The sequence below is a fragment of the Chrysoperla carnea genome, chromosome 2 (assembly GCF_905475395.1).
Source record: "Chrysoperla carnea chromosome 2, inChrCarn1.1, whole genome shotgun sequence".
NCBI classification, from domain to species: Eukaryota; Metazoa; Arthropoda; class Insecta; order Neuroptera; family Chrysopidae; genus Chrysoperla; species Chrysoperla carnea.
Window position 1 is genome coordinate 65065677 of NC_058338.1, and position 72089 is coordinate 65137765.

Consider the following 72089-nt stretch of genomic DNA (forward strand, 5'->3'; position numbering starts at 1 on the left):
AACACATAACCCTTGCCATTGTATAGTCGGGGTAATAACTGTGTAGTAGATTGTTGATTATGTCTTTAAAAACAGGGCAATAAGAAATTAATTAAGGTAGAAATCGTTCAATGGGTTATTAAAAAAAATTGAGTCCTATAAGAGTAAGCGGGTGGACACTGAATACAGGGTCGGAAAAGCACTCTAATTGGTTTTTTCCAAATATCTCGTAAACTAAAGAAAATTTCGACAAATTTTATGGAAAAGTTTTTATAGAGAATCAAATTTTCCATCGGAATATTTTTGATAACAAACTGTTATAACAAAACAGTTGAAACAATCCGTGGGTAGGGTCTGGTGCGAGCCTTGAGGTCCACACGCATAGCTTCCCAACATAATAAAGTTTAAAAAAACTAAAAATTCGAATTCGTTCGACACATGAACGAAGTCGATATAATTTTTTATTCACTCGATTTCGATCAGGAAAGATTTTTTTTTAAACTGTCCCGACTCGAAACGACCTAACCAAATATTATGAAATTATTTTTGGATAATATTTCTGTTAATAGGCTTCGATCGACACCTCAACGAAGTCGATATCATTCTTTGTTCTCGTTATATCTACGACGAAACAAATGTCAACGGGCGTACGTACACATACACACAGATATGTTGAAAATTTCGATTTCAAAAATCGGACTCATTACAATAACTTCCTATATTGGAAAGTTAACAAACAGGAAAAAAAGACAAAATTTTCATTTTTCGCGTATTTTTGATTTATCGCCTATATCGTTTTTTTGGGCAGAGATAGGTGCTGTATTCATGATGGAGTGAGAATTCAAAATTGGAAAAATTTACAAAAAAACTTAAAATTAATAGTAGTGATAAAAATTACAAATAATGAAATTATGACCGCTTCAAAATTATAAAATCAATGAAAAAATGAAAAACTATATGCAGTCAAATAATATTTTGGTAAATATAGAAAACACAAAGACCAAAGAAAAAAATGGCAGATCGTTTGTTGTTTGGTTGGACGTACAGTTTTGTATATCTATATGGCATTTTTCAACACATATTTAACGCTTTTGTTTAAGACTTCCACCACAGAAAAATATTTAAAAAAATTTTATTATTGGTTTCAGTAAAATTTGTTATAAAAAAAAGTTAATATCATTCTATGATTGGATTGGTGCACTTATAAAATGAAATTGGTATATACAAAAACAAAACGAATAAGTAAATATAATTGAGAACAAACGAACTAATTCCTGCTGTTTTTTTACATCTAGAATGTGGTGTGTGTATGTATTTTTAATGTTTGTTTTTAATAACAAAAGGAAACACATACACCCATTTCATCGTTAAGCTTATCACAATAATAATATAAAATTGTATATTTTAGTATTGAGCATGTTTGTATGATTACCGTGATTGAGTACATTTGGCGTGTATAACTGAAATTGAAAGGGCTTCCAGATATAAGATTCATAGTAAGTACATATTAAAATTTAAAAAAAAATGAATTGGAAGCGTTATATCTTTTAACAGATGGATTAAGAGCCAAGCCAAAAAAAAAAAATCGTTGAATTTACTAAAGCTGATAATTTGAAGATTGGTTATAGTAGTTGTGTACACACACATACTACGATCAGTCAAGCGAACGATAAACAGGGGTCAGGTATATGCTATCGAAAAAGTTTTACGTGAAATACGTGAAACTAAAATGAACTTACTAAAGCTGAAAATTGTTATATAGATTGTATATTGCATATAAATAACCGTTGTAATTGTCAGTCAGTTAGTTGTTAGAACAGGGCTGGTCAGTCAGTCTTAAAATAAATCCAATTTTTGTAATTTTTGGGTCAAAATTACCCTTCAAAATAATTTTCGCTAAAATTTGAAATAAAAATAAAACATTACTTGAAGTAAAATATTTTTCATTTTTCGAAGGAAAACTCTTTAAGAAAATTATCAAAAGCAACTTTCAAGACAGTTTCAAGACACAAAAACGTTATATCTTGAAAAAGACAGATATTACGTTTAACTAAATCCGATTTTGGGTCACATTTTAATTAATTAACCATCCAAGGCATGTTTTTCGACAATCATAAACATTCGATTAAAAAATTTATTTCCCAATTTGCATCAAAACTTCGATTGAGACTAATTTAAACTTACCGAAAACAATATCATCGGCTAAAATCTGCTGTGAAATATGATTTAATATGCCTCAATTTACAAATCGAGTAAATAGGAAGGCATAACAGAGATATTTCATTCAAATAAACAAATAAATCCTACTTTTTCAATTTTTCAATCAAAATTACCTATTCTTATCAATAATTTCGGCTAAAATTGAAAAAACTGAAAAGTTTATTTTTATTCACAAAAAGAATTTTAACTCATGTAGGTATCTCGAAAAATTCAATTCCATAAAATATCTAGATAAATGTAATAGACAACATAAAAGTAAAAGTAAATGTTTAAACTTATTTGATTTTTAAAAATAAAATGAGACTAGACGCGTTTATAAAGCGCGATATGGCTTTTAATAATACCCCACTTCCATTATTATTTCATAGTTAATGATGAGTAATAATAAAATATTAGAAACGTAATCGAATGGGAAACACACATTCTATACCCAACACTATAATTCATACAGTAAGTAGACATATTAAAATCAATACACGAATTTAAAATTTATCCAACGAAAAATGCCAAAATCAATAATGAACAATTGAAATCTTAAAATAATCAGTGAATGTACATTAGGAGGCATGCAATTTTGTAGATAAAAATTGATTGAAATAATTCAAAAACCTTTTCATATTTTAGAGCGTAAGATGGAAACAAATTTGAGTGTCCCATTTTTACTCAGCCCTTGTCATTTGGAATCATTATGTTTATCGTTTTCTTTGCAAGGTATCGTTTTCTTTGCAAGGAAATTTATTCGTATTCTGAATGGTAGGGCTGACAAAATCGTTGCGAAGAATGGAATGTTTTCTTCGCAGTTTTCTTGCAAATTTAAACCCATTTTTGTCAGGACTGTCGACGGAAGGGAAATTTTAAAACTTTGAAATAACTGGCCATCGGCCTGGCTGGGGCCTTTGGCATCGGACCTCGCTGCGCTCGCATATAGCTCTAATAAATACTTATTCACAATACCTGAATAATAATAAATAATACTTCAATGCTATTCAATATCTGTTCACAATTTTAATAAATATGGTGCGAGTGCAAATAAATTCATTTGAATAGTAAGATTTAATGTAATATATTATTTATGTGCGTTTCCACCATTTATTTCATGAGTTTTAAAGTTTTGGTGCGGAACCCTCAAAAACCTTTTGTGGACCGAATTGTGAATCTAAAACATTCTCGCATCCACTTGAACACAAAAGAAAAAATTCTTCAAAATCGATCCATCCGTTTAAGAAGAGTTCAATCACGAACTCGCGCGATGGCGGCGGCGATAACGCAAGTTTCATAATGTTCGTTCACCCAAAAAGTGCTCAACGTGCCAAAAGAAGTTTTCACTTCAAAAAGGCGTAAAATAGCGAATATCATGTTCTCTTAAAAAATTACCTTTGAAAATACCGATAGTGCAAGCTTGTTTAATAAAAGCGAAACAATGATTCAAGCAGGCTCACTTCTTTACAAAATGAAAGCAATATAATCACTTCTTCTTTATACTCTGAGTATTTTCCATGTAGTCTCAATTCGGGCATTGTCGCTAATATAAAAATAAAAGATAAATATTTTGGATAAAAATACTGCAATGGTGTAGCGATCTACTATTGCTACAATCTTAAGAAGAAAGTACAGAGGTTAGAACTCACTTATATGGTGGAATATACTCACTTATACGGTGGCAAAAATAAACTTTCTTTGTGTTGTTTCTTGTTCCGTGTGTATTATATAAAAGAAAAACAAAATTTAATAATAACATAAAAAAACATACATACACATAACCAAAAATTAGATGATAACAAATCTTTATTTCCGTTTTCTTTTCCGTTTTTCTTTTTATTTTACCTCTGTATACCAAGTTCACTTTATCTTTAACTAAACCGGTTTCTTGCAAAATTAAATTTTGGGAATATTGACTATAACCTGTCGGTCTATTTTTTACCTATTTAAAGAATATTATTCTTAATTGATTTGATTTGGCTGATAAGCAAGATAAACTTTTTGTTTCAATTCGCTCCTGGCACGCCTCGACGAATCCTGTAGAAGTATTTGAACCTTAGTGGAAGAGGAAGGTTGCTTTAGTGGAATTCTAAATTTGGAATTTTTTAGTTAATCACTTAGAATATAAATCAAACAATACCTAACTTCAAGTGTTTCTTCAAGAGTATAGGATTATTTACTTATTGAATCGGTAGGATTAATGTTCCGGTATCAAAGACCATTATTATATATGGACGGAAATACAGTTATCTTAATTAATCTAAGAAATGAGATACTTGCTTTATTCTTTAAAGAATTTAATTTTATGCTACTTTAAATTTATGAATTAATTGCTTTATTAGTTTTAAAAAATCATACTTCTGATTTACTAGTTAACCCAATTTGTGCGTATATTGCCTACATTTGGTTTGATCCGGATATTAACTATGACACAACAATAAATTTTCATGTATATACTTTAAATTATCTCTATTATGTTTAGCTTCTGAAAACTTTTACAACTCCCAACTTTTAATAAAAAAAACATGCAATTTGGTCAAAAAATACAAATTGACAAATTATAAAAATATGTTTGCATATTCTCAAAATTCATGGCAAGCAGAATCGCTTACAAAAGTTCTAGTTTCCTAGGTGGCCTAGGTGAAAATGATCGGTTTTTGCGGTCTTGCACATAGAGGTTTTGTGACTGTTCACACCAGATTTCCTCTTTTCATTTTGGTCTGCAACATATTATATGTATTCAATTTGATACAGCTACTACAGTAACTGCTTTTGTTTTGATGATGTCATAATATGATGACGATATGATAAAAGAAGATGCTTCGAAAATTTAATATTTTTTATCATTAGGGTAAATATATTGAAGTATATATAAGTAGTATAAAAAGAAAACCATCTTGGTGTCAGATGTCCTTCGTTGACAAGGTAACTATATTTATTTGTATGTTTGCATTGACGAATTATATTAACAAAACAAGAGGAAATATTTTACCTTGTGTAACAGAAGTGATTCCATTTATCCGTTATTGCAACAAAAATCGATTGAATTAGTTGAGATGGGTGTATTATCATTTTGAAGTTGGTGAACTACATCTCTCAAAATGAATAAAGACCCAGATTAACTGTTAACCAAAAAATGCCTCACTGGAACAGTCTCTATGACCAAGTGATACTGCAAAAGACAATACAAACTATAGACGATACGAAAACTCTCGATCAAATTTATATTTCCACCAATAAAAAAATTAAAATGGGTTCAACAGTTTAGGAGCTACGATTCGTTGGATTCCTTTGAGGCATCGTTGCTTCTAAACGGTTGAACCTTTTTTTTTTAAGGCAATTTGTTCGAGAGTATTATGAGCTATGATCAAGAATAATTACATTATTATTATTATTATTGTTATATTTTTTGATTGTTGTCGGGAACATAGATCTAAAATTGCTCTTGAAACATTGCTACGATCACTATCGATCGAGCAAAATACATTTCAAACAAACACACAAAATCAAAATCGGTTCATCCATTTAGGAGATGAACTTGTAACACCTCTCTTTTTAATCGGGGATTAATAAAGAAGAAATTTCCACATTGTGTTACATTTTGTAAAAGATTATGTTTGTGACTTTGGAGGGCCAGAAATTTCCTTCAACAAATAAAAAATGTTTTTTTATGTTTTCTACAATGTTGATAAAATTATACTTCATACAAAATCCCTCTGATCTCCAAGTAAATAAATCTTTCCTTTTCATGGTCAAGTTTTTTCATATTGAATAAAATTTATACGATACAACTCACACTATTTCTGATATGAAATACTTCAATTCAATTTTATACAGGGTGGTTTTTGTAAAAGCAACACCAAAATTTTCTTCAAATAAGAAAAAAATAAAACGCATACATTTTCGTCAACAAATTTTTACTGGGCTCTTGAAACTTTCTCTTCACTCCAACGGTGCTTTTTATTCTTTTTCATTCTGGCCTCTCAAGACTCAAAGTATTTAAACGCTTATGCGAAATTCAATATCAAAGTGATTCTGAAGTTTCAAAAGTTTTAAAATACTAAATTCTCAAATTTCTCAAATATCATCTATAAAATATAATATTTACAGATATTTAAAAAAAATAGTTACAAAAATAAATGGGTCGAGAGAAAAACAAAGTAAATAATTTTGAATGTACTTTGCTTGAGTAATTCTGTAATCTTAGTTTTTCATGTTCAAAATAAAATAGCAGGATGCCACACTAATGTGTATGTAACACTGATCAACAGTATTAGAAAATATCCTGAGGGAATTCTCAAATACAGAAAGAACTGTAGAATTTTGTATTCTTGTTACTTTTCTTACTATGATAAGAAAACATGATGATCCGGAAAGAAATTGAAAGATACAAGTAGAAACATAATTGGAGTAGAAAAGCTTAATATTGATAAGTTTAATTAAAATTAAGTACACATTCAATTCATTCAACTACAGTAAAAATTGTTGGAAGTGATTATTGTGCTTAATTACCCGAATATTAAGATCACATTTTCTATTGTTAAATTTTTTAAATAAAGTGTAATTTGAATTCTCTCTCTAATATTGAATACATAAATATTTTAATCCATAAATATGACGAGTTGAGGAAATCGATTCAAATTTTATTGCAAACGGAATTTTACTTTATATAGAAAATCTAAAAAATGGTGTAACCATTACTACCCATGGTCTCAAAAGTTCCATGGTTTCATCAGTTGCATCTTCATCAAAAATTACTACCCATGGTCTCAAAAGTTCCTTGCATCAGTTGCATCTTTTCATCAAAATTTTTAATTAATTAATTCAAATTCTTCACAATACTTTATACAATTTCATTGGCCATTTTTAAGGAAGCAAGAATTAAAATCCTGATTGATTTATGCATTTTCCTAGCTGCAGGTTTTTTTTTGTGAATTGGTAAGGAAAACTTTCGTAAAACGTAAAATTCAGGTCTTAACCGTCAAAAACGACGTTTTGCGTTTAAAAAAAAAAAAAAAAAAAAAAAATTTTGCCATGACTTTTTAATACCAAGCCCACATTAATCTTGCTTCGAAACGGCAAAAGTAACTTAAAAAGTGCATTATTGTAATGGGCCGTTCATTCTAATGGACTCAATGTGTGTATTTATACAACTTATATCAGATATCAGAAAATTCTCTAAGGCAATGCAATAACCAATACCTACTGCATAACCAATTTGTATACCATGTATATATGAAATATATCAAAGTATACTCCCAAGTCCCAAGTTTGTATCGCTTAAAAATATTGATGCTACCAACAAAAATTTGATAAAGGTATTCATAAAATCTCCTAATTAGTCCATTTCCGGGTGTCTGTCTGTCACCACGATAACTCAAAAACGAAAAAAGATATAGAGCTGAAATTTTTATGGCGAGCTTAGGACGTAAAAGTTGAGTTCGTATATGAGCAACATAGGCCAATTGGGTCTTGGGTCCGTAGGACTCATCTTGTAAATCGTAAGAGATAGAACAAAAGTTTAAATATAAAATAAAAAATAAACAACTATTGTTTGAAACATTTTTTCGTAAACATCACTGTTTTCCCGTGAAGGCGCAAATTAGGTTAGGGACATATAGTATGTATACACGTATTGTATTTGTGTGTAAGAGGAGTGTATATACCAGGATATTTCAACTATTAATTCAGTCAATTGTTTGTTTTCACTTGTTTGTAATTAAAATTAACAGTTTACGACTATTTATTTAATTTTTATTTTAATTAATTAAATCATACCGTTATATTTTTCATATAATACGTATAAATAAATAATAAAATATAATAAATTAAAAATGACATTTTACAACAAATTATAATCGGATAGAAATAAATTCATATTTGATTTCCGTAACGGATACGGAAATTCAAGCTCTATCACAATAATACTACACCACCATATTATATACCTTACCTTCCTTTATCATATTATATTAAATATATGTTTTACTTCAAGTTAATAATAACAAGCGAAAAGACAAGAAATGAATCAATGAGCTAGCTACTCAACAAAGGTACGGTGCACAGTGAAGTCTTTATATAAAATTTATTGCTAAAATGTATTGACTAGAGTTTATTTTATGCTCAAAATTGATTCAAAAAACTATTTAGATTTAAAAATACATTTCCTTCATCATATTGATCTTCAAAACCAAATAATTCATTTTCTTCTTTAATTTTCTTAATTTACTTAGCTTCTGAGCCACTTTTTTCTTGTCAATGCTTGCTTTTCTTTCCACGAAACGTCATTCTGGAATTATAAGTTGCAAAATTGCACTGGAAAACTGCTTGCTCCTTTTTTTGGGCTTTTGCCTTAATCTATTTTAATAGATCCTTATCTAAGTCTTAAACGAAAAGAATACTTAAACTTTGCCTTGTTACAAAAAACAAATAACATGGTAGGTACAGTGCACGTAAATCGTATAGGAATAGCCCAAAAGTTTTGACAGTAGATTTTTTTATTAATCCATTCAATAGGGATTTGTTTGGAAATCTTACATCTGAATTTGCGTATTCGGGAAATTAAACCTTTCGCCGCTATCTTGGAAAATGAATTTTTTTCGTTTTGATCCATATCTTGCGTTCTATTCATTCAAATTTGATGATATTTATGTTGTTGAACTTGCCTGCAAACACATTTATATCAAAGTACACTCTACATTTGCTGCAGTGCTTTATTAAACAATTATTTTTTCTATCAATCGTAGCGTTTACCTTGAAATAAATAGGTTTGAAGATAAAACGCAAGAAAGTCCAACGACAAAAATCATCAAATTTAAATGAATAGAACGCAAGATATGGGTCAAAACGTAAAAAAAGTCATTTTTCAAGGAGTGGCGAAAGATTTAATTTCCTGAATACGCAAAATCAGATTTAAGATCTCCAAACAAGCCCCTATTGAATGAATTAATAAAAAAAATCTAGTGTCAAAACTGTTGGACCAGTCCCTAGGTGCTGTGGGCAAGCAGCTTTTTTAATACATTAAAATTAAATTCTCATAAATAAAACACATACCTTCGTCTTCAATATCCCATATAAATCTATACTTAATTGTACTAACAAACACAGTAATCATAAATTGAATTACACGGTAAATCAAGAGCCACAACAATAATAAGATGGATTCATAAGATCAGGTAGTTTGCGGGTTAGAAAACAGGCGTAGTGCGAGGTTCAGGTAACGCAAGCAGCCTGTTTATGATGGAGTGGTTATCTAACTACACCAAAAAAATAACTTTCAATGCAAAACAAAAGAGTAGTTTTTTTCTTACTTTTGGACAAAAATTTGAATACTCCACTGTGTGTTGCCTTATTTATGTTATACATCATTGTGTAAAATTATATTATACGGCTTTTATTCTACAACCAGATGTGTACAGACATAAAGTATACGTTTGTTGCGACGAAATAACATTGAAACATTTATTACTTGTAAATGAGTTTCTAATATAGAGGTTATGTTTTCTAACTTAAATAATTTACGTTGAGTACATTTAACCCACGCGATATTCGTAGGATAACGAGTTTGATTTCTCGCATCACAACAAAATTATATTAATTGTTTTGCTGAGCTGGTGTAGTGTATGGTATATGCATGAAAAATAATTATGAAGCTGGAACAATCAGTAAATAAAATAAATAATTTAAAAAATCGAAAATCCGATTAAGCAAAATGGAAACTGAAAAGAAAGAAACAAGTTCATTAGTTTACATAGTGACTCTAAGCATTAGTTAACATAGTGACTTAAAATCTAGGCCGGCTCAAATCTTCCCAATAATGGGCCCCGACTATTAGTCACTATGTAAACTACTGGACTTATTAACTTTCTCTTCAGTTTTGATTTAACGAGGTTGAGTTTTTTATTTTCCAATAATTTATTTTATTTTAGACTTTTAAGTGCCCCGGTACTAAAAGAAAACCCTCTTGCTACACTAAATTAAAATTTTTTTAACCAATTTTTATTCCTAATTGAATTTAAACATATAACTATTTATAAACCCCTTAATTACCTTTATTTTGATTCCCTATTCAATAGTGTATGTGGCCAGTGTTAACTTATGGTTGTGAAAGTTAGACAGTTAATAAAAATTTGTGGAAATCCTTGGAAGTGTGTGAAACATGATGTTGGCGTAGAATATTGAAAATAAAATGGACTGATTATACCTCGAATGATAAAGTGTGGAGAAAGGTTGGACTGAAAAAACAAGTTTTAAATAGTGTTCACAAAAGAAGGTTGGAATTTTTGGGACATATTTGGGAAATTAGAATTTGTAACAATCTTCTATCGGTAAAGATAGAAGGGTGTAAGCAACGAGATAGAAGACGATTAAGGTACCTACAGAGAGCCTGCCATGTGAAAACGCAAAATCCAATCAAATTGTTCATCTGGCATACGATCGAGTTAAATGGAAGAGCATGTTGGTCAACGTTTGCAATGTACAAACATGACACTTATTATTATTATTCAATAGATTTGATTAAGTTTTTTTGTATTAACGTATACACATTAACCTATAACGTCGCTATGTAACTATTTAGCCTATAATACCTATCCAAGAACCTTTGAGTTTTAAGACGAATATAACAATACCTTAATTGTCGAAATCTTATATTCTAAATTTCGTGATTGATCTGACCCCTAAAAATCCCACTCAGAGTTAACATTATTTGTTACATATTAACAATTATGAAAAACTATACCAACAACAAAAAGTATTTTCAAATAATAATAAATTGTATCAGAAAATCGAATACATCGACGCAATAATAAAACGTTTAAAGGTCTTACGGTACAACCCATATAAGCTGCCTATCAAAACGTCATAAAAACTTAATAATATAAAAGCAAAAGATAAAAACCATCTGTTTGTTATCTTGTGTGTGTGTCTAGATAGCCTAGCATGCTTGTGCTATTCAAGAGAATAATAATAATAACATAATATAATATAGGATTTAGGCTAGATGGTATAGGTGGTGACATACGAGATTTTGAATTGAGTCATTTTTAAAATGCTTTTATTAGCTTCATACGTAGGTCATTATTTTAGTACGTAACGGAAACTTTGAATATGATTTTTACCCCCTTCAAAACGTCGGATTACCTCGAAATTTTGCAAACTTATCAACGACCGATACAATTTCATAAGTTTATTTGATTATCCTGATCTGAATTTCCAGGATTCACGATTTCCATATCTGAAAATATATACATTTACCTGCGCTCCCACCATATTTATAGTGAATTTTCGATAAATAAATAATAGCCTAAAAGCTAAAAAACACAAAATAAATAAGTGTTTAAAAAAAGCTAAAAACAAACTTTTGTAACTAGCTGAACTAAAAGGTAGAAAATAATTTGTCTAAAATTAAAAAAATCATTTTATCGTAAAACAGCGTGGGATGCTTTTTAAGATATTTTATAATGACTTTACTTTTACTAATATCTGTCAATAAAATATTTACAATAATTGAAATTTAGAACCGCAATCTCTTTTGCGATAAGATGATTTTTTGAATTTAAAGAAATTATTTTCTGCCTTTAAGTTCAGCTAGTTACAAAAGCGTGTTTTTAAGTTTTTCTAAACTATTATTTATTTTCTAAATAGTTATTGATAGGGAACTGAGATTCGACCTACACTGGTTTTTATATTTAATCAAATTTATTCTATTCAAAACCTGGTTTTTCATCAAAATATGAAATCAAGCTAATTTTAAAGCTATTATTTTTTCATACAACCCACCCATTGTAAACATCACTCATTCTTGTGTGATCTATCAAAATAAAACTCTTCCTTGCAGGCCCAACTTAGCTCAACCCAGTATAGCTAATCGAACTTTTATATAGTTTTCTTGAAAACGGTATTAGATAAGTGAAATTTAATCTATTAAATTTGTAAACTCCGATTTCCGAATTTGATACAAACCACTAAATACAAACTTGATTGAATTATTTTTCATTAGCATTTTTTTGTAAGGAACAAGTTCCACAAAACGCTCGCATTCAGAGTCAAAAGAAATTGAGCATGACGTCAATACTTCACTCACCGTTTTAAATTTTTATCGGATTTGCTTATTATTTTAGTTTATTAGAGATAAAGCAAAGCTACTTGAAAAATTCTAAGGATAAGGAAAAAATTGAAGTTGCTTACTGTTCTTCGAAATCTCAATTTTCTAAACCTTCTAGCTTCTTAGCTGGCGTATTCAAGCTGTACACATCGTTCTGTATTTAATTATGAAAGTTCACCCTACTATTTTGACACTATTTAATTCGATCTTCCTTTCTGGCATTACTATTTTAGCAAATAATTTTGGATAAATAGACGATAGTCAAGTGCCCATATCACATGGTCTAAGTAGTGTTTACGTGAAACTATGCGACGAATCACATATCTATTAGAATGTCTATTCTGTTGTTCCAATCATCTATTGAACGTGTGTAACTGTGTACACCAATTTATTACATAGCAAACGATATACTGTTTTATTCACATAGTTTTTAATGTTATATTGGTTAACTATGGATATATTTGACCATTTGAAACTTTGATATTAAATATTAGAGGAAATCTGAAACACAACCGCAAACGATTTCTAATTATTGTCGAATAATTAAAAATTTATAATTATCAACACAACTATCAAATGTCCGTAGATCCCTAGTACTTTTAACTATAATGAAAGTTTGTTTAAAAGTAATTTTTATTTAAAGTTATGAAAGTTGTGAGTTGTAATTAGAAGTTAATAAAATAAAAATTAATTTTTTTAAATAAAAATATTGTAACAAGATCCAATAGAACACAATACATAATAACTTGATGCCTTCGACATTTTCATAGAATGCAAACGTTAAGGTAAATCTACCATATTACGGGATGTTAAGGTTTAATGCATTTTGTCGTACAAAATGATTTATTGATTTATTGAATTAGTTTTGATCATTTTTTCACGCCTAAGTCTTTAGTTTATAGCATTAAACGTTAATTTTCTGGACTTTGTCTGGAAATTGTCTCTAATCTGTGATAAAATTTGGCTTTCTGGGATATACACTTAACATAGGTAAATAAAAAAGAATTGTTCTGCTTAACATAATTAAGTTCACATTGAGTATTTTTGTATAAAATTTGATTGAAAAACAAAAAATTTAAATTTTATTAAATTTTAAAAAAAAACTCATATTATATTGCTGAATACTAATGGTAATAAATCACAGTTATTAATGAATATTTTGTTATTAAATTAATTAAGTTAATAGAAACTATTATTTTCTGATTCTTTTAATTATAGTATAAAAGTTATTTTAACATAAATAATCATTGAAAACTAATTTAAATAACAAAATATAAATCAAGTTTCAATTTTCTCCTTTACAATGTGATACTCCTGGAATTGCATACATAAGTAAAAACTCTGCTCATTATTCCGGGAGTTAAAAACACATGAGATACATATCATAAAAAGCAAGTCTTTAAAAATTAATTAGACACTCGAAGACTTAACGATCACTCAAAACAATCTATGTTATTTATTCTTTCTAATAATTTTAACACCAATTTAAAATGAGAGTTAAAAATAATTACTTCTTATTTTCCCTAATTACGGTAGACCCCCTTTATATGGTTCACTATCACTGATTTAAGAACATAATAGCGGGAATGATAATTTAAAGAAAATAATTTATTAAAATAGTTAGAAAAAGCTTCAAACGATTTATTAATTCATTCTAATCAATATTTTTATATATTTAAATATCATACACTTACCAGTAAACTAAAAAACCTTAAGAATATAGCAATATCACCTTACGTAAAGAGACAACATATTTGTAATAAAGCTTCTTTGATGTTTCTGTTTTTTGATCAAAATAAAAAAATCCCGGAATAACGTAAATAAAAAAATCCCGTAATATACATTTAAGTTATTTTTATTAATTTAGATTGAAAACCTTGTGGTTATCTTAAATATGTTTACAATATTAGAACGTAAACAACTTAAGGTTATTATTGGATATTATAACCATCAATAATATTATAACCAGCAGCCATTTTCATTTGATAGTTTTGTTACATAAAATAGACATATTTTCATAAACATTATTGATGTAAATAAATATTATATTTTATTATTTTGTTTTATTTTATTATTGGTACATCTGTTCACAAGCTGACCTGCATAATTTTATTGTAATATTTTGTGCCATTTAAAAGGTTAATAAAAAGTCTATTATTTAGATTATTAAATTAATGTCCTGCTTCAATTCAAAAGATTATTTTTCTAATTAAATCTACGGAAAGTGGAATTAACGGAAATTCAATTACTTTTTTACAATTGAAGGCTTAGAAAGAATAGAATGAAAAATATCAAAAAGTGAAGAGATGTACCTACACACGTAGTCATACCAACAACTGATGAGGGCTGGAATAAAGATACTTACTCAGAGTCACCAACTCTTGGAAAAACTTTCTCTTAAAGTCCTAAAGCATTAAAGAAAAACCCCGAAATGAAAAGTATAATTCGCTAAACATAACCTAAGAATGCATTTAAAAAAACCTTTCAAATTTTACTTCTTTAATTACAATTAATTGAATTTTCCAAGAAAGAAAACTTAAAAAAACGAAAACAAACAATTGACTGAGTTTGTTGTTGAAATACCATGTTTAGACAGTGTTGACTACGCATTTGTTTTTTTTACGTCATGTAAGTAAAGGAAGATAGGCATTCTTAGATAGCTACGCATTCATACATGTCACACACACACATAACTGATTGTCCCAAATACTACATAATACATATATAATGTTATAAACTAATTTGCGCTCTGACGAGTAAACAGTATGATAATTATTAAAAAAAATGTTAAATGTTTTGGACTAAAATGGTTAAATGGGCTAATTAAGTGATTTTATGAACACCTAGAGCATAATTTTGTTTGTAGCATCAATATTTTTAGCCGTTACAAACTTGGGACTAAACTTAGTATACTTTGATATATTTAATATATACATGGCATAAAAAAGTTGTAAAACATTTAAAGTTGTTTAAAAGCTGAAAATAGCTAAAAGATTCAAAAGATCGTTTGAGTAAGACTTTAAATGCTGGGTATTTTCGTTTAAGGTTATTTAAAAAAATTTAATGTGGTCTGCCTCCATTACTTTTACGGTTATGCAATTTCCACCAAGTGCTGTGAAAAAACTCATTTACGCAAGTAAATCGTTGCATGTGAACAAAACGCATGAAGTTTATGTAACCAAAAAGTTTAGGAAAAAATACCAAAAACAATTATATATTAGTGTCCCATTTTCGAGCACAAGAGCTAAATTTTCAGAACCTACCAAGTCCTCTATAGTCGACAAACTCAACCAAACCAACTCGTAATTACAATAATACTCTATAAAATTTTCAGTCTATTTTTTCGTGCAGCTCACCGGAAAGGAACTCGGATACTCTTACATGCGGTTGGAATATGCTTTTGGTTAAGCAGTTTTGGTTAAGCGATGGTAACTCTTCCACAGTTTTACTATAGTTAATTTACTTTCATTAATATAGCTCAAAACAATCATCAGCACACAATCATTCAATTTCATAAAATTTTACCATTACATAAAAGTTTTCTCGTTTTATAAAAGAATTTTGTTTCATTCATCAATTTTACTAAAAAATTAACTATAAATTTCTCCACTTCAAGAAAAAAAAACATTTTGTGATGTTTACATCAACACACCAACACACAAACTAACACACTTCCTTATACCATAACATTTTATTCGATGTGTTATTTTCAATATCGTTTTTCCACCCATTCACAAAAATGTACCTTGATTGAAAGAACACGTCTCTACCATTTTAAATAGAAGCAATATTTCAATTTCAAATACCTAATAAATACCGAAGGGTAGTAGAAAAAAGAAAGTTAAACATGAATACCAATAAAATGTCATCTTAAGAAGAATAACGATTTAAGATAATGAAAAAGTAGTTTTAAAAATGTTTGTTGTAATAGTTCATGATATAGAAAATTTATTATAATATTAATATTAAGAAGAAAAATTTTATTTTTTTTAATACTTTTTTATTTTTTATCAAAACTTTTTTAAAAGTTAAAAATTCTTTCTTTACGGTGTATGAGCTATTTATATACTTCTAGATTCATCCATCATAGACGATAAATACTAAAAGCTGATCGCTAACTTAACGTTTGTCAATGTTATTTCTTTACAGAATGTGGGATGAGTTTCTTATTATAAGGAAATAATGGGCCATTAAAAAAAGAAGACACTGTGCGGTTTGTTGCAATACACTTCTTAACTTAATGTAGTATGAGCATTAAGGCAACTAGTGGTTGAAATTTTTTGATACTTATTTTCAACTTTGATGATGAGTTTTGTTTTAAATTCATGAATGTAGACGAAAAATTGGAATACAATTGAAAACTAAATAAATAAACGAACTTTTTAATTTTGGATATTTTGAAAGTTAAACCAGGTATCGAAAAATTGTATGCTTACTTTTTTCTTATTTTGTCAAGTTATAACATAATTCACCATCAAAATGGAAAAAATATTTATTTTTTTCGGCCCCACTTATGTCGTGGGGACAAAATGTCGTGGGTATCTTTTGCCCATCTGGCAAAACGAGCTTTTTTTGTTTTATATTATTTATTGGGGTTTTAACTTTATTTTTTTAAAGTTTTTATTTAAATTAATACAGACTAGTTTTGGAGAAATCAATGAAAACATATCCTCCATCTACCGTTTTCCTATAAGACCAATGTTAAATATGCCTACTTTTAAAGTCATTTATTTATTTAAATAATTGGGCAAGCCGCCCCCCTCTCTTAAATTTTCAGGATTGATTTAGACTTAGTCCAACTATATATAAAAAAAATCAAGTCTTTTATCCAACATTGCTCTGACGCTAGTGCCTTCTTAAGATATATTTTCTTTTTCAGTTCTCGTCATCTTGGATGACAATTGTGGGCGAAATAATTATGTTTTTGTCCTACACAGAAGCATGCGTTAGGTTGATAATGTTTGAATAATGAATATAAAGTATCCTTCTGTTATTACGTAGCCATCTGTTCAAAGACTATTAAACCGATGTAAGACTGTCTCTCTAGCTAGATTAACAGTCATACTAAAGTAAACATTAATATAGTGTCCACGATAATGACTTCTTTGTTAATATACATCTGAAGAAGAAATGCTTTCAGATAAGAAATGTCACGCAACACCAACAAACAGTAGACTTTTTTTGCCCCAACTTGTATTATGGATTGTGTATTAAGTTTGGGGTAAAGTTTGTATTTTTATGACTGTATGACTGAAATGGCGGCGAACCATCAATGTTGGAAAAAGGGTTTATTACTGGGCTTATCATTTAAGTGTAGAGGAAACTAAACTAATGTCTCATTACCCACTATCATCGTAGTAGCCTTCGAACATGTAGATTCTTTCATAAACATGCATGTCTTTAACTAAAATATGTTAGGGTAAAAGAGAAAAATTTTCTTAACAACTTAAGAAAACTTTTGGACTTACGAAAAAATATTATTAACAAAAATTTATTGGGAAAATTCTTACTCCACATAAAAGTAAATCTAACTCCTTCTATCTCGTATCGACTACGAACTCTAGAGGACTTCTAGATAATCTGGAAGGTCCAGATAAAATTCAAGTTTCTAAAAGATATTCCGTTGAAAAAATGTGAATTGCGGATTGTTACCAAAGTCATTTATTTTATAGCGATTTAGACTACATAAAGAGATCAGTGGCGATTTAAATGCATAGTTAGTATCGAAGTTTTCTATTTAAAACTTAGTAACAAAATTAAATTGTTTTTCTTGAAGTGGAAATAATATTTTTAGTAATTTTTTTCTCTATTTTGTGTGTAAAAACTAAGTATATCGTATTATTAATATTGTTGGGTGGTTTTTATTATTAATATTTGAGTTTTTTATAGCCACATTGATTATAGTGTTATAGCGATGATTATTATTATTCTATTATGATATTAATCCAAGAAGTTTTATTATTAAATAAAGTTTATCGTATCTCATTTACATTGTATTTAAAATTGGGTATTTGAATGATTTCTGAAAACGAATCTTCGATTATTAGATATTATTTACAGAGGTCCAAAAAAGTGTGTTTTTTTTAAATATTAACAAGAGAAAACAAACAACTGACTGAGTTAATTGTTGAAATACCATGTATAGACAGTGTTGATTACTCTGTCACATTACACATACCTACATGTCACACATATATAATTTATATTCCCATATGATACATACAATACAATTTGCACTCTCACAGGTAAACAGTGATGTTTAAGAAAAAATGTTTCAAACAAAAGTTGATTACTTTTTATATAACGAACATTTTTTACATTAAAATTTTGTTTTATCTCTAGATTTACAAGCTGGATCATACGGACCAAAGACCCAATTGATCTATGTTGCTCATTTACGAACTTGACCTCACTTTTTACGTCCTTAGCACGCTATAAAAATTTCAGCTTGATATCTCTTTTCGTTTTTGAGTTATCATGATGACAGACGGACAGACAGACGACAAACAGACAGACAACCGGAAATGGACTAATTAGGTGATTTTATGAACACCTATACCAAAATGTTGTTCATAGCATCAATATTTTTAAGCGTTACTTGGATCTAAACTTACCTAGTATACGTACCTTGATATATTTTACATATTCGTAGAGAGCACACCTTATGGTCGATCAACTGAGTCGATCATAGCCCTCTAGGCGGACAAAATTTCATTAAATCATGCTTACGTTTAGAATTAAAATAAATTTTATATTTATATTTTTTATATAATAAATTCCATTTTATACCTGAAAAATTGATTAAAGAAAATAAATATTTAATAAATTTAACTTTAACAGTTTTTGACAGATGAGATCTGTCAATTTGATAGTTCACATAATATTAATTCAACTTATATTGTAACTTTTATATAGGCAGAAAATATTTTTTACATGAAATTTTTCTTTTTAAATAATATATTGGCTTCCAATACATACATTTTATTATAAATTCCCAAAAATTTTTTTGGGAAAGAACAATCATTGACAGACATGACATATGCATACACCTTGAAGTATAAAAACTAAAGAAAATCATAACATTATTTATTAGGTACGATTTGGGAAATTAAAAAAAAAATATCTCTCAATATTTTAAAGTTAGGTAATAATATCATTTATACAGACATTACAAAAAATAATTTTCTCATCAAAAATTTTTTTTTCATTTTCTATATTATAAACGAAAAAAAAAATATGTTTTGCATACATAATAATAAAATTTATGATTTTATTTTATTTTTCCATTGAAATTAAATTGAATAAATTATAATAAATTAATAACATTAAATTCAAAAAAAAAAAAAATTTGGGACAGAAATTATATTATTTGTCCATATCATAGAAGTTTGTGACATAAAAAGACATGTTTAAATAAACTTTCACGTTAGACATTTTAAATTGAAAAATCACATTTAACCTGATCGACAAAGATATAACAATACCAAAAAGTACATATTGACTGTGATAGCTTGGCGAATTTTAATAAAATCTACGAAAATATTACTTGAGCATTTTTTTCTTAATTTCATTCTGAATTATGTTTTTGAAAGATTGATGATTTTGGGCTGACGAACATCTTTCTACCAAATATTCTGATCCGTCCATCTATCAAAATAAAAGTGCAAACTCTACATTGCCGCAAAGCATAATACGCCAGTACAATCACAAAGACAAATAAAACAAGAAACAAACAAACTGAAATCGCAGAACGTGATATAAAGCTGCCTTTTGGTGTATTATTTGTATCAATTAGGGGAGAGTTTTGCAAAAAATTGTTGTGCCACTCGCCTAGTCGTGTCAAACTGCAAAATTTTCGAACTTCAATTCAAAAACTATGAGCTTTTCGCATTAGTTGCTAATATCATTTCGAAAATATATTAAATTTGAAACAACTGAAACCAATCCACAGCTCCGTATGTCTAATAGTATTTGAGATATAATGCTTGAAAAATTTTGCGTGTGTTTAACCGTTAGAGATAGAACAAAAGTTTAAGTAAGCAAAATGTTTCTTATAAAATAATAAACAACTTTTGTTTGGACAATTTTTCGTAAACATCATTGTTTTCTCGTGAGGGAGCAAATTAGGGCAAAACTATGTTGTCCATTTTCTCCAAAAACATAAAAGATATAAAGCCGAAAATTTGTAGGAAGCTTCAACTAGTGAGCCCTATGAAAAAAACGATAAAAAGTTTTCTAGAACATTCTTTGAAAAATTACTAAAATTTTTGAAAAATAATACAAAAGGCGGTCTGAAGACGATGTAAAGATGTTTTTTTAGTATGTTATTTGGAGCAATTAGGGGAGTGTGCAACTACGATTTGCAAGCAAAAAAAAAAAGAGTCGTTTTTTTAGAAGGAAAGTAATAAATCTTTTACGAAATTATAGAAATAATAAAATTTGAAAAAAAAATTAAAACAAGCGAAAACGAACAATTGACTGAGTTAATAGAATACCATGTATAGATAGAACAAATATAGGAGGGAATCCTAAGACTGTGCTGATTACACTGTCACATTACACATACATACATGTCACACATACATAACTGATATTCCCATTTAATACATACTATATAACTTGCGAAATGACCCAAGACCCATTTGACCTATGGACCTGCGGACCCAAGATCCATTTGACCTATGTTGACCATTTACGAACTCGTCCTCACTTTTTATGTCCTGAGCACCATCTTAAAATTTCAGCTTGATATCATTTTTCGTTTTTGAGTTATCGAGTTGACAGACGGACTGGCATATGAGCACCTATACCAAAATTTTGTTCGTAACATCAATATTTGTAAGCGTTACAAACTTGGGACTAAACTCAATTTGCTATGTATATTTCATATATACATAGTATAAAAATAAATAGATAAACTTAATAATAGCACAATGTACCTATTGCAAAAATTTTTCTGGAACATATTGTAAAAAAACAACTTATTATTCCTTATTCTTTACATATAACTAAGTTTATTGCAACACGACTGCTCAATTCAATTTTCATTTCTATTTGGATTTCTCTGCTTGATTGAATCATTCGTCCGCGGATATAGTAAGCATCAACCATATTGAGTTTTGATGTTAACTGTCCCTTCTTCTCTTGGAGCAAGAGCTCGCTGCAAAAAACCTGGCCTATCGAGTTACCGGATGAAGTATTTCTTAAATGATACTACTCACTGTAACTATTAAAAAAATCATTTAGTGCCAGGGCAAATATGGTGCATAACCTTGCTATATTTTTTCTAAGGTACATTTTTTGGACATAAACTGTACCAATCGAGTAACCGCTTGAAACTGATTTTAAAATGTAGTTTCGAGTGAGCAGAAAATAATTATGAACAACTGCCTCGGTCAATCTGGTGCTAACCCCATGGCACGACACATTTTTTAATTTTTTTTTTGTTGTGTTACCGTACCTATCGAGTAACCGCTTCAAACTGTAATTAAATTGAAGTTTAAACATTTCTTATTAAGAAAATATATTAGTGCCACTTCTATTTTAGTGACAAATGCCCGGCACGATACTTTATATTCCTTCAAGTCCCATACTATTGCTCATATAATCTATAACAGATACATTGGGGAATAAATGAATAAACATCAAGTATCAACATAAAATACAATGAAAGTTCTCTCATATATTTTACTATAAAATTAATTAAAAAAATTTAAATATCAAAACTTGTCAAAAGCTGTCCAAACTTGATGCGAACATTGAGCGCGAATATAGACGAAATTGATAATTTAAGAAGTATGGAAATATTGCAAGAATATACTTGTAAAATTTATGGAATAAGTTGTAACAATGTAAATGATGCGAGATTATTAAGGTAGTACCTACACGAAAGTGATATTCCAAGAATTTCTCAAAACTCAGAATATAAAATATTTAATTCATAATACACTTGCTGTTAAAATTAGAAGATGATTTACCATGCCATACATGAGATATTAGCAATTAAAAGTGACGCAATTTGTACGTGTACATGGGAGAAGTGTATAAAAATACACAAATTTACAAATATTATATTTATTTACCAATGAATGACGTCCACCATCTCTATGAAAAACTAATATAATGTAGAATACTATATTTAGAAAATATATAAATAAAAATAAAAATTATTTACCATATAGTTTCGATAAAAAACTTAAATAAATAACTCGTTTTAGCGATGATTTTTGTGGAAAAGATATGAAGACTAATGTTAAAGGCATATGTCATAGTGTGTGTGCTTATATGTATACTAGAATCAGTAGTGAGGAACTACAGTCTTTTGAAAATAATATATGGTATATGTATAATAGTCATAGTACAGTTAATGCACTGAATGATAGTATTAGTCCAAAACTTTTTGACTGGACGGTCGCGGAGGAACTACCTTAATGTTTCAAAATCGATTTACGTCAACGTCTGTAGCAGAATATTTTATGAAAAATGTAAAAAGATTTGATTCAACTCAACTTCCACCATGTTGGAAGTCACTGAAACAAAAAATTTTACGAACTATCTATGTAACTTCAATGTGGCAGAATGCTACTGAAGCTAACTGCATCAATTTCTCACCAGAACAATGCGGGTGGACAGTAAATGACAATAAAATTGAACCGCTTTGGTTCGAAGGTGATCCAACACCTCTCTTAGTTGAAGACATTGTTATTGTAGAACTTGATGAAGTAGAGCTTAATGAAATTGATAATTGTGACGATGATTCTTATGATAATGATGATTACAACAACAAAAATGACAGTGACCATGACGATAATAACGATGATAATCATGAAAATAAAGGTGACCATGATGATAATTATGATAAAAGTGACGATGATCATGGCCGTAGTGACAATGATGATGACGATAGTGATGATGATGATCATGATGACATTTAATAATAATTCTATATATATAGTTCAATGTATATTTTTAGATATTTAAGTTTTTTAATTAATTTTATAGTAAAATATGTATATGAGAGAACTTTCATTGTATTTTATGTTGATACTTTATAAAATACTCGTATAAATAAAAAAAATCACTTAAAAATTACTGTAATTGTTATCCATTAGATGTTTATTCATTTATTCCCCAATGTATCTGTTATAGATTATATGAGCAATAGTATGGGACTTGAAGGAATATAAAGTATCGTGCCGGGCATTTGTCACTAAAATAGAAGTGGCACTAATATATTTTCTTAATAAGAAATGTTTAAACTTCAATTTAATTACAGTTTGAAGCGGTTACTCGATAGGTACGGTAACACAACAAAAAAAAATTAAAAAATGTGTCGTGCCATGGGGTTAGCACCAGATTGACCGAGGCAGTTGTTCATAATTATTTTCTGCTCACTCGAAACTACATTTTAAAATCAGTTTCAAGCGGTTACTCGATTGGTACAGTTTATGTCCAAAAAATGTACCTTAGAAAAAATATAGCAAGGTTATGCACCATATTTGCCCTGGCACTAAATGATTTTTTTAATAGTTACAGTGAGTAGTATCATTTAAGAAATACTTCATCCGGTAACTCGATAGGCCAGGTTTTTTGCAGCGAGCTCTTGGACCATCTCGTTTACTCTGTACAACAACACGTTAAGGATAACAATTGAAGGCAGTCGTTTATACACCCTAGTTATTTTTATTCTTATCAATGTCTAGGATAACGATTTTAAATAGATTACATTCTTATTTGTGAAATTACATCTTTTAAATGTATATGATTTTTCTATATCGAACATTTTGAAAGCTTTTCTTACAAAAAAGTTTGGGAGACCGTTTTACATTCGAAAGTTTAAAAAAAATTTAGACGCATTCATTCTAAAGGGTGATCCAAGTTGAGATTCCTATCTTTAATTATAAAAAAATTCAAAAAATGTATTATTTTTTAAGTTATATTTGTATTAATCAAATATTAAGTATACTTCATTTAATATGAAAAAAATCCTAGTGCAGTAGCTGCGGGAGCTAAGCGAATTCAAGCAGAGATTGAAAAAATATCACATTTTTCTTAAAATCGAATATTGCATTTTTAGTTTTCCAAGAAATTTTATTTTGAAAACCTCACTCTGATTTATAACTGACAAATATTAGATGAAATCTTTAAATTAGAATGCTGCTCTTTATAAATATGTAAACTCTTTTCTATTGAAACATTTTTTTGTACACCAAATAGTTTAGCCAGTAATTTATAGCAAAAATTTAGCCTTTAGTGCTTTTGTTCATTCAATTTGAACAAAAATGATCTTTATAGAAGAACAAACCAATTTTATTGGATTTATTGAAAATTGTTTTTTCGAAAAGTGCGTACATTTCGCAGAAAAAATTATACGAAATAAGAATTTTGATATGAAAAAATAAATTTTGGGTAAACATTTGCAGTCCGTTTTTGCCTTAACTGTGTGGGAAAAATATTTCGACAATTTTCTAATTCAAAGTGTTCTATCAATTAACAGTTTTGGAGGAAAGTGAGCTTTTTTTGGTCTTCAAAACCTAAGTCGAGTTTAATGTCTGCGTAAGATGTGCGCCTTAACACCCAACATTTTTCGCTTGAAGCATTTTTATTGATAAAAATTATTTTTCGAGTTTCAAGCATATGTCAACTTAAAAAGCCTGTATATCAGCATATTTACTATTTCTAAACACTTACAGATTACTTCAGATACGTGAAATGAAGGATAAGTTTTTGAAACTTTCATATAAAATAAAGATAGATTTGTTTTGGCTAGATCCATTTAACGTTACAGATTCAATTCTTCGTTTTTGTCTGCTTCAGTGTTAAGGAAGTACTATCGGTAATAGACTTTGCATTCAGAATTTAATGAAACTTGGCATAGTTGTCCATTATTATATCATAACTAGCTGTTAAACCCGCTTCGCTGGGTTGTTTTTGCACATTTAAATATCAAAATTGTTAAATGAAAGACTTTTTTTTAAAATCTCTCTGTGTGTACGGAACAGTAACATTTTTTTGGCCGATCCCAATATTATGTCTACACTCTCTGTGTGTACGGAAAAGTAAGGGAAAGATCGATAGAAACCCATGGAACATTCCAGAATATTCGAGAAAGTTCTAGAAAATTCGATAGAAATCCATAGAACATTCCAGAATGTTCGAGAAAATTCTAGAAAATTCGATAGAAATCCATAGAACATTCCAGAATGTTCGAGAAAATTCTAGAAAATTCGACAGAAACCCATGGAACATTCCAGATTGTTCGAGAAAGTTTGATAAAATTCAATAAAAATCCATACAACATTCGAGAATATTCGAGAAAGTTCTAGAAAATTCGATAGAAATCCATAGAACATTCCAGAATGCGCCAGTAGCGCCATCTAGTGAAAATTGTACTATTGACAGTGGGGCCTATTGTACTATTAGAACTTTTTTTTTAATCTATTTTCTATGAATTCCTAGATCATTTTTAATTCCACCCCCACCAAACTCCCTTATTCACAATGGGAGCCTAAGAGCTACCCAATGACATAATCCCCTACCGAAGGTCAATGGTTAGTTTTAGGGAAAATCGGGGACATACAAACAAACACTCTCTTTTTATATATATAGATTATCCAGTTAAATTTTTAGAGGCCTTCGAAGAACTACGTTGAACTAATTAAGCTTTATATACCCATAGCCCTTAGCTTGCCTGACAAACGGATATTGAGCATTTAAACGGATTTGAAAATTTCACGAACCCAAAATCTCGGGCTTTCCGTGAGATCTTACATTGAAATAAAAAAAAAAGTAAAAATTTTTGTACATTTTCTTAAATGTCAAATAAATGTTATATGCAACACATCTCCATTGGTAAAGTCAAAACCTTGTAGTAACATTCATTAACAGTTTACTGCAAAAATTAAAAAAAAAAATGTATTACCAATCATTAATTTGTACAATTTCATAATTTTACGCAGACTGTATTACTGAACAAAACCTGTCAATATACAGCAATAAAAAATTGCCAATAACTTAATGTATAAAACTGATTTTCTTCATGGAAATACAATAAGGTTTATCATTTTTCAAAAAGGTGAATATTTATAAAAAGAAACATGTGTTGAACAAAATATTATAACACAATAAATAAATGGTTTTCTGCAGGAAGGGAAAACTTTTTTTTTAACATCATGTTGAAAATTATTGTTCCTTATATATCTGTTTTCGTATATTAGTTAATGATTTGTAAATTTTTATATGAAAACCATATTGATCAATGTCAATAAGTATAAGATAAAAAAATGTTCTTTAATATATTAAATATTTTCCCCATTTTCAATATTCGCACTTATATATATATATCCGTTGTACGAAAATATTTGACATTTCTGTCTGATATCCCAGTTCTTGTGAATGGTACATCTAGTCTTCTTTTTGATAACGAACGGAAGTTTAATCATCTTCTATTCATGTAGTCCAACTATCTATTCGTCACTTTCATGCACTTGTTTTAAAATTTTTTTTTGAGATTCTATTTTTTCATAAAAGTATGAATGTTATTTCATCAAAGGATGAACGGCTAAATACGAAAAGTTTTATAAAAACAAGTGAAAACAAACCCTTGACTGGGTTAATTGTTGAAATACTATCCATAGACAGTTGATTACTCTATCACATTACACATTGTTGATTACTCTTCTACATTGTTGATTACTCTATCACATTACACATACATACATGTCACACATAGATAACTGATATTACCATATAATACATACAATACAATTAACGCCTAATTTGCATCCTTACGGGTAAACAGTGATGTTTACGAAAAAATGCTTCAAACAAAAGTTGGTTATTTTTTTATCTTTATCTATCAAAGGAATATTTTTTACCTATAAACTTTTGGTCTATCTCTAACGGCTTACAAGGAGGGTCAATGTTGCTCATTTACGGACTCGACCTCACTTTTTTCGTCCCGAGTACGCTGTAAAAATTTCAGCTTGATACCTTTTTTCGTTTTTGAGTTATCGAGTTGACAGACGGACTAATTAGGTGATTTTATGAACACCTATACCAAAATTTTATGCGTAGCATCAATATTTTTAAGCGTTACAAACTTGGGACTTAACTTAGTATACCTTTCAAATTACGTATATGCATGGTATACGAATAAATTTGATAGGCGCATGCCCATACAAGGTTTTACAATTGGCCCAGTCATGGTCCATTGCTGGTGGCCAGTTTTGCAGCAATGGCTGAGTACTATATACCATGACTGGGCCATTAAAATAATTTCATCGGATGATAACTTGGGCCCATTGATGGGTTCAGTTAATTGGCCAAAGATTGAAGCCAATAATATCCCAGTAATGGGAATAAATAAAATTTGTACTAAGCCAGCAACGATTTTAATGAAAAAAAAATTTTATTGAAACTAAAAATATTGAATTAAAAATACAATAAATTTTATTAGTTTAATTTTTTTTGGTTCGCTCCTTACGACCACCTCCGCGATCCGCTGCACCAGATAACCAGCGACCCACTTTTCCTGATAAATTTTTCAACTCTCCTGAGTCCGCAAATTGGTCAGAAAGCACTCCTGGAAAAACATCAATTTTATATATAAATATTCATCTTCAATTAAAAATTAATTGTTGTATAACCTTGTACGTACACTATAGTGTACATACTTAGCTTACCATCTAAACATTTGTAGGTAGCCGTATTGCTAAAATTTTTTTTCCCCAAGCCATTGACAGTACGACCTGTTCCTGAGTATTCTAACTCCACCGTTTTTTCCATGGTCACTTCCATAATCTTTTTTATAGCAGACATTATTTTTAATTCGCCCCTTGTTATAATCTTATATAAAATCATCTGCAATAAAAATTTGATAAATTAATTAAAAAACTTCTGTAACTTACTAATTCTTTAATTTATTCAATTATTTAACATTAAAACATGTGAAATGTTTTATGAAAGACTTCTGAAAACATTAAAATTAAAAACAATAAAAATTAACAGATTGATAACTTACTAAAGATTCTTTGTGTTCATCATTCGCTCTGAGTTTATTATCGAAATCTTCGAACTCCTCCAATGTCAACGATCCATTTATCCCTCTCTTTTTAGCTTCTGTTAAATTTATCGATGTCGCAGATCCATTTGTAACTGTAGTATTTTTAAGTTCATCAGTTTTGTGCTGAATATCATACAATATGCTCCTTTCGTTGATTCTATTTTTTTTTCCATTATCAGTGTGAGGTTATAAAACTTTGTCTCCAACATTGTATCTATTTGATCTGAAAATGTCAAACAATGTATGACCATAAGTGAAAATCTTTGTAAATAATTTAAACATACTGAAAAAAGAATACTCACTTTTTAGTTCAATTAATTGTGGATCCGTCAAAATTAATGAGAAGGAATGGTTTAATGACTGTCAATCTATATAGTGTATTCAATAGTTATTATTCAATAGTTATTATTATTCAATGAATTTTTTCTCGAATGCCAGGTTTATTTACTATTGCTTCTTGATGGCTTAACAAAATTTCTGATGATAAATCTGCTGTAGAATCATCTATAACTATGGAATCCAGTTCGCCATGTTCACACGGCTCTATTTCTGTTGAAAAATTATTTGATGAAAAACTAGTATTAGCACTTGTACTTTGCAAGATATTATCAGTTACACTATTAATTATTTCACAATCGTCTTGACACTGATCTTCACTACAATTACTATCACTAATTTCTTTTTTTTTCATCGTACGATGTTTTTTAACTCTATAATAACTTTTAGACATTTTAGTAAAATTTTAAATCAAAAATAATAAAAAAACACTAGACAATAAATACTATTCAATAAACGGCTGTTATCAATTATTTTACGTATTGTCGAGAGACCAATCGTTCTAATAGCACAGGGAACTCTTTCACGACTGCACATGTAAGTCACTGCCAAACAATAACAAAATAGTTATCTGATAGTGAGTGTATAGTTCGTACAAAACCAAGTGGCACCGAGCAAGAGAGAGTGTATGATGTATATGTATGTGCACTTATATCTATACTCTCTCTTGTTCGGTGCCACTTGGTTTTGTACGAACTATACATACGAGCCACACGTTGCTCTTACATGTAAACAAATATTTTAATTCTGTTACGTCATCTGTTATGGTTATTTTTCAAAAATAAAAGATGAAATTTATTTCAAGAGAAGCCTTCGACTGTCAAAACTTAACTAGAATCGTTTTTTCATCGATAGTTATCATTAAAAAAATTATATAAATAACTGATATTTATTCGTCAACACTCAAACAGAGACACGGATTGTTATTGAATAGCCATGGTTAATGCATTAAAATTTCAAATGTATTATCCATTTTAAATTTATTGACTACCTAAATTTCCTAACATTCCTTTCAATTATTACCTTTTATTATATCAAGAATTATGAAACTTTTTTAAATCTTAATCCTTTTATAATCACTAATTTTTATTTCATTAACATTATGTTTGGCAAGCAACCTTTTATACATACATGGCTTAAAAGATTGCCTAAGTTGCATAAGTAATAGTAGATGATGATATGCCATAAAATTGCCGTTGATATGCCATACATTGGCTTTATAAAAAAAATATATACTGGCTATCTCTATGAACCGTACATCGGCCTTTTCTTGGTTCTAGCAATGGCCCAATAAAAATTGCCAAGTACCATTAACCATTAATGGGCCAATGCTTGGCCACGTGTCTTAGTCCGGCGAACCCTGCTTGGGTGGTGTGGTATTACAAATTTAAAACAAATAATTGAGAAAGATCCTATATTTACAGAGTCACCGAAAGTTCTTAATTTCTGTATCATGATGAAATTCAAAACTTTAAGGTAATAAACTACCGTTTATTACCTTTCCTGCATATTCTAGTATGAAAGAAAGACGGTTTTTAATAAATTATTTCTCTTAAAACGTACAGAGAATCGACTTGAAATTTTAATATAGATTGTATTACTTACTAATTAATTGATACACAAAATTTGAAATATTTTGTGTTGCTTTCAGTTTGGTCTCGAAAATTCCAAAAATTATCGAGCATAAAGGCAAAAATATATCAAGAAAATAAGCTGACTGAAATATTATCCAAATCGAAAAAATTTTTGCCTTCTATTCAATTCAAATCTATTCATTTAATAGCTTCATAACACAATCAATGAATAATGTATTTTATCTATTCATATTATTAATAATATACTATACATATAAACCGTGAGCTCATAATGAAATGAAATTTGTATGGTAGATTTTGTTTTCTTTTTGGAAGATTAATAAAATTTGTTAATAAAAAGTAAATCATACTCTAAGCTACTTTGATATGTTATTTGGACCCCTTTGGGAAATGTAAAACTTCGTTTTGCAAAACGTAAATTGCCTTGTTTGTTAGTTGGATACAAAAGCAAAGCTAACAAGAGCGTGTAAAAATGAGACTATGCTTGAACCGTGACTCGAATTTATGATAATCGAGCTTTACGAGTTGTTTTTCGTTTCTGCGTTTCATGTTGCCAATGATTTTTTCGGCATTAGCGGCAGGCAAATCCATTTTCAATATCCAATAAAGTATACGTAATTTACTTTTATTAATCCTCTAAATATAAAACAAACAGAATAATAGAAATTTCGTATCATTATGAACCCATGGTCTAATAATGTTTATGTACATAAATCAATAATTCAATAAATTACTATGAATATATAATACTACAGGAGGCTTTTCAATTAATGTCATAATACTTCAAAAACAAAATTATTTACGCCATTAAAATCTCACAAAAAAATTAACTAGAGTCACAAATCGCGATCTAAAGCTCTTTTTTGGTATGTTATTGGGGCCCTACGAGTGAGAAAGTAAGTCTTGGAAGCAAAAAAGAGTTGTGCTACCTAAAAATTTTCATGTCTCTATCTTTCATACTTTTGGAGAAAATGGACACCAAAGTTTTGCCCTAATTTGTCCCCTCACGTGAAAACGTTTAAGATGATATTTACGAAAAAAAATTTCAAACAAACGTTGTTTCTTTTTTTATAAGGAACATTTTTTATATAAACTTTTGTTCTATCTTTAACGGCTTAAGGTACTATCGGTAATAGACTTTGCATTCAGAATTTAATGAAACTTGGCATAGTTGTCCATTATTATATCATAATTAACTAGTTAAATTTTTAGGGGCCTTCAGAGAACTGAAAAAACGATATTTTAATTTACATTCAGAATTTAATGAAACTTGGCATAGTTGTCCATTATTATATCATAATTGACTAGTTAAATTTTTAGAGGCCTTCAGAGAACTGAAAAAACGATATTTTAACATTGATACTTATGGAAAATCACAGATTAAATTTTATTTTACAAAACTGGACGTTCAGAATTTCAGTTCTCTAAAGGCCCCTAAAAATTTAACTGGTTAATTATGATATAATATAATATAATGGTTAATAATGGACAACTATGCCAAGTTTCATTAAATTCTGAATGCAAAGTCTATTACCGATAGTACTACCTTAACCTAAGCAAAACTCAAAATTTTTAAAAACCATGTAAATTTTTCAAGCATCATATCCCAAGAACTATTAGACATACAGAGCAGTGAGTTAGCTTCAATTGTTCAAATTTAATTTGATTTCAACATGATTGTAGCAACTAATGTCAAAAGATTATAGTTTTTTAATTGAACTGCAAAAACTAAAAAAAAATATACGGATTACACAAGTAGCACAACTTTTTTTTCTTGCAAAGCGCTGTATCACTCCAATAAGAAGTCCAAATAACGTATCAAAAAAGCAGCTTTAGAATTTTAATGTAGAATTTGACTAGCGTAATTACACAAGCTATTATATAAGAATGTTGACAATTAGTTACACCCAGTTATAAATGTAAACTTTTTTAGATAACATTTTAAATTAGTTATGAAATTTAAAAAAAATTATAACAATACCATTAAAAAAAAAAAAAAACGAACGAACGAGCAAGTTTCGGAAGCCTTTCCTTCCTGAAACAGAATGGAATGAAATAATTTTAAAATTGTACAAAAAGGTTTTTAGTAATAAAACATCATAGAATAAAAATAAATGTGAATATTATTTTCAATTATAATTTTAAAACTTATTTTACGATCAGCAAATTTCTGTATGCTAGAAATATGGGTAGTAAATAGCCAAATGAATTTTTGTTAATTACAAATTTAATAAAAAATAAAAAAGCACGCCAGTCGTAATTAACCGGCGGGGTGGTGCAACAACGACATTCTCGAAATTATTTATATTTATAAATTTTGTTTTTTTCCGAAAAAACTGACGAAAAGTCTTGATAAAAATTGTCTCTTAGCAAAAATTCTATCTTGGGTAAAGCAAAGGAGCTGCGTTAGCTAAGCAAATTCCCTCCGAAATGGGAGGAAAAAATACATTTTAAAAAAATTCAAAGTTTTGTACTTTACACACAACCCCATCCTTGTTTACCCATTACCCTTAACCTTTCAAATACCTTATTGATACCAAATTTTATTCAAATCGGACTTAAATTGAAACCGCTAGAGGGGGTACAGACATAATAAAAATTTGAACGTAGATCATTTTTGGCATCTATTAGATATTATCGATGAACATTTGAAGAAATTTTTTCGAAATTCCATCATCAGTACAAAAACAATAGCGCCATTTTCTTCGGAAATTTGCTAAAAATGCTCAATAGTCTAGGGAAAAGAAGCATTTTTGTGCACCTTTAAGGCAACAGTCGTTAGAAGTTCCGAATTATTCCGTGTGGAATTTCTCTCAACCCCGTTGTATTTTGAAAAATATTGATATTTTTATGAATAAAACATTTTTTGGCATTTCCGGTTATATTTTCTAACGTTTCCGAACACATGTTATTAATACTAAAATTCTTGTTTCTATGTAGCCTATCGCGTTTATAACTCTACTACCCACTAGGCTTTTGACCATTTAGTCTGATACACTTGGTTTATTACATTTTGCGGTTGCTGGAGTATTTATACGGTAAAGAAAATTTATGTGAATATCACTACGTCAGTACGGGTGTGAACGTCATACCGTATGCTGCATGGAGGGAATAGTAACATTAACTTAGTTATAGCGGACGAGTCAATGCAGTATGGGCGTCAGGCCCATACTGGTAAGCGATACTCACAATACTTCTGTCGGATAGCCTTCTTTAATGCTGTAATATACTTATGCGAACATAGATACTATATGTGTCTGTTTCTATACCATGCCATGCATTACGTAGCAAACGCCATGAATTTCTTTCCGTGTAGTAAAAAAATTTTGAGACTAATGAAATTCAAATATTATTTGAATTTATTAAACAGAGATACTACCTTAATCAATTGTGTAAATAATACTCCCCTAGTTTTATGTTTATTGCTTTCAAAATTGAAATCCCCTGGTATTTTGATAAATATCGCGATATCATTGGTATACTACAATAGGTATCTAGGTATACCTATATAGTTTAGCGATAGTACAAACATCATATTTGACTCGTATATAATACATAATTGCGGTCAATTTTTCATAATTATTTTAATAACATTATTATTCATAATGTCCAATGCAGATTTAATTGAAATTACGGATAATCAATTATTATTTCAGGTTTATATCATTTCCCAGTTTCACATACCTAAACACTAGAGTTATAGGTTTGTTTGTCACAATAATGTTTGAATAAAATGAATATAAGGAAAAATTTATGCGAAAATTGGTATTTTATTATCTTGATTTTCCAACTTTAAAAAAATCATAAAAAAGGTGAAAGTTGCGAGAAAAGTATTTGACGAGCATAAAAACTATTGCCAAATTTACCAGTTGGGCGTTTTCTGAAAAACAAAAATTGAAGGCAAATTTCTCCAACAAGTGAAATTTAAAAAATTTAAACAAACCACGACAAATTTTTCGGGTACAGATCTCGAAACTCGAATTTAATACATATCTAAGAACACTCTCCATTAAATTCCTCTTTTCCTTAAAGGCTTTTCCAAACTGAACCGTTTTTTTTAATCGCCTATTTTTTTTCAGGAACGGAACTCTAAACTCGCACTTAAAGCATAGCTAAAAACACTCTCCATTCAATTACCTTTGCAATGAAACAAAAAAAATCAAAATCGGTTCGTCCGTTTAGGCGCTTGGATACCACAGGTAGATAGGCAGACAGACACAGTCACATAGCGGTCAAATTTATAACACTCCCTTTCTTAGTTCGGGGGTTAATAATAGGTCAAATAGGAAAAACAAGTATATGAAAATTGCTCTAAAGAACGTTTTCATCACTCTCATTTTTTACTGATATCCAGTTAAACGCGATTGGAGTATTTGTAAATATAAGACCTTTTACAAAAACCGATCATATTTTGGGCTAAAAAATTGGGCTAATTTAAAAGGAAAAATAAAGATATCCAACCAATGGTGTTCAAATTTGTTGATTTCTGGCTACTGAAAAATGAATTTCTATTACCGAAAAAGTGTTTACAAAGGAACAAATTAAAGTTCAGAATGAAATACCATTATTGTTAAAAACATATACTTTGACAACTTTTCACAATTAAAACTGTTTTTGAAGGCTAAAGTTAACAAAGTATTTTTTTTAAACTATTATCTAATTTGAACAATACTGATTAGTAAAATAACATTATCTAATCGATTTTGATTAGTTAACGCTGAGGAATTGATAGTATACCAATAAAAAAAAATCTGTAAAAAGATGTACAAAGAATAAATCGTCCTGAAGTGTAATTAAATTTGCAACAAGAAATATCTGCCTGAAGAATAATTACGATTTAATAATTCATACTGCAGTTGTCTTACATTATGGTGTTCTCATTATTTTTGTAAAAAATGATCCTAAAATTTATATTATTTGGTTGAATTATCCAACATTTTTACCTTCAACAATTCATCATTAAAAGTAATAATTATCATTTAACCACACAAATCTATTTTTTAAGTATTTTTTTAGCATACCGTACCCTTGTAAAAATATTTAGTTATTATGAGTTAAATCATTATTCAAAAAATCTGAACTAAAAAATAAAATAATCCATGCCCATTTTAGACATATTAAGGTAGTGGAACCAGTGATGGCCGAGGCTCGTATGACATCTCACATTTTAAAAATATAAATATTAAATGACAAATTCATATCATATTTCGCCATCATTTTAGCGTTAGATTTGAGTTTTCATTGGCATAACAAAGAGAGTGCATGTATTATAACTTGGAAATGTGAAATAATGAAATAAAATAGCTAAAATAGTAAAAATTATTTTATTAGAAGCAGTACATTTTCATACCAAAACGTTTACACATTGATTGAAAGGTAAGTTTTTGTTTGTTTGTTTTTATTTTTTTTTTATTTTACATAACTTATTTATTAGCAGGACTTTACTACAATTGAGTAATAAATAGGTTTCGTATACTGGCCCGATAATTGGTTATCTAAGATGGCCGGATCCCGAATCTTTTTACGATTATGAATTAGCTTTTGCGCTTAGTTTTCGAAATAAAAATTCTTTAAAACTAAAAATACAAAATTCGATTTTAAGAAAAATTTTTATTTTTTTCTTTGTTTATCTCCGAGGGAATTATAGAGCAACTAACATAGCACATTACCTGTTTATTTTATTTAGTTTTTTTTTTTTCAGTTCAGTACAAATATGGCAAATTTATAAAAGTATATCAGTGAATAAGTAATTATTCTACTAATAGCAATTTAAAAAGAAAATTAATTTTGAGAATTTATGGCGTTTTGAAGTTAAGTTTGTCTTAAATGGTTCCAGTACGTTATTATTATTAAAACGCTTAGTTATATATAAATACTAGAGTGATACCCACCCGCTTCGCTGGGTTTAAATGTAAAGATTGATAAAGAATGCTCTGGCTTATCTCCTTTCTATAACATTCGAAATAATCGTAAGGATTGTTTTACATAGGTAAAATATATGTATGGTTTTCTATTTTCTAAATGTATAATAGTAATTTTTCATTGAGTATTTCAGAGAATCTGGCCGTGACACATTTTATATTTTTACAGAAATATGTAATTTATGGTAATGTTAAATGACTACTTTTGCAAAAATCTGTAATTAATGGAAATATCAAATTAAATTTATTTTTTTATTTTTTTATTAATATATCTTTATAAATTATATCTCATGTGTTAGCGTGAAAGGGTAACAAACAAACAAACAAACAAACTTACTTTGGCATTTATAATATACAGAGATGTTTTTAATTTTGTAATTGCTAAATAAATCGGATTATATAAATAGAGATATTTTTTTTGATTATATTTTATTTTCAGCTATACAATATTTCATTAAAATAAATAAAACATTATTTTTTTATGTGATTAAAGTATAAAATATTTTCAGGATATATTTCAATAGACAAATGTTTTCCGTATATTTCACAAAACTTTGCAAAAGTTTTCTGTTAAATTAACAAATTTCATGAAGCTAAGTTACTTCTTTGATGTTTATAATTTTAAAATTATTCTATACAGAACCATTAATACATAGAAACATCCACTTTACAATTTGATTTTAACAAACGGGATAATAGTTAGCGTAACTTGACAAATATTGAAACATTTTTTAACTTGATTGATTATTGATCATTATTCCGATTACACAATTAAAAATATTAGGGGATTTTTACCTGCGTTTGTTGTTGATGGTCTGTACCAAAAATAGAAGCATCATTCAGATATTTTAAATATAACATGTTCTTACAATTTATATTTATTTAACAGACAGTATGGGCAGACTGGCAAAATGTGCCAGTTTTAAAATTTAGATTTGTTTAATATAATTTGATTAAGTAAAATTATATACTAGGTTTAGTGTCATTAAGGTGAAGAAGCGTTTTAGCTACAATTTTGAATTTAAATAGCAGTTACCCGGCCGCTTTGCTGTGCAATTTCTCCTTTAAAAACAAAGACTATCACGTTATAGCCCTCACTTACCCTCCTTTTTGTTCACAATTTTATGGATTGTCCATGATTTTCTATTCGTACCGTGCATGAGTTTTATTCGAGGCGTTTCCATGGTAACGATACACTACTTTAATTATAGAATTGTATGGATACATACATAATTGTATGGATTTCATTTATCACTTAAATTGAAAATTTAATATTATTGTCTAACTTCAAATAAATTATTATGATAATTTACATTTGAAAAATAATATTTGTGCAATTTGATTTCTTATTTTCACAATTTTCAATGCATTAAGTTTAATTAATTAGTGTTTTTCAATAATTTTAATTTGACATTTTCTATAAGATTAAAGAATTGCAAATTAGTCATAACAGTGTCCTTTATCGCCAAAATTTTTCACTGGAAGCGCTGGCATCGATTTTATCGTCCCTACTATGACTACGCACAGAACGAACAGGTCCAATCATTAAATTAACCTGATTTTTATAATATTTGGATCAAAATTACACCATCTACCGAAATTCATCAAATTCCAAAACAAAATTTTTTTTTGCGGTTTTCTCAATTTTTTAAAGGTGTACCCCTTAAAAAAAACTGCATAAAATCGAATGCACACTTGCACAATTCTTAGTTCATACTTACGTAACTTAATATAAATTATTTTCTCCTTTTTTGCTCAGCTAATAACAAAAGTGTGTTTTTTTTTACTAACATTTACTTTAAAATCAATTTTTCTCTTCATTTGACTAAAAAGTCTTTTAGAAATATCTAATAATTGAAATCGAACGTAGTAAGCAGATGATATTTCAACAGATATTATTAATATAAATGAATGTCTCCGCTCGACCCGAAAAAGAAAGGTCAAATTTTCGTATATATATCTGGACGGTTATAATAAAAATAATTTTATCTTATCCTGTGAAGAAATATGGATTTAAAATAAAATATTATATACCAAAATCATCTATATATACATTCTTGTATTATCTTTACACGACATGAATTCTGGTTGAAACTATTTCTTATTGCATCATATATGATGTTTATGTATATGTAGTAAATATGTATGTTTGAGTGGGAAGGTGATGTGTGTATCACCAAGGATAAGACAATACACTACCGTACAAAATTTGAAAACCAACGCACACAATACATAAGAAAAACTTAAATTTACAAAATTTAAAAAACCCCCGACAAAACACGCACTTGAAACATATATGAGAACACTCTCCATTAAATTACCTTTTTCCTTAAAGCATTTAGAAGATCGTTGCCTTTTTTTTAGTTTTTTCGGATACGGAACCCTAAACTCGCACTTGAACACTTTCCGTTGAACACTCGATAGCTAAGAACACTCTCCATTGAATAAATTGTCAAACGAAACCAAAAAAATTAAAATCAGTTTAAGCGCTACGATGCCACAGACAGACACACACACATAGCGGTCAAGCTTATAACACCCCATTTTTTAGTTCGGGGGTTAATAATACAAGGTAGGATTCAAAAAGGTCTACCCAACAAATGTTCTGTATACGGTAGCCAAAAAGTTATTGCAATGAGTCTGATTTTCGAAATCGAAATTTTCAACATACCTTTACGTTTCATGTTCAGGATAAGACATTGACACCAATTTGGAGAATAATGATGTGTGTGTGTGTGTCGGTCTGTACATAAGTACATACGTTTGCGATTTTTTTTTTCTGATCGATATCGCGCGAGCAAAAAATTACATGAACTTCGTTGAGTTGCCGATCGAAGCTTATGAACGGCAATATGATCCAAAAAGAATTTCATAATATTCGGTCGAGTTGTTTAGAGTTAGTTGGTCGAGTTGTTTTTTTGATTATTTTTGTTTTTGATTTTTGTAACTTTTATTATACTTCGAAGTTATTCGTGTGGACCTCTCGGGTCCCGCCTGACCCACCCCACAGCTTGTGATCAGTGTGTGATGAATTCCCCTCAACTTTTTGAACTTTGAAACTTGAAAAATACTTACCCAGATAATAAACTTGACCTAGGTTTTCATGCTCAATAAAAATCCCACTCTAGTCCACAGCTGGTAATTGATAGACATTTTAAATAAGAAAGTTTCTATTCATGAAAAAAGTAACATTTTTTGTTCGAAATATTTATCCGCAAGCCGTAGGTATAGTTTAGGCAAAAAAGGACTGAAAAGATTTACCAAAATTGTTGTTTCATAGAATAGTTTCTGCGAAATCTAGGCACTCTTCGAAAAAAATTTCCAATAAATCTTATGATAGAGGTTTATTTTTCTATAAAGACCGTTTTTTTCAAGTTGAATAAACATATGTCCAGAAAGCTAGATTTTTGCTATCAATTAGTTCTAATCTTAAAATAAACTCCCGAAAACGTTTCCAGCTCTCGTAGCAACAATTAATGTGATTTAAAATTGTTTAAAATATGTTTCGAAAAGTTCGATAATTTAGTTCGATAAACAATTTGATGATATCAAATAGTAAAACTTTTGCTTAAAACAGTAAATATCTAGATGATATTAGAAAATACATATATGTATTATTTAAAGCACTACTGCTGGTTCAGTGGCTATACAGTAATAAACCATCTACAACTATCAACCAGCAAGGAGTATTACCAAATGGTATATGAAACCAGCAATGGTTTGTGTGTATTTGTAACAAGAGTTCCCTTTGGATACGTAATAATTTTATACGTTGACCCCAAGGGGTACATTTGTTTGTGACACCACATATCTCTCATTCCAATCAACTAACAAAAAAAAAACTTCATTGCTGGTAAATTCAACTTCACTGTCATCAGTGTCACTTCAAATAGTACTTCGGGAGTTGGTATATGCATTGATTCGTGCAAACTTTAATTGAAATATTAATTTCGGACCAACAACGAATTTATGAACTTACGAAGGAAATACGAACGCCAGGGCAATTTTGGATAAAATGTTTGATTTTTTTTATTAAACTTGGACTAAATCTAAATCAGTTCTGAAAATTTTAAGGGGCTGGGGGGGATAACTTCCAAAGTAGGCATATTTAACAATGATCTTATGGGAAAACGGTAAATGAATTATATGTTTTCAGAGATTTTTTCAAAACCAGTTAGAGGAAATTAAAAAACCTATTTAAATTAAAGTTAAAAAAAAAAACCCGTTGTGCCCGGCTAATTAAGGATGTATGAGCACGGTAGCGGGGACAGAAATTAAAAAAAATATATATTTTAAATTTTGATGATGAATTAATGTTATAACTTGACAATATCTGAAGTAATTCAGATATTGTTACTTCGGTAATTTTCAAAAAGTCGAAAATTAAGAATTTTGTTTAATTATTTAGGTTTCGATATTTCGAAAACCAAGACAGGTGTCGAATTTTATTTTTATTTTTGCTACATTCATGAAGCCAACAAAATTCATCATCAAAGATGAAAATAAGATAGAAATAATTTTAACCACTAGTCTAAACTTGCCTTAACGCTCGTACTACCTTAAATTGCTGCTGTTTTACCTGTGAATGTGAAATCGTTTGGTCCCAATCATACCGCAATAAGCTATTTAATCATCACCTGTCGCTTATTTATCTCGCTCTAAAAAGTATGAAGACATGAAAATATTTTTATTTGAAATTGTTGTGATAAGTAAATTCGTCATTAAATTCGTCATTAAATTTCCACAGAACGGAAAGACATAAGGATATCATAAACTTGTTAGAGCGTGATTTGGTAGCCGTTGGGGTGGTAGTTTTTGAATTTTAATCTATATACCTAAATATGTATAGGGGACATAATGATTTGGCATCAGATTGGGCCTATTTCTTCTAATTTCTCTAATAGCCAATTTAGATCCTAGACGGTAAGAGATGGAATAACACTTTAAATTAAAAAGTTGGTCCTCATAAAAAAACTTACAATTTTTGTTCAAAACATTTTTTTCGAAAAACGTTAGCTTTCGAAGGAAATGCGACTTACAAATATGTCATTATTGCATGAAAAAAAATATGTCATAGACACGCGCAAATGTCCTCTATTGCCCTTGACAAATTTTGGCTAAAGCATTTTTCCGTAGTTAGCGTGTGTTCTTTCGATTAAATGTAATAATGAAATATTTGTAAATCGCCTTTCCTCTTAAAGCTAACCTTTTTCGGAAAAATGTTGTAAATAAAAATTGTTAGTTTTTTTTAGGATCAAATTTCTACTTTGTGTAATGTTATCTCTACCCGTTTCAGATCTAGATTGGCTACTAAAGAAACCCGAAAAATTAAGTCCAGTCTGATGTCAGAGCATGATGTCCCTAATAAAACCCTGCAACTTTTGTTTAAGTTATTTTTTGATTGGTAAGCTACAAAACGAGATACTTAGGTATAGCCTATAAAAGCCAATAACCAGCGGCCGATCAAGACGTTTTAAACAATACGTCATTTGTCAAATTATGATAAGTAGTTGAGAATTTATAATGGAACAGGTGAGAATACATGCATTCTGGTCAAATACATATTAACCTTCGCTGGGGTAAAAATAATATACCAAGAATTAGAGAACGAGTTCTATCTCACCATAACGTTAAAAGCAATTTATTTGAATATTTGAATTTAATAGAAATTAACCATTCATTTAAAAAATTCCGAAAATAGCAAACACATTCTTTTCATAAAGTTTTCATATGATGATGTTTATTTTATAGCTCAATATTCCAGGAATTTTTACAATTAATTATGTTAATTAATAAATATGGTTTTAAATAAATAATAGAAATATCTTGTTGATATATATACAAAATGTTCGATTTACATCTAGGCATATAAATATCACGAGTATGACAGAGTGCATGCTTTAAGCAATACATCTAAGTAAGATGTATTATAGGTGTTATATGAAATTGCAAGAAGTGACTTCTATCGTGGCTTATCTGTTGTAGTTCACCTATTCAACTAAAAATCCTCGCACTCTCGAAGTGTGTTACAACTATCTCAACGCTTATCGAAGCTTCAACACATGTATATAATACCCTTCACTTAGATGCATTGCTTAACGCATGTATTCTGTCATAACGTGATATTTATATGGTATGATGTAAATCTAACATTCTGCATACATTGCCGAGCTGTGTACACGAGAAATCATTTTAAACGATACATCTAAACCTCTCTTAAATATACGTCAGCTCCAAAATTATGTATTAAACAAAAGCTGCGGGAGCCTTCTTTAATTTAACCTTGAACTTCAGAGATAACTAAATACCAACTTATAATAGTTGATAAGACAAAAATGTTAAAATAGAAAGTTAATGTTTATAAAATAACAAAGAGCTTTTGTGGGAAATATTTTTTCGTAAACCTTATGAATCAAATTAAAAAACCTGCGAGTAATAATTTTAATCTTGAGCATTTAATACTCGTAAGTGGCTGTACGAGATAGAGAACAAGTGTTCTTTATTGCGCAGAAAACAGAATACTCCAATCATCTCTATTACACGGTTTTTTCACTTAATTATGGATTAAATACAACTTTAAATAATTTTTTAATACTTTATAATTATAAATAGTGACCCAGTACTGAAGTACGTTAAGATGAGCGCTATACCTTTTGCGCCCTATATTTCAAAAACGGTTCAAAATACAAAAAAAAGTTTCAGAAAAAATTTGTAGAAAATTTTATCCTCTGCATCTTTTATAATAAATGTTAATACGATGGAAGGCAAAAGAAACGAGATATTCACAAAAAACTGATTTTTGAGACCTTTGACCTTCAACATCTAACGACGCGAATGCGTGATCATATGTCACTTTGGAGACAATGCTTTACTATCCAAATTATGGTTTGAACAAAAATTCAGCGTATTTCGTTAGATTCCGAGGTTGATCACTTATTTTGACCAAGATGATCGGGTTAGAAAGAAGTATTAAATATAGATAGAAAATAAAGCTGTTGTATTTTGGAAGAAATTTCGGCGTACTCTAGTTCATTATTCTTAAATATTGCACAAGTACGGTACTGCAGATGTTCTATCTATCTCTATGTATCCGACAGGTATAAAACAAAAATATAAAAAAGGAGTATGTGAAATCATCTAAAATCCTTCTCACATACACGTAGGATGTGATGACTAAATTCCTTATAGACCGTCGCTCGTCCTAAGAAAGAACATATATATAAATATTGTAACGAGGAATATTGCATTTGTCAACTTCTTTTTTAAAAAAAAAGGTGATAATTTTATTTTATATAATTTTTCAAAACATTATCGTATGTTATAAAAAGCTTTTGGTCAGAATTTTTATCTGATTTTATATGGCTGAAAGTAGGTTAGGTTACGTTATATTAGGCTGTCTAGGAAGGAGACACGCTGATCATTTATAACAACACAATTATTATGAGAGGATGAGTACACCTCGCTCATGCGTATAGGTACTAGCACTAAACCAGCCCATCAAAACTATTAACTAATGTTTGTGACGGAGGGAAACGAACCCGCTACCCCAGGCATAAAGGAAACGGCTAAAAGGAGAAGGGTCATAAACTATATAGAAGTCTTCCAAAATTCAAAGAAGTTCTTCCTAAAGTCAGCATACATATGAAAATCTGAAGCGTTGTCTTTTACTGAAACTAATGCTACTGCAACAGTAGCAGCCACTTTAATGTCAGTCATAGCATTGAGATATAAAGATGAGGATATGGTAGTGAGTAGCTAACTTTGGCGAGGATACTCAGTGAGGACACGTCGTGAGAGATTGAAATATCTTAGTTTATCTTTTCAGGGTTTAATCGTATCATGAAAATATGATAATGCTATGCAGAATATATAAACCCAGTAGTTGCATATGATGAACAATTTGTAATGAGTAAATTATGTATACCAACAATTTAATATAATTATATTCCTTTGATCTCGTAATTAATTATTTTCGTGCATAAAGTTATAATAATGTAGGTACATATAACATTTTTTAATAATTAGTAAATACCTAATTGTTCATTCATCAATTTGTTTTTACATTAAAACATCATAAAAACTTTTAAATAAACTTTAATAAATAACCAACTTCAAAAATTACTTTTTTAACGAAATACACACATCACCGTAATAAAAGAAGCCTTTTTTAACATACCTATACCTACACGCGAACTTTAAAAAAAAAATTATTCTTAACACTTGACTAATAAAAAAATAAAATGGCATATGTTTGACAACACTGCTTACTGCTAGAGTATGTTATAATTTGTTCACAAGCTGAAAATTTTGTTTGTATTTTTATACCATGTATATATGAAATATACATAGTATATTAAGTTTAGTCCCAAGTTTGTAACGCTTAAAAATAATGAAGCTAGGAAAAAAATATTGTCATAGGTGTTCATAAAATCACCTTATTAGTCCATTTCCGGTTGTCCGTCCGTCCGTCTGTGGACACAATAACTCAAAAACGAAAAGATATCGAGCTGAAATTTTTACAGCCTACTCAGGACGTAAAAAGTGAGGTCAAGTTCGTAAATGAGCATCATAGGTCAACTGGGTCTGGGGTTCGTAGGACCCATCTTGTAAACCGTTAGAGATAGAACAAAAGTTAAATTTTATAATATGTACTATACTTGATTATCAGTTATGTATGTGTCACATGCTTGTATGTATAATGTGATAAAGAAATCAACACTGACTATGCATGGTATTTCAACAATTAACTCAGTCAAATGTTTGTTTTCAGTTGTTTTTTTTTGAATCCAAGACGTCCGGGTTCGAGTCCTGGTGCGAGTGTATTTTTTTCAATTCTCTTTAATTAAAATAACGCGACAAAATATATATATATATATATATATATATATATATATATATAAAAACAAACATTATTGCAGTATTTCAGAAGACCTACATAAAACGATTTCATAGCTTTCCTCATTGATTTGAACTCGGTTAGAATCAACTTTTTACAAGTAATTAATAAATTAATGCACTATACATATGTTACGTAATTTTTATGAAGAAAAATTATTCATTATTAAAAAATATCCTGTTGTTTCAGATTGTGTAAAATAATTTATTTATTTTCTACCAAGTCGATTATTTTAGTAATAAATTAATTAATAATTTCTTCTAAATAAAGTTAATAAATTAATTGCTATAAATAATTATTATGTAAGATAAATGTCACAAATATGTACATGGTACATGGAAAATTCCACATAATTTAGCACGGGGAATATACAAATGTCAAATCCAAAAGTATGCTATACAGAATAGCTTCTGTTTTTTATCATGTTTGGTACAGTACAAAATTAATTTCTTAAGGATATACGAGCGCCAGTGCAACGTTGGATAAAAGGCTTGATTTTTTTATATCAAGTTGGAAAATTTTAAAAGGAAGGTTGCCCGATTGTTTAAATAAATAATGACTTCTAATGTAGGTATATTTAATATTGGTCTTATGGAAAAACGATAGATGGATAATATGTTTTCATAGACTTCTCCAAAACAAGTCAGTGGAAATAAAAAAAAAACTATTTAAATTAAAGTTAAAACTTTAATAAACTATTGAAAACAAAAAAACCCATTGTGCCCGACTAATTAAGGATGTATGAGCACTGCAGCGGGGATACAAATTTAAAAAATATTCTTTTTAAATTTTGATGCTTAATTATGTTATAACTTGACAATATAAGACGAAAAGTAAAAATTTTCGATATCTGAAGTAACTTTCAAAATATCGAAAATTGAAAATTTCGTTTAAATATTTAGCATCCGATATTTCGAAAATTAAGGCAGATATCGAAAAATTTTATTCTTATTTTTCGTCAACATTTATGAAATTATTAACAAAATTCATCACCAAAATTGAAAATAAAGTACAAATAATATCATCTATGGACCTGGGTTGTCAGAACAACTAAATAAAGACGAAAAAAAAAATATCAACTATAATTCTAAACTTGCCTGGCGCTCATACTACCTTAACGTAAATTGGCATCGCTCATAGATACTTGTAACTTAAAAAAGCAGAGCTTTGATTTATGTAATGTATTATTGGATTTCTTGCACTTTCTTGAACGACAAAGTTAGGATTTTTTTGAAAAATAACCCTATGGCATTCGAATTTAAAAAAAAATTCTTTCCAGCTGTTTTCCTAATTTTTTTTAAATCATACCTTCAAATCAGGAATCTGCAATTAAATCTTTCTCAATATCTCATGCTTTTTTTCATCATTCGCGTAATGAGAAAAGTTGTTAACATCTATGTTTCAAAGCCTTCCTTACGTTCTAAGATTGATTTAAGTACAGTTCATGATCTTCATCAAACTGTGTAAACTAAAGTAATAATAAGAGGCAGTAATAATGTTCAGATCTGTCTTAAAATTCCCGCAGACAACGGAAAATGTTCGTTAAATTTACTTTTTCTCAAATTTTTTGTTGGAGAAATTAATTTTATAATGTCAATATCCCTTTCAAACCATCTTTATTCCAAGCACCTTATATCAAGAAATGAACTACTTTTTTCTGCATCTTCGTAGTTTATGCTGTTCCATTTATGAACTACTCTTTAATTTTTATCAATTATGTGGATTTATTTCTGGTTCCATATACTTAAGCTAAAAATAAACTAAAAGTTGCTACGTACCTAACGAATAAATGCTTGGAAACTGAAAAGTTTAATGCAATACGTAAAAAGTTTTCTGAAATTTTTTCCTAAATAACTTGTACTATGCTAGTAACTATAAATACATCATTTCCTTGTACGAGTCCCCTAGCTAGTTGCTATCAAAGTATCAAACTACGAAGGACTTTTCTGCTTAAATTTTATACCTTTGCTATTTTCATGGTTTCCCAAGATGCAATTACCACGGGACATTCTATTTATGCTAGCTGAAGTATAAATGTCTATTAATGTTAGCTGCAGTATATATCTTGATAAAACTGTAATGAATATTTATTTATCTTTGGACTATTAATCTGCTTAGCATAGTCTCAGTTTTGTTATTATTTCTACATTTTTAATTTTTATTTCTAATTTATTATTCAATATAAAAAAAAAATTGCTAGTTTAGAGAAAGGGAGTAGGCGGGATTGGGTAGCGATTACTCCTTAATATACACCCTGTCGCGAACGAAATTTAGGTATATTGTTCCACTATTTACAGCTGAGTTGTTTATTATCGCTTCATTTTAAAAAATTGTTTTGATCAAATTTACTTTATAAAATTGACTTTAGTCATTTATATTTTTGTAAAAAGATATTTGGGAACATATTAACTCTCCAACTTTATAAGTTCATTATCGTATCCAAATAAATTTAACAAAAAGTTCTTGTAAAATTCAATTCTGAAAACACATTTAAAAAAAATCAAACTTCTAATAAACAACAATATAACTTACCAACAATAACTTTAAGACAAACTTTATCAAAATCGTATTAAATAAATCCCAAAAAAATACAAAATTTTATTCTATGAAACACACTTTTCCTTTATAAATTCACTAAATGTAGTTAATAATTAGTTACATTAGAAATTCACAAAGTTTTTCTTTCAAGAATTTCACAAATTTATTAAAACAATTTTATCATAACTCAATCCAACAAAAAAAAATATCACTCTAATTTTATAATCAATTTAGTTTTCAAAAAACAAAATCACTATACTAAAAAACTTTTGTTCCAAATAAAATTCCCAAAATCGCTATGTATTGTTATCCACAATACGACATTTGATTATAGTGAAAAACCATTCATATCATGTATTTCACACACATCGACAAAGCGAATCAACAAACTACAGGTTACTTTCCTCAAAAGCACAGTATCAAACACTGAAAGCACTGTTGTATTCGATATAAACCATGGTATGTATGTATAATTGTTATAGTCGAAAATAAGAGAGTAATACATATGATATGCGCATGTCAATTGAAGATATATTTCTGTCACGAGATCCGTATATACAAAAAATGCACCTTTTTGCAGTTTTTAAAATATCTTTTTGAAGGTATATTGTTTGTGTAATAGTGTGTTCATTGTGTTTACTCATTAAAACGTTGTAAAAGGCTTTTGGGCCACCAAATTTTATTCCATTTGATTGTAAAGAATTCTTGAACAATTTAAAAGCGAAGTTTCATATTTTATACCTCTCTCAAAATAGGTAAAGGTAGAAATGTTACTATTTGCATTAATGTTACTTATTGCACCTTATTTGTTTGCTGGTTGTGAGTTAAAACCAAAAAAACTGCCAAACAGACGTCAAAAATCGACATCAAGGATTCCTAGGAAACTAAAACTTTTTCAATCGATTCAGGTTGCCATTAATTTTGAGAAAATGCAAAAATCAATTTGTATTTTCTTTTCTGTCAAAATTTTATGTTTTATAACTTAAAGTACTTGAGTGAAAATTATCAGAAGTTAAAGAAAACAAAATAATTTAAAGTAAGTACAATGCAATTTTTAAGTTATGTCATAATAAATATTCTTAAATTAAGTATAATGTACTCACATATTGGGTTGGCTACTAAAGAAGTATGTCTTTTCATACCATGTTTATATGAAATATACATAGTATATTGAGTTTAGTCCCAAGTTTGTAACGCTTAAAAATATTGATGCTACGAAAAAAATTTTGGTATAGGTGTTTATAGAATCATCTAATTAGTCCATTTCCGGTTGTCTGTCCGTCTCTCCGTCTGCCTGCCAACACGATAATTCAAAAACGAAAGGAGATACCAAGCTGAAAATTTTTATACCGTACTCAGGGACTAAAAAATGAGGTCGAGTTCGTAAATGAGCAATGTAGGTCAATTGGGTCTTGGGTCCGTAGGACCCATCTTGTAAACCGTTAGAGATAGAAGAAGTTTTTATATCTCTCAAAAGTTTTTCTATAAGAATTTTTGTTTGAAACATTTTTTTGTAAACATCACTGTTTACCCACGAGGGCGTTAATTAGGTGCAAATTTTATATATAGTATGTATCAATTATGTGTGAGGACTATTTAAAAGTGGATATCTTTTGTTATTTACGTGACGTCCAAAAGCATACGATTGCCTCATCAACATTGTCAATACATGGTATTTCAACAATTAATTCAGTCAATTGTTTGTTTTCACTTGTTTTAACTAATAATACAATTTTTTCATACAGAAAAAAATAAAAGTATCTATAAAATTAAATAATAATAGAATCAAACAAGTATTTGACTTCTAAAATTAATGCCTTAAATTTACAAATACATTTATGATATACCAACGTACGAAAGGAATATAGTGTCCATCGGGTGTCCCACGACACTTCTCGATATGCAAGACAACATTAACAACATTAGTTGCTTTAGAAAAAGAAAAGTACTTGAAGGTATTTGGAGAGAGTATCAAGTTGATCTAATAAGTAATCATTTTGCTGTAAGGTTTTTCTTAGAAGATATGTAACTTAGACAGGTAATAGTCTAATCAACAAGTTCAAATTGGTGAATCATAGAAATACTGATCAAAAATAAAAGCGTTTTCACATAAAAACTTTCAAAATTTATGGAAAAGATTCTTAAAGAGGAGGAAATTTTCGATAAAAATTCTCGCTCCCGGAAATCCATCTCCGTTATTTATAATTTTAATTTAGCGCTGAAAATAGGTTTTTTGTGTATTGTAATAGTAATAATTTGAGTCAAAAACGAATATCTCACTCTAAATAATTTTAAATTAGGTAGGTACTATTAAACATTGATTAAAAAATTTGAAAAAACTGTGATGTATTCTAAGCACTTTATTACAGTTGGAAATTTAATTTAAAGTTATTTTTCAACAAGTTAGACAATTGCAAAAATTTCTATTAACAAAATTTTCTGGAATTTTCGTTTTCAGTATAAACTAAAAAATATGTTTAAATAATTAGCTAAAAATTTTAATTAACACGCTTATATTAGCTTCACCTGTACGCATGTATGTATGTTTGTATGTAACTCTCTAATATCATACCCATAGTTCTTTCAATTATTTTTATTTGCAATAGTTGAGTAAAAAATAGTTAGATATAAACGATAAGAAAAAGAATATGCATAATATTCAAGATTGGTAATTAATATCTTTTATTTCATAGTGTACCTACTTTTGTACTTATAGTAGAGTGAAATTACGCCTTGTGTATGGATTAAAAGTTCGAGCAACGAAACTTTGGGGTTTTTCTTTTCACATCAAAACAAGTATTTTTTGAAATTTTTTACTTTCCCGGAGTGGTGCAACATGTTTAAAAAACAAAATGGCGTCAAAAATGAAATTTTTTTCAGAAATTTTATCATTTTTATTTTATATTCGCAAAAGGAGGCATCGGTGCATATCCAAATTTGGTAGGTTTGTAGTCCATGTTAAGAACTACTCCTCATAATTTTTTGGTGGGGTTTCGTCCCTTCCCCTCCCAGTTATATATATATGTATACATACATATGGTAAAACAGTTCATTTGACTATAACTTGAAAAATATTCTATTGATTTTAATGAAACTAATATCAATAGTAGGTTTTATTACTTACAACTTTCGGTTAAAATTTTAGCGAAATCCGTTAAATAGTTCGGCCAAAATTTCCAATTTAGGGAATTGTTTAAAATGGCTGCCATTTTATGCCATTTTGTCCTACGAGGTTAAATTTTTTTTTAAATTGTAGCATTTTTTATTATCTTTCGATTTTATAATAAGTGGCTTACCCGTAAAATGACTCCTTGATCCATATTTTTGCGAAAAACGGAAAATTTAGCACTTTTTGGAAATAATTGTTTGGGCGGTGTATGGACTGGCTTTGGGGGGCGTTTTTTGCTTTGGTATGAGAAAACTATTTTTAAAAGAGGTCTATATGGTTTAAAGCAAAATTTTTAAGTTTTAACCCCCGCACTGTAAGGGGGAAGGGGTGTATGAAATAAATGTGTCTTAAAAGATTTTAAAAAGAGGTCAAAATAGTTTAAAATGCTAAAGTAACCCAAAATTTTAGTTGCTTTTATTAATATAGCACTTTTTACAACATCCACCCCTTCCCCTCCCGCTTTCATATTTTTTGCAAATTCAAAATTTTTATGACGTATAAAGAGGTTTTGGGGGTCGCTGATCTCGAACTTTTGGCCCAAATAAGTACACCCCCTAAAAATATTACAATTGTTTTTGATAATCTATTGCAAAATTCGAGATCAGCGACCCCAAAAACCCCATTATACGTCATAAAAATTTTGAATTTGCAAAAAATATGAAAGCGGGAGGGGAAGGGGTGGATGTTGTAAAAAGTGCTATATTAATAAAAGCAACTAAAATTTTGGGTTACTTTAGCATTTTAAACTATTTTGACCTCTTTTTAAAATCTTTTAAGACACATTTATTTCATACACCCCTTCCCCCTTACAGCGCGGGGGGTTAAAACTTAAAAATTTTGCTTTAAACCATATAGACCTCTTTTAAAAATAGTTTTCTCATGCCAAAGCAAAAAACGCCCCCCAAAGCCAGTCCATACACCCCCCAAACAATTATTTCCAGAAAATGCTAAATTTTCCGTTTTTCGCAAAAATATGGATCAAGGAGTCATTTTACGGGTAAGCCACTTATTATAAAATCGAAAGATAATAAAAAATGCTACAATTTAAAAAAAAATTTAACCTCGTAGGACAAAATGGCATAAAATGGCAGCCATTTTAAACAATTTCCTAAATTGGAAATTTTGGCCGAACTATTTAACGGATTTCGCTAAAATTTTAACCGATAGTTGTAAGTAATAAAACCTACTATTGATATTAGTTTCATTAAAATCAATAGAATATTTTTCAAGTTATAGTCAAATGAACTGTTTTACCATATGTATGTATACATATATATATAACTGGGAGGGGAAGGGACGAAACCCCACCAAAAAATTATGAGGAGTAGTTCTTAACATGGACTACAAACCTACCAAATTTGGATATGCACCGATGCCTCCTTTTGCGAATATAAAATAAAAATGATAAAATTTCTGAAAAAAATTCCATTTTTGACGCCATTTTGTTTTTTAAACATGTTGCACCACTCCGGGAAAGTAAAAAATTTCAAAAAATACTTATTTTGATGTGAAAAGAAAAACCCCAAAGTTTCGTTGCTCGAACTTTTAATCCATATAACAGCCTTTTTTTGCTTATATTTACTCCAGTATTACTATAAGTGAGTAATTTAAAAGAAAGAATATTAAATAAGTTTTATATATTTATAATATGAAATAATCAACTTTTTTATATTTATTGGATATTAATTGTTTTTTTTTTTTTTTTTTTTTTTTTTTTACCTCCATTTATCATTTTATTTAACAATTTTAAATATTTTATTTTTACGCCAAGAAAAGTAATTTGCATACATAATTAACACCGGTAAATGTTCAGTGTTTCGTTAGTTTGCACTTCAATACAACAGTCTTTTCATTCGTCTTCAATTGTGATATAATTCTTTACAATCAAAATCGATAAGTTATTTTCTAAAGGATGTACGAGCACCAATTTTTTATTTTTTTTATATGAAGTTGGACTAAGTCTAAATCAATTCTGAAAATTTAAGGGGGGTTGCCGGATTATTTAAATAAATAAATAACTTCAAAAGTAGACATATTTAACATAGGTCTTATGGGAAACCGGTAGATGGATGATATGTTTTCATAGATTTCTCCAAAGCTAGTCGGTGGAAGTTAAAAAACTTCTTAAATTAAAGATAAAACCTTAATAAATTTTTGAAAACAAGAAAAACCCGTTGTGCCCGACTAAATAAGAAATTTTGAGCAAGGTAGTGGGGACACAAAATTAAAAAAATTTATTTTTTCAATTTTTATGATGAATTATGTTATAACTTGGCAATATAAGACGAAAAGTAAGAATTAAATTTTTCGATATGTGGAGTAATTTTCAAAGTATCGAAAATTGAAAATTTTTTTTAATTACTTAGCTTTCGATATTTCGAAAACCAAAAAAGATATCGACAAAAGTAGTATTCTTATTTTTCGTCTACTTTTATGAAGTTATAAAATAATTCATCATCAAAGTTGAAAATGAGGTACAAATTATTTTAACCAGTCTAAACTTGCCTTGGCGCTCGTACTACCTCAATGATTGTCTTATATATTAAATCGAGCAATTCTTGTATATATATAAATGGCGCTTTCGGAAAAAACTCTTACGATTTTGATGAAGAAAACGTTTATAGAATAACGTCTTCTAATAATGGTAGAACCAAACCAAATCAACTTCGATTTTTTTTGTGACAACTACAGGTAGCAATACCAACAAAAATTTACCAAATAAAACAGATAATGTATTGAGGTGTTGTCAAGGGCGTGATTTATCAGGGCTGGGGGATTTTTTGGAGGGAATCCGGTTGGTCGCAAACCGATGAAAATACAAAGTATATTAAGTTTAGTCCTAAGTTCGAAATGCTTGACATATTGATGCTACAAACAAAAGTTTGGTATAGATGCTGATAGAATTACCTAATTAGTTTATTTCCGTTTTCGGTCCGTATGTCCATGAGCATGATTAATTCGGTCATGGGCTCGTAGTACTCATTATATTAAAAAATAACGGAGAGCAAAAACTAAATTCCCGCTTAGCAGAAACTTCTGTAATTCTGCATTATTATTTTCTTACTAAATTATGTCCTTATTCCAAGCCCTCTGCACAGACACCTATTAGTTTTCTAATCTCTGATTCTATCAATCATACAGTTATTTCAGTGAAATTGAGAAAGCCGTAGCTTTCTCATTCTCTATGGGTCGTTTCCAATAAAAAAATACGAATATACCAAATTGTTCTTCTCTATATATTAACATAGTATTTAATGTTATGGAAGTGTATGTGGTGTGATGTTTATAGAAAATTAAAGCATACACAAACAGAGTTTTTCAAAATTTAGATGACATGAACTTATTACAGCTACAAAATAATTATAATGTAAAAACAAATTTGTACGGTCCAAATTTCTAGCCCAAATTCTAACTCAGTGCCATTTACCCCATAAAGGTTTAATGTTCGTCAAAGATTTTAGAAAGATGACAGCTAAAGAATTGTTTAAATATTATAAAAATTATTCAAATAATATCAATGTTTGTTTCTTACTGTTTATAACTATTTTTACTTAATTAATTTAGCTTAAGGAGATATGCAAGGATTGAAAAATACTAGGGATTTCAATAAAACTTTATAAATACATTTTTTGATTAACAAAGTTTCCAAAAATCACAAAAAACTTCTAGGTCATCGGGCTTTTTATTATTATTTTATCGTTCAAAGTTGGCTGAAAAAATTATAAATCATATAGGTTAACCTTTTCAATTGGATATTTCTATATCAAAAAGTATAGAGAGATAGATAAAAAACTTTCTAAAATATTCAACAATCTTGTAGTTTATAATAACACCATAAAAATATAAGGTTGTCGATGATATAAAAACAAAATATTAATTTTATTATGAGTTTATCGAGGATCGATCATTTGATAAGCAGAGACGACTATGGTTAGAGTATTGATAATTAAAGTGAGATATCTATATTATCAAATTTATAAGCAGCACTTGCAAACAATACATTATATATTTTTGTAGCTGCGGGATATTTTAAGGCTAAAAATAACACATTATTTGACTACAAACCATGTATTTGGTTTATATGTATGTTCCGTGCATATGAACCAAAACTTTTTTACAATACTGTAGGGAAACAAACATCTTATGTAGGCTTTGAACCAGAATTCTGGTAAAAGTAAAGAGTTTATAGAAAATTAATCAAAACTAATTATCTGCATAAGCCAACGTATTAACGTACAGGCAGACAAACAATGAAAATGGACCAATAAGATTAATTCGGGGAACACCTGTATCAAAGTCAATATATATCTTTATATAAAAAATATATGTAAGATATTAAAATTGTGTATCACATTGTATTTATATGTATAATAGATACATATTGCACGTTCATATAAAAAGTTACCAGTAAAAAGTTTTTACTTTTTAATTACAATTAAACTTCATAAAGTCGAGTCCATTAAATAATAATACAATACACACAATATACAATATACTCCGTCTGAAATAGCTATAAATTTAAGAAGTTAAAAAAAGCACTGCCCAGTTGTAGCTTATGAATTATAGAATCAAATGTTTTATTTAAACCAAGAAAAATAAGATAATTTCAAAAAAATTTACAATTACTGAAAAACTATCTATTCTAGGAAAACCAATTTTTCAGTCCAAAGTTTTAGAATATAAGATTCCCACTAGATCTAGAGCTGTCACCTCTCTAGATTTGATCGGGATTCCCGATATCAACATAAATTATTCAGATTTCAGTAAAAGAAGTATTTTTTGATTATTTGTTTCATATTCAGGTAAATTCAATAATTCTGAAAATTACTTGAAGCATAATTATTTAAAATTTAATTATGGTAAAACTGAGTACACAAACCATCGAAAATATCGCTAAGTTCTATAATTGGAAGGTAGATTAATTTCAGTATCTCCTGATTTTTTCTGGTTTATTTCCCGACTTTGAAGTGGCAACCCTAGCTAAGTCACAGAAAGAAACATATGTGTTGTATACCTCATGTAGGAAATGTACACACTTTCTTTTACGCGCTTTAGTGGTGAAATTTCGAAAGACTAATAAGTCAATCACGAATTTTTGGATCATTTTGCTCCCCGGGGTGAAAAAAAAAATAAAACTATTTTTAAGCCCGAAATTCAAATTGAACATGGATATTTCGGTTTTCTTAAATCTAGCTTTAAACAGAGGGATCAGATCAAAAAAGTTTTCAAACAAAAGTTGTAGCTAGAGTACATACGCACAATTTTGAATGATTTTTTTCGAGTATAATATAAGAGAAAATATATGAAATTACGAACCATTATTTTTGCTAATATGCACAGTTTTTGAGTAAACTGCAAAAACTGCGTAAAAAATAGAAAAGAGTTTTGTTTTGATTCCTTTCCCATTATGGGGTTTTTTTTACTTCAAAAAAACAGCGATATTTTATTTAATCTAGACGGAGTAATTATACGTATTACATAAAATAAAAAATTTATTACACACAAAATCATTGCCGAATATAATCGTCCGTATAACTCAGACTGTATTCTATTCTGTAGATGTAGCTCCTACAGCTAGCAAGCTACGCTCACTGTATTATTATTATTCGTTATAATAATAAATTTTTGTCATTCTGTTGTGTTTAATTATTTATATTGTATGTTAGTTATATCCCTTTAGAAGTAATCAAATCATTTATTTTAACAAAATATAATAATGAAAGTTTGAAAACAGTTCATTTTATTTATACAAGCTTCCATATACAGACTAGTGATGTGCTGGATTGGCACAAAAATAAGTCCAGGGGTACTTACGGATACAAATCATCATAATCAAGATTCCCGGATATGAATAAGGATATGGATCTTTGAATTTTTAGCAGTAAATTGAATTGTTTGACTCATGTTTAAAGTTGATACAGACAGAAATAAAGTAACAAATTAAAGAGATATGCAAGAATTGAATAATACTAGGGATTTCAATAAAACTTTATAAATACATTTTTTTATTAACAACGTTTCCAAAAATTACAAAAAATTCGAAGGTCATCGGGCTTTTTCTTATTCTTTTATCGTTTAAACTTGATAAAATTTACAAGAATACCTGAAAAATATAATGTTGCCAATGATATAAAAACAAAATTTTAATTTCAGTGTGAGTTCATCGAAGATCCATCCATATTATCAAATTTATATGCATCACTTGGACACAATATATTATATATTGTTGTGGTTGCGTGGTATTGTAAAGCTAAAACTAAGCATGTATTTGGTTTATATGTATGTACCGTGCAATAAACCAAAAGTTTTTAACAATACTGTAGGTTTACAATCACCTTAAGATATTGTTTTCTATAGTCATACTTTCACACTGGATGTGTCGATCATTTTTCATAAAATAAGTTAGTTTTTAACTCTTTGCTATAAAATAAAAAAATTAAAAATATACAAAAGATTCGTTAAAAAAAGGGATACAGATACGGATCTTTTATTTATGGCGGACATATTCGGATACAGATACAGACTTCTGCCCTAGGAAAATTACCGTATGTATCAGTACCCATCAGCATACACTGTCATTGAAAAATACACTTCTCGAAAACGCAGCTTAATTGTATTTAATCTTACAACTTGTTTATACATATTGTATATATAAGTATACAATTCTTGTGAATGCTCAGTTAAGTAAAAATGTTTCAAGCCTTTCTTCTCCGTAATAGTGGTTAAAAACAAAAATGAAAGCAATCATTTTTGGAAACAGTTATTTTTATGTAAAAAAATTTTATTTATTTAGTGGTTTCGACACAAGTTCAAAACGGTTTGTGCAATTTCGACACCTGTGTTTCGAAGTGTGGCGCTTTTGAATATTTTACACTGTTTTAACATTCTATTATTTCACACTTTCTTTATCATGCTTAACACGTTCCCTGCCACAATGGTCCTATGGGATCAACGCTGGTGCTGCCTCAGCAGGCCATATTGATCCGATGGAGTCAACGTATATTTGGTGAATATTTAACTATGAGTGACTGGAAAAATGGACCTACATGGCCTAGAAGCTATTTTCTCAATTTCTTAAATTTTTGCATAGAGAGAAACGTCCCCGATGGGACCAACATATTTTTTACGCACGAAACAGTAACCAAACAATCACTAAATCCACAACAAGTAAATAATAACGATAATCTAATTTATACTTGATCACTGCCTTAATATAATATAACACATACTGTATATACATGTTATGTAGTCTTGCACACCACATTTTAATTTTTTTTCTATATTCATCTAAACTGAAAAAAAAGCCTTAGTACATTATCATTAATTATTTGGCGTTAATTTATTGTTTTATAAGTCTATTCAATTTTAATGTATCGAAAATCGACAATTAAATTATTTTTTTATATTTCGAGTCTGTCAAAAGTATAAATTATACAAATAATAACAGAAAGTCCTTTTTTTCATTTTTATGAGGATTGGGGGTAATTCATAAAATACGTCACGCAAATGAACGTCACGTATTACTTAGTGTGACGAAATGTGACAAAGAGGAGAGAGAGCCTAAGAATACGTGAAGGGCCACTAATTTAAATGAATAATGCTGGAGAATTTGCGTAAGTTCCGCGTAGTTAACTTTACAATGGTATAAGTAAGACTCGACTAAAATTATTCTATTTAAGAAAAATTTACAAAAAAATATCGTGTAAAGCAATCCATTCGAATTATAATGGAATTATTCATTTATCTCTGTTAATGTAAACAACATTATATCTGTCTCACTTTTTGTGGTACTGAATATAAATACAGATAACCGACTGTATAATAGCATCTTCAATCATTAGCATTATAAATTGCTTTAATTAATCAAGAGATGTATCTCTATGTAATATAAATGCGAAAGTAAGCATGTTTCTTTGTTTGTTTGTTTGTTACGCTTTTACGCTAAAGCTAGCGAATGGTTTTTAATGAAACTGTACAGAAATATGGCTCATACTTCAGAATAACACATGAGATATAATTTATAAAGATAAATTAATAAAAAAACAAGTGAAAACAAACAATTGACTGAGTTAATTGTTGAAATACCATGTAGAGACAGTGTTGATGAGGCAATCGTTTACTTTTTTTACTATTAAATAGCCACACACACATAACTGATATTCCCATATTAATACATATTATTTAATTTGCACCTAATTAGCGCCCTCGTGAGTAAACAGTTTATAAGAAAATGTTTCAAACAAAAGTTGTTTATTTTTTCATAAGGAACATTTTTTACACTTAAACATTTATTCTATCACAAACGGTTTACAAGTTGGGTTCTACGGACCCAAGACCTAATTGACCTATGTTTATCATTTACGAACTCGACCTCACTTTTTACGCCCTTATCACACTTTTAAAATTTCAGCTTGATATCGCTTTTCGTGTTTGAGTAATCGTGATGACAGACGGACAGACGACAGACGACAGACAGACGAAAATGGACTAATTAGGTGATTCTATGAACACATATACCAAAATTATTTTCGTAGCATCAATATTTTTCAGCGTTACAAACTTGGGACTAAACTTAATAACCTTGGTATTTTTCATATACATGGTATAAAAATTAAAAAATTAATTTAATTTGACATTACCATAAATTACATATTTCTGTAAAAATAGTCATTTGACACTACCATTAATTACAGATTTCTGCCATCTTTTCTGATATACTCAATAGAAAAATAGAAAACCATACATATATTTTACCTGTGTAAAACAATCCTTACCATTATTTCGAGTGTTATAGAAAGGGATAAGCGAGAGCAATTTATATCAATCTTTACTTTTAAACCCAGCGAAGCGGGTGGGTATCACTCTAGTAATATTATATATATATTTACTTTTGGATGCATACTTTTAGTAAGTAATCTCCTCTTTATTTATATTACACTAGTATTTAGGTAAAGTACCTACTACTAAAAAGCTTTAAAATTCAAGATTGTCATTCAATCATTTTGTGGTTTAATTTAACATACAAGAGTCGTATAACCGTATGTTTAATTTTTGATTTCCCATAATAATTTCAATGCCACTGCTCCCAACCGTTATTTTAATACGCCAATAGAATATAAATAAAAATAAAATAAAAATAAAAACAATTAAAATCGCAAAGGACGATGTAAAGGAGCTTTTTTAGTATGTTATTTATACCCCTTAGGGGAGTCTGAAACTAAGTTTTGCAATCAAAACAAAATTGTGCTACCTGGGTAACCGTAAAAAACTGCAAAGTTTGTAAGTTCAATACAAAAACTATGAGCTTTTGACATTAATTGGTAATTTCATTTTGAAATTTTATTAAATTTGAAACAATAGAGAAATACATGTTTTTTAATAATTGTTTTTATACCATGCATATATGTAATATGCAAGATATATTAAGTTTAGTCCCAAGTTTGTAACGCTGAAAAAAAATATTGATGCAGCTGAAAGCAAAAAATTGCAAGCTGATTGAAAGCAATAAATTTTAGTATAGGTGTTCATAAAATCACCTAATTAGTCCATTGCTGATTGTCTGTCTGTCTGTCTGTTGTCTGTCTGTCCGTCTGTCATCGCGATTACTCAAAAACGAAAAGAGATATCAAGCTGAAATAATTATAGCGTACTGAGGACGTAAAAAGTGAGATCAAGTTCGTAAATGAGCAACATAGGTCATTTACGTCTTGGGTCTGTTGGACCCATCTTGTAAACCGTTAGAGATAGAATAAAGGTTTAAAAGTAAAAAATATTCCTTATAAAAAAATAACCAGCTTTTGTTTGAAACATTTTTTCGTAAATATCACTGGTTATGAATGAGTGCGCAAATTAGGCGTAAATTGTATAGTATTAATTATAGGAATATCAGTTATGTATGTGTGACATGTATGTATGTGTAATGTGATAGAGTCATCAACACTGTTTATGCATGGTATTTCAACAATTAACTCAGTCAATTGTTTGTTTTCACTTCTTTTTCAAAAGTTTACTATAAATGACTAAGAAAAATTTAAATAAAAAAAAATGTTATAATGTTTTTTCATGTAATTTTACAATTGAAAATGATTTTAATAACTATAAATTCAACGCCAGTGTCGCCAACACATCCATTTTCTCCAAAAACATAAAAGATAGAGATAGAGATACAGCGGGCGATCAAGACGCTTCTAACGATAATTCATATGCCTAAATTATGATAAGTAGTTTAGAAGCTAGGTCCAAACAAATAAAAATACATACATATCGGTCAAAGACATAACCCTCGCCATTGTATAGTCGGGGTAAAAAATAAACATTTATAATAATCTTTACTAATTGTATCCATGAAATTCACTTCAAAACTAGGAATGTCCTTTCCACATTTTTAAACGAAACCCCTGCAAGTCTCTGCAACCCATGTGAGTGTCTGTGCAATATAGTTCGGGGTCCATTCGCTAGATATCAATTGGTTTATGAAATATAATTTTCAACGGATGAATAAAATAAATTAATTGAATAATAAACCATTATCCAAAGAATGATTTGAAGATTTTCTAGTCAATATAAGAATTATATGAAATGGTTCGAGGGTAAATATCCAAACATACTTTCAAAATTTTAATATTAATGGGATAAACGACTTGAAAAAACTCATGGAAAGATATTTCACATAATATAACAGACACATTATTTTATTTTATATATTCAATACAATAAGTGATTGAAAGAAAATGCGAAAGAAGAAAGTCTTTTCTTGTACAAAAGTTTAACTGTGAAAATTGTTATCCTTTAGTTTTGAATTTGAAAATGATAACCAAAATAACATTTAAAACTTTTAAATCCTACTCACAAACAAAAATATTCTCGTACTGAAAAATAGCAATCGTTGAAAATGTATGTTCAGTTATATAATATTATTTTCAAATACAGAATTATACATGTTGTTCACGAAATATTCCAAAATTCTAGTCTTATCGTATTAAACCCCCTAAACAAGTGAAATTAACAAAATTTAACAAACGATTTTTGGAAACTTAGCTATAAAATGTTCTCAATCATGGCGGTTCGACCGTTTTGAGGCTACGATGCCGCTGAGAAACACACAGACGCACAGATAAACACTTTAAACTTATTACACTCCTTCTTTAATCATTATCAAAGTGATGGTCATGGACATTAGATCAGATGAAAAGGATACTTCGAGAGCTATCATTTTTTTTGACAAATTTTTGGAAATATTTTAATTGAAGTTGAAATATTTGAGTTGAGTTTGTTTTTTTGAATTATTGTTTTGAATTACCTAATTATTTTACCATTTCCCTTTTCAAAATGAATTGAGCTAGGTTTTTTGACCATTCATTTCCATAGTAATTATTTATATGTTAAAATTATACATGCCTTTTCCAAACTGAATCGATTGGGAAGGTCATAGCCAATTTTTTAATTTTTTCGAGAGCGGAACTCTAAGCTCACACTTGCAAACATAGCTAAGAACACTCTCCGTTAATGTACCATTCAAGTGAACCAAAAAAATTAAAATAGGACACACACACATCGAAATGGTGAAATAAATATTTAATTCAAAAGAACAAAGTCAACTCAAATATTTCAATTTTAATTAAAATATTTCCAATTTCCAATTGGACCCAAAAAATGATAGCTCTCTATGTTTAAAGTGTTTATCTGTGCGTTTATATGTTTCTCTGTGGCATCGTAGCTCCTAAACGGCCGAACCGACTTGATTGAGAACATTTTATAGGTAAGTTTCCAAAAAATCTGTTTACAAGAATTACATCGCATTTGTCGTGGGTTTTTAAATTTTGTAAATTGCACTTGTTACATGCTAGTTTATAAAAGAATGGTAATACTAACTTTTATCCGCAGTTTCGGCCGCACTTTTGTCCTTAAATAACTGGCAAAGATCAACAAAAATGAAGGGGATACGATTTATGGACATCTGTTCAACCAAGGTTATCAGACATACTTCTTACAGAAAAATTAATTTGTTTAGAGACAAATTAACTATTACTTTAAAAAAATGGAAATAAATAAAGAGAAAGTAGATATTAAGTTTGCTAATACATAAATTAGATATTAAGTTTGCTAATAGATAATATTTATCTATTAGCAAACTTAACCAAAAAAGATAATCAAGCTAAAAACCATCATATTATTTGATTTTCTTGTCAACACACGGTATATACACTTCTAAGTTTAATATAATAATTTAAAAACTGTTTTCCTCGGTAATTGAAAAGTTACATTATTTGTCTTCCTAATTTTTGTATGCCAAATAACCTTAATAATTTTTCATGTTAAATTATTGATAAAAATGATTCTAATTTGTTTGTTCATGCCCATGCGTTATCGTTGTTGTTTTTTTATTTTTTTTTATTTTTTGTAAAAGCTTCGATCTGTTATGAAAAGCTTTACATTTATAAAAACGAACAAACCATCTTATTTAATAATCTAAGCCAAAAAAAAAAACAACAACAAACGAATAATTAGGAGAATTCTGAACATATTTATGTATAATATATTATAAGTATCTCCGTTACCGGTGTGATAACTTTATGACATTCTTCCAATTTTACTAGTTTCCTACAAGACACATTTCCTACTGAGAAAACACAAAAATGCACGGATACCGTCGGTTAGACACCTTTTCTAGTAAATTTTCTCTACAGCGAATACTACGCCAAATAAAGGCTTTCAAAGGATATTACAAATATTATGTTTTAATTTCGTATATGAAAATCGTAGGAACTTTTGGATCGTGCACGTTTTACAGTTACAATTATTGGTTGAATTAAAAAATCATAATTTTGCGCATAATTATGTTTTAATCAAAGAATAATTTTAAATTGTATCTCCAAGCTATTGTATCATAAATTTTAATTATAGTTTTTGAGTTTGAATTTGTGAAGTTTCCAACACGCATTTAATAGTTTGGTAACTGTACTTAGATTCTATGTATCGGAAAGCTCGTTTCAAAACCATGGATTTAATAAAAACTTTCCACACTTATCAAGAATTGATGACAAGACTATAATTTAATAAATAAAGTTTGTCCGGTTATCCTGATCAGAATCTTCAGGATAAACGAATAACTAAAAAATCATTGATGGTGGAAGCGCAGATAACACTCAATAATATTAATAAATAATCGTTTAAAAAACTAAAAAATGCGCTTTTTTAATTAGCTGAAAAAGTAAAAAACATATATTAGTTGAAAAAATGTGGAAAAAACAGGCTTTTGTAACAAGTTGAACTTAAAATAGAAAACCAATTTCTATAAGTTAAAAAAATAGAGTGATTAAGAAAACAATCATTTATATTTTTAGACAATTTAACAACACCAACAATAGATATTCTAGAAATTAATACTCAAAAATGATTATAACCGGCACCGCAGGTTACGAATCATCTTTTATAAAAAATGTATGAATAGCGATGTTTTTTACGGTTTGTGAGTGCCAAGATATCTCATCTGTCAACATAGATTATATACAGGAATAATTTACGTACAACAACAAAAAAAATAAACAAAAAATTCAAAATTTATACCAAATTTTTCTTTTACAAGAAGAAAATTTAAAACAACAAATTACACATCAAACAACAATAACGTAAAAAAAGTATTATATGTATAAAAATATAGAAGAGAGATAACTTGAATCCCATCACACAAAACCTAAGGAAAAACTTTTACAATTTTCACAATTCTCTAAAACATGGTGTTGACGTCTCACTTGAAAAACATACATACACACACACTAACGCACACACAGACTTGTTCACTGAAAATGAATCCACGATAATTTTAATGTATATTAACAAACAAAAAAGATGGCACAATTGAATTATTCTGTACGACAGATAAGAATAGAGATTGTACTTACATCGCATACGGAAAACTATTTTATCCAAATAAGACTGAACGAATATATTATTTTACTTTTGTATATAAATCTTCAGCACATTTCAGAATTTCGACATTATTTATATGACTAGACAATTATGTATTATATTGTCAGAAAACACTTCGTATATTTCGAAACACTTCGTGATATTGGAAAAATCTTAATAAAATAAAGTTCAAAAATTAAAACCTCAACGACTACAAAATCACGCTTTAAAAAGTATGAATTAGAAAATATGATCATCTGAAATTATTTTTATAAGTAAAATCGTCATTAATCTTAAAGTCTTTTTAATCTGAAAGGTCCCCCGACTGTAATAACGATTTTACTTATCATAACTTCAGATGAAAATATGTTTAAAAGCTTTTATTTAACTTGCAATGTATGTATGTTTGTATGTTACGGCGAATTCTTTGAATTCAATTTTGAAGTAGATATCTTCAACCGATTGAGCTGAAATTTTGCTTCCACCATATTTTATATAAATACATTTTTTTAGTCTTAAATGAAAAATTTTATTAAAAAATACTTTTTAAGGAACAAACTTTTATTGTACTTAAAAGTAGAAAATAATTATATCTATAAGTCACTCATACCCAACTGTTTATAGAAGCTTGAGGCGCTTAATATCAAGGATGAATCGAAAAGTAATTAGGCATGTGGAGTGGATGAGGCGTTCCGATTCATTTTTGATATTTTAAATTAACCGCCTCAAGCTTTTACAATAGTCGGGTATGAGTGACTTATAGATAAAATTATTTTCTACTTTTTGGTGCAATAAAAGCTTGTCCCTTAAAAGTATTTTTTATTAAAATTTTTTTTGGTTTCATATTTTTTAGAGCGTAATAAGTAGTCGCAGGGATTTTAGTTTATAAGCTTTTTATTATTTATAATATTTTGAGTTGGGGATAATATTCTGTTTCAAGTTCTAAGATTTGTTGAATAGTCATCGTCGAATTTGTGATGGAAAAAATTATTATACTAATTACCTAAAATAGATTTTATAGAAACTGTCGGATTTCATTAAAGTGTTGATCATTCCATGTATAAACTCTTACTTACTTAAATATGGTGTCGCATGTACATACACTTTTTTGTCATTTTTACAAACTTTTATTTATTTCATGAGATTCAATAATTAAAATAATGTATATTTATATATTTTCATTATTGTTATTATCATACTTAATTATATGAGAAACTGTTCCAAAATCACAATTATGGAACAGTTGTTCAAAGCTATTCATTAAAAATAATAGGCATAGTGTCATAGTCTCTCCGGAAAGCTTCATTATTTCTACACAATATGTTTTATTTAACTTCCCAGGAGCAAATTTAGTGTACTTTAAAAACATCTCAAAAGGTACTTCAAAAACTACCCCTTTAGAGTTATAATTGCCAAAATATGAAAAAAAGCTGCAATTTTCTCGCGTTTTTTTATTTTTGACAAAGTTGCGTTCGTCGCTCGAGATCACAAACTTATCATTAGGACAACATCGTAAACAAGTCTGGTAAAAATCAGAACTACCGGATTTGACGTTCGCTCTGATGTATAAACGTACGTCGATAAATTTTGAAAAGCTTTATCTCGGAAAGTATTGGGTCTACAGAATCCATTTTCGGCGCATATTGTAGCAAATTTAGTCTACTTTAAAAACGTTCTGAAAAAGTTTTTCAAAAAACTAGTCCTTAAGGGTTATATTCGCCAAATACCGAAATTTTCAGGGAGTTTTTGATTTTTGACAAAGTTGCGTTCGGCGCTCGAGGTCACAAACTTGGATTATTCATTGAAATACCATCATTAACAAGTCTGCAAAAAATCAAAACTACCCGATTTGAAGCCTACTGTAATGTATAAAGTTACTGTAATATACCTTTGAAAATTCACCCTTGACAACAGCTTTCTCAAATTTTAATGCTAAATTGGAAAAGCAGAACATTTTTGGCGGATTAAAAACGGTGTAAGCGCAGTAGTATTCAGTATACAATTTTTATTATTTAAGTTTTATCTGCGAGGTCCATTATTCTATCCAGTCTTCCAAATCATTTTTTAATACTCTGTACATTAAAATAACAATGAATATATATAAAGGGGATAGAATAAGAACTAGAATTCTATGCATGTATATTATTCGTTTTATTCAGCTACAGTAGATTTATATCTGCACTTGAAGCTCATCTTCGTTTGTCGACATATCTTAATTACGAACTGCCAATCACCAGATATATATCTTTAACGGATATATATATATATAATATACATACATATAATCAAGTCAGAAGCAATGTTTGATGTATATATTTTTAATGGAATATATATAAAATTAAAAAATATTCACGTCTATATTGGAAAAAATTATCTGTCAATGTGATGTACAAAAAGAAGGTTTTTAATATGTATCGATATTTAATACTAATATCCAAGATACTCATTAACTTAAAGAAAATAAATATAAAGACAATTATAGGTTAATAGATTTTAGGGAAACGTACACAAAGGATCAAAAATAGATTCATTCTATTCCTGTCCGAGGTATAGTTTTTAAATCCACTACCACATATTTTATTGTGAAAATTACTAATGACGTATAGCAATCAATACGGCAAGCATAAGCTGGGCCTAAATCTTTAAAAAAAAGCAGCGAACTATTGAATGACTAGTCCATAAAATTGGCAGACTATTTTTTATTAGGTATTTCATTGCTACATTTGAAAAGTTTTATTGTAAATTACTGTGGTTTCTTAATATCCATCGACTTACTGCACTCTCACGGGCAAACAGTGATGTTTACGAAAAAATGTTTCAAACAAAAGTTGTTTTATTTTAATAAGGAACATTTTTTACATTTAAACTTTTGTTCTATCTCTAACGGTTTACAAGACCCGGTTGACCTATGTTACTCATTTACGAACTCGACCTCACTTTTTACGCCCTAAGCACGCTATAAAAATTTCAGCTTGATGTCTCTTTTCGTTTTTGAGTAATCGTGATGACAGCAGACAGACAGACAACCGGAAATGGACTAATTAGGTGATTTTATGAACACCTATACCAAAATTTGGTTCATAGTATCAATATTTTTAAGCGTTACAAACTTGAGACTATGGGACTAAACTTAGTATACCTTGGTATATTTCACATACATTTAAGTTAAAAATTAAAAACAAAAAATATCAAAACATTCTATCATCATCGTATTATCTGTCTGATAAAATATACATACAATCATGAAAACTTCAGTTATTTTACCCTACTAACACACATATAAAAAAGATGAAACAAACGACAGTTGTTTTCTACATATATCTGTAAAAGTCATCCATCTCCTTTCCCTAATCATTCATTCCATTTGGAAAACCACATACATTCATTGTAAGACAGGTACCTACTATACAGTAAATGTTGAATATAAAACGCAAATCGTATTTCGTACCACATACAACGATTACTGTCGTATATCATTTTGTATTCCATTATTTCTCCTTTTGTTTGTATTTATGTATATGTTACAGTTAAAACTCTTAGCCGATCAAAATTACTTCTAGTACTTCTGACTGACATAACAAAAATAAACAACTTTTGTTTGAAATATTTTTTCATAAAAATTGTTACTCTATAGACTAAAACACTTATGTGACACACTATAACGTACAAGTACAAGTTCTTAAATAACAGCTGGAAATCGTAAAATTATAAAGTACAAACAGCCATTTTTAGTTTACAATCCTACGAAAACAAAAACGTTAGATTGTAAATCTTATTATTCATTTACAATATGTCGATGGTTTATTATCTGACTAGATTTATTATAAACTAACGATTCTTAAATAATCCGGTGACATATATATATGCATAAAGTACAAGGAAGTAGACGTTATACATTATATATAAATGTATATTATGAGGAAAAAAAAGTTACAGTCACCTAATTTAAACGAATTTTCTTCGATAAAGATATAGGCATTGGTTTTTTACCATTAATGAAAATAAATACCTATCGATCCAGACCCATTTTATAACGGAAATTATCTCAGTTAAAAAGTATACATATTGTAAAGAGTAAAGAGTCTGGTATGCCTGGAATCTAAATGGTAGCTGTGGATAATAAAAATAGTAAGAAACAGTATATGTGTAAAAGTTTAATTATGAACTGTGTGTTATTACTGTGGAAATAACAGTCAGCTCACTTTTGGGCAGTAGAAAACGCTTAATAAAGCAGTGCGTAAAGTTGTCTAATTATCATTGAAAATATTACCTGTAAATATATTTAGAAAACAAAGATTTTAAATTGATTTTGTTGTAGAACTAAAGTGCCTTTACAATTAACAATAAATATGTCACTTTTCAAAGAATTCACTCATTGATGGTAGAACGTTACAATATGCTTAATTTCACTCAAAAAAAAAGATTGATTAGAGCGACGACGTAGATAGCAAAGGTGTCTTCATACTATATGATTTGTTTAAACAGAAAAAGTAAAATATAATACATGATATATCTTTGATTTTTGAAATTATTGTTAAAATCTAATGTGCCCTAATCTTGAAGGTTTTGCCCACGTGGGCGAATACTAATTGAAAGTTCTCTAGTTATACGCTTTGTATATCTAGTCATACTTCTTATACTATCAATTTGAAGTCGAAATTAATGTTTCTCTGAGACAAAACATGTCTGGAATATCTTGTTTCTCCTCTTGACTTCAAGAGTGTGAAATTCAAAATCACAAATCCCTCACAATTTCTAACAATTTCATTTCATTTCTCGCAATTCTCATTTCTTGTAAAGACATAACGGATTTTTACTATCCTATCTTAAGCTCAGATCTCTTTCAACCTTTTATCAAAATCAACCAAGCTAACCATTAAAGTTATTTACAATTTCTTTATATAATATATTTCTGCAATCATGGTACTCTGTATACGGTCGAAATACGAATTGAAACCATATTTTCGATATTCAAATTCCATACAAACAGTATTCAAATAAATATATAAATTGCATTAAATTAATTAAATCGTGCTTATGCACAATATATTTTAGCAGCAGATATGTTATTCATTATTAAATTTCAAAAAGCAAATTGTTGAAAACAAAAATGTACGCTAGCACTATACCTACGAAATTCTATTTTATTTTTTTTAAAGCATTTTAATAATTCGCTTTCATGTTTTCGTTTTGCTCGATACAAATATTGTATTTTAAAATTAAGCCATTTCCCGATGAAAAAGATAGACATAATAAAAAATAAAGTGGAAGCGCTATAACAAATAGTAAACCTGTAACAAAAAATAAAAGAACATATAGTGGAAACGTTGAACAACTGAATTTCTTTTTTCAAGTAACTTCCCGTCGTTTCCAATGTTTATTGATGAACGTCCGTTGCCTTTTAAATTTAAGTAAAAAATACAATATTTTATTACAAAGTGCAGTATATTCTGAAGCCCAAACTCAGTTTATAGCGGTATACATTGAGGTATACAGATGAAGTAATGAAGACTTTTCGATAGAAAAACTTCAATTGGAGTGTTTAAGAATCAATAAAATTTCATAAAAAAATATGTCTTATTTGGTTATCAGATGGATAAAGATCTTTATACCCTCTTAAAGGTCTCTTAGATCATATTATTCTTTAATAAAAAATGTAATACAATCTTTTTTCTGCTATAGTAAAAGTTATAAATATACGCTTTTGCGTTCATATTCAAATGGTTAATTTAAATATGTCTGGTTTTGTATGGTTCCTCCTCATATACAACCTTTTTATGAAAAGGTCATAAATTGGAAAATTATTTTCTAACCATACACAAAAAAATTGAAATGATGATATTAATAAAGTGAATTCCTAATATGTAAATCATAATTTTTAAATAAAATTTCTCTAAGCTAGATAAAGGTATATTTCCTTACAACATTATATTACTGACATTTTTATGTACATACATGAGCGGGTCAAGCTCAATTCAAACAAGGCGAAGCTTTTTTTTACGCTCTTTCATGACAATGGGTAGGGGCTATTTAAAATATTCATTAACACCTGCAAAAATTCATAAAAAAAAAAAAAAAAAACTCATTTCAAAATATCGAATCTATTTACACGAAATATTTTGATTACGGAAACGCTGAGAAATAATACAGTTTAGAATTACAGGATAGAAACTTTAATATTTTTGTCTTTACACCGTTTCGATATTTCTAGCGCTACTCTAAATGTGGTTATTTGTAAACGGCTGATTGGATTTTTGATAAAGAGAGAGAATTACATTTTTTAACTTGTCTCGAATTATCAGTATTAACTCGAGTCTAATTTTTTTTCTCTTTCTTTTGTGGATTTATTATTTCTTTTTTTTTTTCATGAACTAGATTAATGGACTTACATGTATGAATTTTTTTCGATTAAGGTTTTTTTAATGTTTGCTACGTTAGAAGTTCTTTTAAAATTTTGAATTTCTTTTGTTGAAATATCAATAGTCAAAAAGCTCTATCTCTTGTAAAAATATCCAAGCTCTGATGCCTGTCTCTGGATCGGCTCATGTACAAACAGAAATGGGGTACAAATGAAACACGAGAGGAAAGGGGGTTCAGATAGGGACAAGAGAGGTAACAAGTAGAATACCCTACCCTTTATATGTATGTAATATGCATAGCTATTAGTCTAAGAGCCAGTGATAGATAGAGCTACGGTATTTTAGCAAACATATCTGATGCTATCATATTGATGCTAGGTGTACTATTACACCTTCTGTAGGGGAAATGAGGGTTCACTATCCTCGGCGATGATTTTTTTTTGCGTATCCGGAAGTCACACATCTAAAAAGAAATTATATCTTTATTATTTAAAATTATAATGATAAATTATCCCATCAATATAAAACGACTTCCCACCAATATATGACGACTTCCCGTCAATATATGACGGCTGATTCGCTTACATGTCCTATTAGAGTGAGCGAGTCAATCAAAAGACAGAGAGAGCATTATATCGCCTGCCCGCAGATTGAAGCCGGCCTACGTGTCTGCTTTTTCAAAAATAAATTTATAAAACTAATGTAAATAAAATCAAAATTTCATCATTGCTAAAATAACTTAAATTTGTATAACATTTTCGAACTTTTGAACTTTAATAAAACACACTAAGAACTGGAATAAGTGTCTGCTATTAAAGAAATCAATTTTGACGTTTTTTGACTTCTGAACATGCCCAACGGAACCATCGCCAAGGATAGTAAATCCCCATTTCCCTACGGCCGCGGCAGATGTAATAGTATCAATAGCATCAATATGCTGAAATACCGTAAGTTTGCCGTTCGCTGGCTCTCAGGCTATATGGCTGTATAGTGAATGTTGATAACAAGAAAGGTTTTTCAT

General features: G+C 28.9%; 1 protein-coding gene across 1 annotated transcript; it reads right to left on the reverse strand.

Moving 5' to 3' along the window:
* Positions 1–27741: 27741 nt before the first annotated feature.
* LOC123292843 lies at positions 27742–28483 on the reverse strand. The gene is made up of 3 exons (XM_044873556.1): positions 28305–28483; positions 27967–28144; positions 27742–27866 (listed from the first exon to the last, which is right to left on the reverse strand). The coding sequence occupies exons 2-3, from the start codon at positions 28142–28144 to the stop codon at positions 27742–27744; spliced, it is 303 nt and encodes a 100-aa protein (XP_044729491.1). The 5' UTR covers positions 28305–28483.
* Positions 28484–72089: the final 43606 nt, after the last annotated feature.

What these genes read in the sequence shown, in the direction of transcription:
- LOC123292843 (XM_044873556.1), bottom strand. Translation starts at nt 28,144, where the DNA reads ATGATTTTATATAAGATTATAACAAGGGGCGAATTAAAAATAATGTCT. An exon ending in TACCTACAAATGTTTAGATG is followed by an intron (nt 27,867 to 27,966) that starts GTAAGCTAAGTA and finishes ATGTTTTTCCAG; the next exon opens with GAGTGCTTTCTGACCAATTT.